The sequence below is a fragment of the Adiantum capillus-veneris genome, chromosome 5 (genome assembly GCF_014529385.1).
Source record: "Adiantum capillus-veneris isolate H3 chromosome 5, ASM1452938v2, whole genome shotgun sequence".
Lineage (NCBI taxonomy): Eukaryota > Viridiplantae > Streptophyta > Polypodiopsida > Polypodiales > Pteridaceae > Adiantum > Adiantum capillus-veneris.
Genome location: NC_140935.1, coordinates 122,039,342 through 122,111,430, shown reverse-complemented (window position 1 = coordinate 122,111,430; position 72,089 = coordinate 122,039,342). Strand labels below are relative to the sequence as shown.

Genomic DNA, 72,089 nt, shown 5'->3' with positions numbered 1-72,089 from the left:
AAGACCTATTTGATAAGCTACAAGGATCGACCTACTTGAGTAGGATTCCAAAAAAGTGGCTATCATCAAATAAGGATAGTTGATCAAGACATTGTAAAGACCGCATTTTGCACCACATTTGGTCTTTACAAATACATTGTCATGCCTTTTGGCTTGACCAATGCACCAGCCACATTCAACCGCTTGATGGAGAACCTGTTCAGGCCTGATCGAACCTTCACTGGAGTGTTCTTTGATGATATTATCATCTACTCTAATTCATTGGAGGAACACAAGCAACACCTCCAGGTAATATTTCAAGTTTTAGTAGACAATAAAATTTATGTTAATCAAAAGAAAAGTGAATTTTTGTTGCAAGAGATTCAGTATTTAGGTCATATTATCTCTCAAGATGGCATCCAAATGGATCCATCTAAGTTAGAGATAATAAAAGGATGGCCTAAACCAAGGAATCTTCATGAACTAAGAAGCTTTATAGGTATGTGTGCATACTATAGACGCTTCATAGAAAAGTTCTCACAAATTGCGGGTCTATTACATGACCTAACAAAGAAAAGCGTTAGGTATACATGGTCTGCTAAGGAGAACAATGCTTTCCAAAAGCTTATCGCTCAAAACCATTTGAGGTCTAATGTGATGCTTGTGGTGATTGCCTTGGAGCTGTTTTACTCCAAGAAGGGCATGCCATAGGCTATGAGAGTCGAAGGCTCGACCCTGTTGAGCAAGCTCTAGGCATATATGAAAAGGAACTCCTTGCAGTTCTACATGCCTTAGACTCATGGAAGCACTATTTATTGGGGACTCCTTTCATTCTTCGAACGGATCACCAAAGTCATAAGTACTTCATGACGCAGACCAAGCTCTTCGACAAACAAATGAGGTGGGCAAATTGCCTTTCGCAATTTCATTTTCATATTGCTCACATTGCTGGCAAGCATAATCAAGTAGCTGATGCACTCTCAAGACGATCGAGAGTGAATGCGGTTTCCATAGCAACTCACAATGATCTATCTTCAATGATAGATGAGTACGATATTGATCCCGATTTTAGAGATGTGATTTCAGCCCTTGCATTAGGGAAGAAAGAAGAACCATTTACCTTACAAGATGGTTATCTTCTCTATGGCAATAGACGATGCGTTACTAACTCACTACGTGAGAAAGTAATGTATGAATCTCATGCTGCACCTTATTCACACGACGGACAAGAATCCTACGGGCCACCAAAAGTACTATGCTAAACTAGCAAAACGGTACTATGGTCCCTTTCAGATTCTTAGTCCAATCAATGAGATGGCCTATCAACTCAAGTTGCCCAATCATTGGCTCATACACAACGCTTTCCATGTGAGCCTATTAAAGCCTTACAAAGGAGAGCCACCTCAAGAACCAACTATTGAAGACCGGCCGGAGATCGACGACCAAGAGGAGGTGCTGCAGCCCGAGTGCATTCTCTGACATGAAGACAAGGTGCTAAGAGGCGGTAAGACTATCGGACGATATCTTATTAAGTTTAAGATTTATCCTTTTGAAGATGCTAGATGGATGCAAGGCATACAATTAAAGGATAACCTAAACCTTGTAAATGCTTACAATGCTTCCCAATGAGTAAGCAAATGTACAAAATGTTAAAAATGAACAAAGTTTTTGTCTTATAAGACTTTATTTTTCTTTATTGTGCACAAAAAAGAAGTAGTATGCATGCTTAGATCAAGTTTGCGGAGACGACGTCTCCCAAACACCAAGTAGAGCTTGTCACTCTATTATGGAAGACTGATAGGACTAATGTACAGACATGCTTGTGGCAGCCTAAGGCTCTCAAGCGCCAAATGGACTAGTCATCCATTGTGGAATGATGTCGTAGGGTAACATAGGGATCCTCTACCCGCTAAGAAAAGGACTAATGAATATGCTTTATCTTCTCTACACCATAGTCGAGGACTACTATGATTTCAAGAAAGAGGTAATGTCATAATAATCAATAGCTAGCAGATCGGCCACAATAGGGATCCAAAGGGGGGGCCATCTGCAAAAGAGCCATGTGCAACAATGGGCTAAAAAGACCCTAAGGTTCAGCCCATGAAGACTTCCAAAATGCTAAGGTTCCAAAATTCAAAGGTTGTGTCCAAAGGGTTAAAGCTTAGGGGGAATTGGATGCTTTGTGTGCTCTCCAAAGTTACCACATATCCGTACATGGGAGGGGGTGAGCCCTTCTTCTAGGGGATGAGAGAGAAAGCCACACACACACACATACAGGCTCCCTTTACACAAAGGGAATGAGGGACACATGTCATCTCCCTAGACGAGATGCCCACAAGGTGTGCCCAGTTTCTATTGGATGACCCTTGAAGTGGACCAATGAGAATTAAGCTAGAGTAAATCTAGTTTAATTAATTTAAAAACATTTAATAAAAGAAACCAATGAGAATTAAGTCTCCTAGAAGACTATTGGGCAGTCTCACAAGGGGTCCAATGAGCATTCAGGAGCCCAATGGCTTGCCTGATTCCTATTGGCCAGGAGGCAAAGGGGTCCAATGAGAGTTTAGTTTATTATTTAAATACCTAAAGCTCTCACAAAAGGGGAAAGGGGGACACATGTCAGAAGGCTATCACGTATGCTGCTTAATAGTCATTGGCTTGACTTGGGGAGAGCCAATGAGGGCTCAGCAAGAGCAAATAGCAAGAGGGCTCGCCCAAGAGAGAGAGGGGGCTGATTTTTGCAAGGCATTATCACACACACACACTCACACAATCTCATGTGTGAAGAAAGAGAAGACTATCTCTTCCCAAGCTTTAATGGAGAGCTCATCACCTACTCCAAGCTTGTAAGATAGAAGCCTACATCAACACACTCTTGGCATGTGGATGCAAATCCAACCAAGAGCCAAGATTCAATGCATGCTCATCTCCTCTACCAAGATAATTACTAAGCTAAGCTATGCTAATATGAGTGATTATGTGAGGAGATGTACATCTTTCACGTAAGATACTCCTTCTTCCTCTCAATCTACTCTCATACCCTGCTAGCTCTCACCATCTTCGAAGGTGAGTGAGGTATTGGGTCTGAGAACGGGGATAATTCAAGTTGTGTTTGCTAAATGTTTTGCTTAGTGCATGAAGCTTTCATCTTCATTGCACTAGCTAGTCTTGAAGGAACACAAAGAATTGTATTGTACAATGTCTCTCTTGATGGGAGAAACCATAATACAAAGCCTTTTGGAGGGGGGACCGTCTCCATGCAAATTGGGTCGTCAACTATTGTCATTAGCTTAATTTCTCTCTCTTTTGAAAGTATTGTCGATGCTATCTAACTAGGTGTTATGCTTTTTGTTTCTCTCTCCACCCAAGCACTCTTGTAATTCTCATTAGGAATCTATTCTAATGAAATGCCCACTATGTTCATTCTCATTTCTGCTACACACAAGTTATTAGGCCATTAAATGTTACATTGGTATCAGAGCACAAGGTTTCTCTTTTCTTGCTCAAGAAGGGAGGTCTTCAAGCTAGCTACAAATGGTTGGTATTATTAAGTGCCTGTGAGTAAGTAGAATAGGGATTTTTCAGCCTTGCAGTGCACCTGCCTTTGTGCAGTTAACGGGGCATCACCGTCCAGAGCTATGGTCTTAATAGTGGAGTCCTACGGGGCTTGCCTACGGCTTAACCACTATTGAGCTATTAGAAGCTTGACAGGAGCCGGTGTTGTTTCGGTGTCGAAAGACCCTCTCTTATATTGTTTGCAATTAATGGTATTCGAGCCGCGGGTACAGTAGCTTGAGTGCTTTTTCTAAAGGGGTAATGAGGAGTAGCAACTAGGGCTTGAAGTGCAAAAGTACACCTAAAAAGTTTACACCTAGAAGTTGTTAGAATGGCTGACAATAGTAAAGAGAGTGAAATTAATGTTGATAACTTTGATTTTGCTCATGAGCAAGCTACTAATGATGCTTCAATGCTTGTTAACTATCTTGTTACTAGGCTTCAACAAGCCATGGGCAATCCATCTCTCCAAAGTGAAGTGCAAGGGTAGCTCCGTGCTCACGGGATTCTCCAAGCTCATCACCATGACGAGAGAACACCTAGGAAGCCTCCTTGTGAGACTACCAAAAGATGTCTCTCTCCGATTCGGGAAGAAGAAGAGAATCCATATGAAGGGCTCAAGAATTTACTTCTTGATGATGCATCTCCTTCCCAAAGGAGAACTCAAGAGCCTCCACCGAAGGAATGAGAAAGAAGCGAGTCTCCCGCCACCTCGGCGGAGATGGCTCCACGAAGACGGCGGGCTAAACGCTCTCCATCACCACCAAAGCGGAGAAGACCATCGTATTCTTCTCCTCACCACAATTCAAAGAGGGATGATAAAAAGCAAGAGAAGAAAAAGGCGAGAAAGAGGACACCCTCTTCTCCATCTTCTTCATCCTCTTCCTCTTATGAAAGTGATGGTGAAGACGACAAAGATCAAGACAAGAAAAAGGCGAGAAAGAGGTCACCCTCTTCTCCACCTTCTTCAAATTCTTCACCTTATGAAGAAAGTGATGGTGCAACCTTTGAACCATAAAAAAGAAGAGGCCATAGGAAATCCTATGCCGCATGGAAGAGGTCGTCCAAGCTGAAGAAATTCAAAGAGGGAGGGAAGAGCATCTCTTTCCTTACTTATGATGGCACCTTTGGTGCTACGGACAAAGTCTTGGCCTTTATCCAGCAATTCGATGCGGCGTTTGGAGATGAGGGCTCCACAGAGTCCTCTAAGCTACGCCATGTAGCTATGCACTTTCAAAAGTCCACCAGACAATGGTGGTCTAGCCTACGAGCCAACGGTGAAGCTCCACAAACATGGAAAGCTTTAAGAGCTTCCATTATGAAGCAGTTTTTGGCCACCGATGCAAAAGACAAAGTACTCAGCGAATGGCGAAGCTTAGAGCTCTGTGTGAGGGTTGAATAATGCCCTTGGTAAGCATATCTAGGACGGCCTCATTGATGATTGCAATTTCTTTTGGGGACCAATGTGGGAGAGCCATCTTGATAGGTTGGTGGTTGTCTGTGGGGATGGAGTGTTGCATTGGGAAGGTGACAACGGCTTGTATTGTTGAGACCTTGAATAAGGATGGGAATTGGGACAGGAGAGATCGGATTGATTGTGTGCGTGATTCTATATCTACAGAATGGAGCTGAGTGTTAATGCAAGGGGGGTTGAAAGAGAATGATTGCTGAAACGGAATGATGGTAGAGTTGGAGACAATGAGAGTTTGAGAGGAGAAGTCTAATTTGGCTTGGTGTTTAACCAGCCTATCGCATCCTATGGTTATAGGGAAAAGTTGGGCAGGGAGAACATAGAAACTGTGTGTGAAGTAGTCACATTCTTGAGAGAAAGAGAGACGAGCGACTGTTTGGCTATGGTAAACTTGTTGTTTGTCACCAAAAAGGATAGAGATGGGAAGGGATGGACTAGTGGAAAGTTCTAATTGTTAAACTATATGTGAACTTATAGATGATATAGAACTACCCGAGTCAAGGAGTACCTCAAAAGAGTGGCCCTTGGACCAGGGAAGGGCTAAAGAGACCATGCGTCCAAAAGGATTAGAAGCAATGACATGCAGGCGGGTGTCTTCTAGCAATCACCTGCTCAAATGTTTTCCTGCTCTGTGAGAAAGGCTGCTGAACCTGTCATATTCACTTGAACGTTCTGAATTTAGTGAGGACGTTGCATGCGACAATACTTGCGTATGTGACCATAACGATTGCATTGATAACACCGGGGTCGTCCTTGAGCATCGCAGTCTGGTAGCCTCCTCCTCTGAGCCATCTGGGCATTTTGAACATCAATGTGCATTGGAGTTGGTGTTTCTAGCAAAGGCCTCTTATTGTGGGGAGGATTTACTGTTGTTGTAGATGAATTCTCTGGTTGCATATTGGATTCAATCCTTTGAGCTATTTGAATTGCTTCATGAAAAGTAAGAGGCCCTTGATCCTAGATTAGCCGGGCATTGTCATCATGTAAGCATGGCCATAAGAAAAATAGCTTCATGTCTTTTGACATTGTTGGATCAGCTCTAAGAAATAATTGATTCAATTTGACAGAGAATTGACTTGTTGATGAAGTGCTGACTATGTCAGATTTTGATGTGCAAAGTTTTGAATGAGATTCTACTTAATCAAATTCCAAGATACCTTTATCTTGTCATGTTGTTCTATGCACCATGTGGCGGCTACCCCTTCTAGCAAGGTGCGGATCTCAAGTGCTTTGCACTTGTTATCCCAATTATGATAGCTGGCCACATTTTCAAAATGGTGAATCCATGAGAGTATGTCTTCAGTCGATCGGCAGTCCAGTAAAGCTTTTGGGTCGAACTTTGGGATCAACTTTGTAATGTGGGTAATGTTTCTGGGATAGGTAACCGACCAAATGCTGATTGGTTGTACTCATTTGAGCCATCATGGTTGATAGGGTTGCAAACATCTGTTTAAATGTGCTACAAAGGGTGAAGGTTGGGAGAATTCTGGATGCATAGATGCATTTTCAAAAGATGGGGAAATTGGATTGAGTGGAGAGATGGGACGACTCATTGTGTATAATAGCTAGGACTGAAACTAGGGCTAAGAATTGGTGATGTGCAGTAGAGACTTGAGAAGGTTGGACGATGGGAAAGCAATAACACGAGAACAGGAGAACAAGCGGCTGAACTTGGAGCAGCAAGGGCTGAGGAGCGCAACAACACCAACGCAAGAAGTCTGAGAACCCACAGTGCAAGAAAATCACCTACCCCGCATCTCCACCAATGTAGCGTACCTATGCTACAGAGAGAATTTAGTCCTTTGTTCATTCATTCACACCTCATAAATAGGTACATCTATCCAAGCCAAGAATTGGCCAACTCCTACTTACAAATAACCCAACAACGTGGGTCAGCAACCAACATCGTGGGCCACGTCGGCAGGGATATCACTATATATATATATATATATATATATATATATATATATATATATATATATATATATATATATATATATATATATATATATATATATATATATATATATATATATATATATATATATATATATATATAGAGAGAGAGAGAGAGAGAGAGAGAGAGAGAGAGAGAGAGAGAGAGAGAGAGAGAGGGTGTTTTCGTGCTTATGTGTATGTGTGTGCATATTTTTTGTTTGGACGCTCTACCAAAGGTAAGATACGGGTTGCTAAGATTACACCATACTCAATGGTGCGTGGTGTGATGTTAAAGTATCCTCGAAGTGGCTGCCCATAACTGCGATACAAAAGAATCTTTTGTGGTGGAAGAAACTACACTAGCAGATATAACTGGTCTGAAAAACCTCACTGGCTTCAATTACCATTGCCAGATGGATATTGTTCCTAAAATGCTTTCGAACCCAAAGAGTCACCCGCGTCACTCTGTCGTCCTGATATGTCCACCACTTCGTCTGAGTAACAGATGTTCTTAATTGTGAAAATAAATGACGTTCATAATGGAGTAGTGTGGTTCTCTTAGTCGTCTCACTTGACTGCTGAAGATGTGCAATAGATATAGCTAAAACTTGATCTCCATTATAAGTCATTGCATATAAATATGTATGACACACCTGATGACAAAGTTAGATGTTGGCTTTAAACTCTAGATAACTACTCAAGACAGATACTATGCACTGGTTTGATAAAAAAATGCCCATCTTTTATAGACCTACATTGATACCTGAACCCAATGGGTATGGGTTCGAAATTCCCAAACTAATTGACTTCTTTTATCTCACCTCGTAGGGATTTGCGTATGTCTACTCTCGAAATTTGTTCAAGTGGATTGTTTTTTGACCAGGTTGCGTCTGATTACTCCTTTGCGATTCTTTCTCTATTAGTGCCTATCGCATGCTTTCTTCTGCATAGTAGGAGAGTGCTAGTAGGCTAGTGCTGGAACGTTTTGATCTCAGCGCTGGCATCTCGTATCTGGATCTCGTGCTGTTTATAATCTTGAGAAAGGGGGTCTTGAATGCCGACCTCGATGGCGGTGATACCTAGCCGATTTCGGGGCCCTTCTGCTAAGGAGTGGCATCATCACCTATAAAAACCTCAGAAGGTGAGTACCTATGCTCACTTGGCATTGTGTTTTGTAACTACTTTTGCGCGTTAAATTCTGCTTTGCTGTGGTGACTTCATCATGCCAAAAAAAATTGAGAAACCTGTGATGGAATCATCTTCATCAAGTCTACAGGTTATCTAGATTTGTTGTTCTCTTGAAGTTTTTTTTTTTTAAATTGTGATCTGGACAGCTTTTGCTAACCTGTAAAAGGTGCTTCAAATATAAGAATGATAGTATATTAAACGCTGGTTAATTTGGCTATTTTTTCAATTAAATCTATGGCATGAGAAGTAGGTTTGATTGGTATACTTGATCAAATTGGGGTACTTTGTCCGTGGCTAATTGCTGCCAGAGCTCGAGACTAAAATGTGGTGGCTATGGTTGATTATTATGGCACAATCAGGCTGGATAAAATTTGATGAGGTTGTTGATGCAGTTCTTACCCGTATAAAGTGGAGTCCTTGTTAAGATTCTTGAAACTTGAAAGCTTTTTTGCAGACATGTTTTTTTCGGGTTTATTACTTACAGGATGTAACTTATGATGCCGAATGCATATTTCCTTAATGGGATGGGTCACCAACTATAGGAAGTCCTAAGCATGGCTATTTCAAATTTGACCTTTACCTACTCTCTTTGATATGTACATGGGAGTATGGGTGCATACCTGCATGATGTTGTATGGAAAAATATATACTGGTTTCTCCAGCTTACTATGTAGACTTTGATTGAAATACTGATGGTAAATTTTCTACTCATTTTTATGCGTAAAGGTCCTTTTTACTAAGCCTAGGAATGTCTCAGTGTGTGTTTTTGGCTGGGGATTAGACCTTCCTTGTTGGTCTTATTGAGATTGACTCAGATCTTACTTAATATGGGTTACTCACAAAAAAGAGTTGGCATGGTTCTGTTCTTTCTGGCGCGTACGGGCTTGGATATTATGAAGCGTGACATTATGACCTGGCCTACTGGTTGGCTTCATCTCCTAGTCTACTAGGTTAGTATAGTTTTGGCTATCTTGAAGCTTTAAAAACAATATAAGCTGGAAGGTTTGGCTAAAAAGAAGATGCTTAAATTTGATAAATTGTTTAAACGCTGGTTAATTAGACAGAAATTTTAAATAACTCTATAGTTCTTGGAATGATTCTAGCTGATTTACTTGAAGAAATTAAGGAACTTTTTTTTGATGTTGAGGGTTGCCAAATCTCAAAACTATTTCACCAGTTGCTTAATGTGGGACAGCCAGTATGGGAAAATTATTTGAAATTTTTATGAGCATGGGGCATTGATTAAAAGAAATTTTTTAATGGGGTCTTGATTAAAAGAAAAAAATAGAATTCTGTTTTGCCTGCTGATGTTAATGGCAAGATGGATCACCTCTCAAAGTGTGTAACATGTTAATATTGATGCATCTTACCTTTAAATGGGTTGGGTCTCCAACCTTAAAAAATCCTAAACATGGCTATTTCTAAAACTTACCTTCACTTACTTTATCAGTGCATAGGGGAGTGACTCCATACATGCATGAGGATGTGTGGAAGAGTATGGAAATTATATCTCCAACAGAATGTGTAGACTTTGATGAATTACTGGCGATATATTTTGTACTCGCTAGTATGTGCTGGTCCTTTTATGAAGCCTGTGTTGGTCTATGTCACCTGGTTTTGGCTGATTGCCTATCCCGTGTTTGTAGACCTTCCCGACTGGTCTAACTGAGATTGGACCATACTTGGTGAATAAAACATTGGTTGTGGGTCACTCCAGGAAAGAGTGGGTGCTGGTCTTTGGTTTTTCTAGCTGATATTGGCTGGGCTATTAAAAAGGATTCTTATTATGACTGTTTTTTATTTGAAAAAAACAAACAACAAATCACATATAGAAGAACTGTTTGTTTTTTCATTGTGACATGGATAACAACTGGGATGCCCAACATCACTTGTGTACAGTCATGTGCTAACGAATTGTTTTCTTGTGGCTATGGATGCAGGTGAGGGCTACCTTCTTTGAATGATTCTGTTCTATGTGGTAGATGACTGGTGGCTGTTCGCCTACCTTGAAGCAACATCACTCCAGAATCTGGGATTACCGTTTCCCATGTTTTACTTTGTTATGTTCACTACCTTGTACAAAATTTATTTTCAACTGCAAATAAATTATTGTACAAATCCATTGTATTTTTCTAGAATTATTGGTCTGTGAACTGTAGTTTTGTTTGCGTATGTGTAATATATATATATATATATATATATATATATATATATATATATATATATATATATATATATATATATATATATAATTAGAACCCTACACACACAATAAACGCATAAGAGAGATTGACGTAGATGTTTTTCTCTCTCAGACCATAGTTCTAGTTTTAAACGCCTATTACTATATAATTTATTATATGCTAATAGGTAGGGGTGCTATCACACAGTCTCAGTGGTCCCCTTTGACCTGACTGGTGAAGGGTTGCTAGCATGACCATTCCACTCTATATTCTCACTTTCTAGAAATTCTCCCTTTTTTTACTTGTCATTTCACTAGTTTATTGCGTCTGTCTATGAGGTAACTGGAAAGCTCACTGCAAGAATAAGTGTTTGTTTTGACCCCGAGAAAAGAGCTCTAATTTTGGAAAAATTACGACTTGCTAAAGAAATATTAAGCATTTTTCCTTATATCTCTCTTAGGATTCGGCCTTATTTGCACAGGGCTGTAAAATTCAAAAAGAAGTTACAATCTGTATAAGATTTTCATGTCTACTCAGCTCTTCTAATTAATGTTCTTGAAATCTATGCAGATTGTTTCCCTTTCCCAAGGGCTCACTCTTCCAATGGAACCCCTTTCCTTTGCTTCGTTACTTTTGTTGAAGTGTATACAAGATAGTGAGGCTTCAACCTTAATTTTTGATGCCTCGAAGGATTCTAGTTTGTCTCTTGTCCAGCTTATTTCTTTTGACCAATGGATGAAGATTCTTACTCTCCTTGTTAAGAATAAATCTGATGGTATCAACCTACTACTGGAATTTACCTCTAATTTGGCTAGTATTTCCAAAGCCCATATGCAGGACTTAGCTTTCTGCTCATCTAAGGGCTCTGAGCTATAGACTTAACCTAATGTAGCACCCTAATTTCAAGCAAACTCCACATGTGTCATGCATCGTCCAACTGCATCCACGGTCCACAAATTGCCAAAAAAATCCACCCATCCCATTATAGGTTTCTGCAGGCCAATAAACTTTTTGGCCAAGAAGGCCATAGGGAGGTGATAGAGAAAATGTGCAATTCCTCTTTGCACCTCTCACCATCCAATGGTCACCATCACATTAACTTTGAGTGTTGATAATTCAAGACATTTAAAAATTCACACCATATAATTTTAAAAGTTGATTGATTGTTGACATTTCATGTCATTCACACCATATAATTTTAGAAGTTCTTTGGTCAAATAGGACAATCTGGTCCTCACCCTTCACTTGCAAAAGCTTACCATAGTGCTTTTCCCAACCATCAACCTGTTTTCTCCAACTGCCTTTAATCACAACCTCATCTTGTAATTCAACACACAAAACAAGGGAGCCTGACCTTCTCTACCAACCATATAAAGTGGGGCTCTCTATACAAGAAACTTGCTCCAAATAGCACTGTGACTGATCTCAACACTCCTCCACATAGATCTTTGCCAGCATAATCCTTTGTTCTCTGAAATATTTTTTAAGCATGTCAAAAAAATGAAAGAAGCTTTGGAAAATAACATGTCAAAGGACTTAATTTTTTTTTCTTTAACTTTTAAGAGACACACGTCAAGCAATTAAAATTGAACGACCTTCATCCATATGAATACTAAGCTTTTAACATGCCAAAAACAAAACCACCATATCCTTGAGAAGTTCTCAAAGGATCAAAAGCATTTGAGTTATCATCACTTGTACATTTCAAATTCACATGCCCTTTACATTTAAGACGTCCGTAAACAAATGTTTCCTTCTATACATAATCAAAGCATTTGTTCTTTCATAGTCCAAAACGTAAAAAAGCAAGATTCTTTGTTGTTAATATACTCACCCACACTACACACTATGTGGGTTTTGGAAAAGAAAAAAGATTCTTTGTTGTTAATATATTAATCTTCTTTCGGCCCACTTCTTTGTATGTGAGAGATAGTGGACAAACTCTTTACAAAAACATAAGTTTTCAATTAGCGTTAATTAATCCCAAGAACTTTTTTGGTTGCATAATCAAAACTCTTCACATGTACCAATCCAAAAGTGTTGTTTTTTCGTTTTAAATTGCTCAGTTGAGCTTGAATTTTATTAATCACACAAAGTGTTGCTTTGTGTAAGCAAGAAGTATCGAAAATGACATTTATATCCACCTTCTCATATTCGTAGTGATGTAGCAGCATGGAAATCCCTACATTCTTGCATGTTCTTTGTGATTACATATATTTTTTCACTTTTGGCTAGCTTGTCACTATTGTGGTGTATACGGGATTAGGCCCAAACTGAGTGTGTCCCCCACATTAATAGGCATCTCCTTATATTAAATGTATTGAGTACATGCCAAGATAGGCTTATGCCAAGAAGATAACTAGACAACTAGTGTCCCACACTGGTCGGACACCCACACACCTAATGCCCGTCGTCTCCACCAATGTGGTGTATACGGGATTAGGCCCAAACTGAGTGTGCCCCCCATATTAATAGGCATCTCCTTATATTAAATGTATTGAGTACATGCCAAGATAGGCTTATGGCAAGAAGACAACTAGACAACTAGTGTCCTCCCACACTGGTCGGACACCCACACACCACACTATGTCTATAAGGCAATTTTTTTTTAGAATCAATAGAAACCTTTTGGACTACATAAAGGAATCCTTAGTGAAGGGTGGATTTTTGGGTGCAAATTTGGACCATTGAAAAAAGCTTATTAATTAATGCCACATGACAAGCTAATGAAAATTTTAAATTATTTTTTTCAGACCCTTGTGAGAGGATGTTGACACTTGTGTACCTTTGTCTTTAAAGAGGGACGTTGAATTTTGTGTCAAACACTATTTTTTATGTCTTTGGAGTATATTGTAATGTAAATAGTTCGTTGTTACACTTAGAAAAGAAAAAACATAATATTGTATTGTGAAACTACACGTTTAAAAATAATAGTCCCACTTTCTATTTTTCTCAAAGAAGCTTTTCATTAAGAAATTCTAGTCAATAGCCTTAGGTAGGCCATAGTGAATTTTCACCTTGTACTCTATGTAAGTGAGAGAACATATATATATATATATATATATATATATATATATATATATATATATATATATACACACATTAAAACAACCATCTACATTAGGAACACCATGCTCACCAAGAGCCATGGCCAATAAGAATTACAAGTGTTCAGAGGCTATTATACAAGGGAAGCACCCATTGTTCGAGAAAAATTAATTTTCCAAACATACAAAATTCATTTCTTTGATTTTGTGACGAGGAAAATTCTAAAATTCAGGTTATTTTTTTGCTTTTTACACTATTTTTCTCTATTTTGGGGCGTAATTTTTTCTTTTCCCCTTGCCCTCAATTGGAATTTTTGAAATTGAAAATGGCACGATATTAAGCTGAGACACGTTTTTCCCAAAAATTGGAACCACCTGCAAATAAACATGCTTTTATAGGGAGCCCCCAAACCACCGATACAAGAAAAACCTCCTGCTTAGGAAATAAGGCCGAACATAAACCAGTAAATTGAGGCTTGGGTTCACTAAATGGCGGCAAAAATGCAGGCCTGCAAGGGTGTTTCCGGGTGGAAGCACCACAAAAAGGTGATTTCCGCCGCCGTTTTGTTTACATGAGGCCGACGGAAGCAAACTCAAAGGGATTTCCGCCGCCCCCCCCTGCACATGAAGGCGACGAAAGAGATCTAGCTTGGGGAATGTTCACATGATAGCTCTGAGTTTGAGTTATCTATTCAATTAAACTCGAAACCCCCCAACCCCCCCCCCCCCCCCTTCTCACAAAAGTGAGTATTAACCATTCAATTATAAACAATAATCAAATTTAACCATACTTGAATACATGCTAGAACACCAAAAAGGTTGATTTAAAAATTGATTTGAGATTACAAACATCAAAACATAAAACCATGAGGTAAATTCCAACCCTTTTTACAAGAGCTCAAGTAGAAGCTTATGATGATGACTCATCATACACAAAATCACCAAAGACTTGCTGTACTTTTTTCTTTGCATATTCTTGATACAAAGATCTTGCGAGATTGTCGCGACGATTAACACCTGAACCAAGGTCATTTGCCACTCCACCTTGAATACCTCCTTCATCGCCTCTTTGAGCACGCTCAATTGCATCCTCTGCCCTTGTGGAACGAAGAGATTGAATTTCCACCATAGAGCTTGTTGCGGTTCTTTGGCTTTCTTGGAGTGAATTGCCAATCAGTACGGTAGCTTCTACCTCACGCACCCATTCCATATCAAAAGCATCACCGTGTCGTATACAAAGATCATGTAACACAAGGCACACTGCCACCAGATCAGGCACGTGATGTAGATCCATGTCACATCTCTTTAACAAGATGCAAAACCTTTCCTTCAGCATGCCAAATGCGCGCCACTGGCATTCTTATGCTAGATTGTATGAAACTCCAATGAAACTTCTTGTGCGCTAAGCCTTCCTTGCACCCTTTGTAGGGAACATCATAAATGGTCGAGCTTGATAAGCACAATCACCCACCAAAGAATAATTCCCAAGCTTACCTCTGGCACATTTTTGACCCAACTCACTGCGAGCAAAATTCAGGGAGTCATGGATGGACCCTGCCCGTCCAACATCATAGTTCCATACGGAACAATCTACTGCCACTGTTAGCTGCAACAAAATTGAATTAAAACCCTTTTCGGTTGAAATAATCCACGTGGTTCTCCTTTGGTGCAATGATTGGAATATGCGAACCATCAATAGCACCAACAACATAGGGTATTCCTTGGAGGGCTTCAAATTCGTTGGCCAGCTTCTCAATGCGAGATGAAGAAAGCCAACGAATGTAGATATCTCTGAGACCTGAATTCATGATGGCCTTGCAAAATCAAGGACTATGCCACATGCTGTGCTCTTAGCACATCCATTCAAGTCACCTAAGACCTCCAACTGTGTGCCAAAAGCTAATCTGACCATAGCAATCACCACACGTGTAGGAAGGTTGATGGTTTTGCGCATGTTGGTGACGCGCTTTGACATGAAAGGAGCCACCTTTCCACAAATGTAACGAAAGGTATTCTTGTTGACTCAAAGGCGTCTCTTGAACATGCTATCTGAGTAGGACTTTGAAAGAAAGTCATCAAGAAAATTTTGGGGTAGGGCATAAGCCCAAGCTTTCCTATGCTCGTGACCTTGTCTTCTATCGATGTTGAGGTTGACCGATCGGCCCATACATTGGATAAAATGCAACCATGTTTGCAAGAAGGCCACATCATTTTGGTTGGGTCCATCCTTTAGTAGTTCAGCAATTGCTAAAGAGCATAGCCAAGCACAATGAAGTGCCATCTCTCTAGACATCGGACTCCTATCCTGTAGGTTTACACAAGCAATGTAACATAGTCAACGAAAAGAAAGCATTGCATGTACACAATACACTTACTTCCAAAGAAAATAAAGTTATCCAAAGTCATCACAAGCATTAAAAACAGGAAGATAGAGACACGAAAGGATTAAATCTCTAAAGACCATAGGATTCACTAGCTAGTAGCTCGTCAGTTGTTGTCATTACTGGCATGCTTTAAGAACCCTACGCCCATGGTGTCACGAAAGCTATCCAGCAAGTCCAAGTGCTTGTTTTCAAGTGCCTCTTGCCGGTTGGAGTTATCTTTCAAGTGTCCACCATTTGTGCCAAAGACTCCTCGACCTTTGGAGTAGACCGCTTGCCATTGGTGGTGGTTGTGGCTTCAATTTTGATTCGGGAGGCTCTGGAGTCTTCTTCGCCTGGTACCTCACTTATCTTAGTATTTTTGTGTGTCGTAGAGGAGGCATGGCTAACACAGTTCGCAGAGGCCCTATCATGATAGTACTCATCTACCACATCATACCATTTACATGTGTATTTTCTATCATTGCCAGATGTAGCATTTTGTGCTTTATCTAGCCTATATTGGCCAAGTACAGAGCCCCACTTTTTGCGGCATGCCTCTCTATCTTTATAAAAGTCATGGTATGTGGAGGCCAATGGTGCAACCACTTTTGCCCATAGATTGATCCCTTGCTTTTGAGGATTGATGAACTCCTCGTGCATACCCCCCCTCACATGGATAAGCTAGTCAACTCAAATATCCATCCATGGACCCTTGGATTTTTGGATGATATCTTCATCATCTTCGAGCTCCACAATGCACTTCTTCTTGGATACCCTCACCTTCTTTGATGGAGCCATATATCTCTTGCACATCCTCTCCACCCAAGTGCAAGGCTTCCTTCCTAGATGGTTTTGTGCACCCTTTAGTAGATTGATGGGAGGAGGGATTTGGGCTTGGGCCACTCTCTACATGCATAGGCTTATGGCATAGAGGTGGAGCATAGGGTGGGGGCGGCGGGGGGGGGGGCTTGAATAATAAAGGAGAGGAGGGTGATGGAGAAGCTAGCATGGCCGTGAAGCCATGTGGAGGCATTGTGAAGGAGTATGATGAGGGTTGGGAGAATACATTTTGGGATGCATTTTCATCAACGTTGTCGGGGGATAAATGTGCAAATTGTGAGCCGGGAAGGCATCGGGCCCCTAGCTGTGAGAGGTGCGGGAAAAGAGGTGCAACAGGCACAATTAACGGCAACAATGCTCAAAACAAACAGTTCTCTTAATTCCAATTAATCAACCGTAATCATCATTAATCAATCATTAATGGAGGCTTAATGCTCCTTACAAGATGAATCCTGGCTTAAACCAGGTGCTAATCAAGAAATGTGATAATAACCTGCTTAATACTGCCTTCTGCTTCTTCCCATTATGGCTTAAGAACTTGCTCTTCCAATAGCCATCAGATTTGTCTTCTAGAATTGAATGGGTTTAGGCTGGGCTAATGGTATAAGATTAGGCTGAGAGATTAGGTTTGGCTAATGAATTGAGATTAGGCATCGGCTTAGTTCAGTGATCCAGCAAGCTTCAATTCCTTGCTTTAATCCGTGACAAGATTTTTATCAAGCTTCGATCTCCAACTTCCTCGCTTGAGATTAGGCTTGGCTAATAATTGAGTCTAGGCTTGATATCAGATCTTGGATTATGGCTTCTATTTAATAGGCTTAATTCGGCTTAAGAGCACTTAGAGAGTAGGTTATTGGAAGATTATGAGCTTAAGCTTCAGGATTCGAATAGGGTTTGGATGGTAAATGAGGTTAAGAGTGGATTAAAGATGGCTTAAGAGGTTTCAATTAGGTTAATGAAACCTCAAGAGGCTTCTTCTCCTTCTCCCAACTAGAGATAGAGAGAGCGCTCCCTCAGATGAGGAGGAGAGCTGAAGAGCTTAATTATCCGGAGCTTAAGAATCTTGAGAGCTTGAAGGCATGAGGAGACCGCTTATGAGATTATGTCAAGGAGATTATGAGGAGGATTCCCTTAAGAATATCGAGCTTTTGCTAATAAGAGCTTAGGTTCCCTCTCCCGGAGAGAGATAGAGAGAGCTTACTTGTGAGCTTAAGCTGATGATGATAAGAGCTTCGGAGCTTTTCCTCCAAAAGCTTTCCCAAGAATGATCATCCCCCATCACACGAATGCTCCCTTCCTTTATATGGATGCATGGCAAAAAAACCCCCCTATTCTCGACTAACCCATTAGCGATATCGCTAATGGGCACAGCCGCTTGGTGACGTGGAAGCGGAATTTCAGGCAACACCATATCCGGCGCAAGCTAGTATCGAAGCTGCACGCGAGCTCATCCCCAACAGTTTCCGTTTTTGTGGCGGTTCCATTTGAGCAGCGTAGCAAGCGCTGCAAGCTTCCCTTTCCTCCTCGTTGCCTGCGGCTTCTGCTATGCGCCATGCTTTTGTTTTTTTCCCCTCTTCACATTTTCCTTAGGTTTTAAACCCTTTTTACTAAGTGAGTAGCCAACCCTTGGCCTTTCGGTGGTGGGCGACCATATTATCTAAGGTCATGGGCTTATTATGGCCCTTGAAAGGGCAAACATTTTGCATACATATCGGCCAAGGCAATTCCAAGCACTCAGTAATTTTGGCACCTCCCCGTTTGGCAACATATCAAGTAAAGCATTGCCATTAACAACATCTTTCTGTAGCCGCCCTCGACCGACATTGTCATCGAGAGTCTTGTGCCCATTTTAGTATCGTAGAGCTTGCCACAAGCATGCTAGATGCAAGTTTAAGTGATTGCCTTTCGAAAGTTATCCTTCTTTGCATTTGTTGAAAATAGCCAGCTTACTAGCCCTGCTTCTGTTACGTTTAACCCACAATCTTTGCATTCCAAAAGATGTCATTTCGGACATGATACTCCTCAAGCACTTACTACACCTGCATCGGCCCACATTTGGCATACACATTAGCACCGCACTGCCTTAAGCCAGATAAACGTGATTGAATAGGGCGACCAGGGCGGTTCGAACCCGGCCCCCAGTGATACTTTAACGGCCAATAACTTGGCAGCCGCAAACCCGATCTCCGATCTGAAAAGGCCGTTATGCTCCACAAAGTGAGGACTTCAGCATGATGCATTCATTCCAGTTTTGTCCCCTCAGCCTACAGTTGCCCAATCCGGTACATAGTTGCTACTAACTCAACTTAAAATTGTCATAACTTATTTCCCGTAGCTCCGATTGGCAAGCCGTAAAGACAGGCATGTAGAGCCTTTCAAGTACTTCGATTCTGATTAATCAAATCCCAGCTATGACCACTTCAAGAATACTCACTGTTTGGCATTACCAAGACATCTTTTGGTCCTTTGAGCCCCATCTGGTACACTTTCAGCTTATAAATAGCGGAGCAACATAATATCCACATAAGCACACACAATCTCAATCAATCAACTTCAAGAATTTCTGCTCCAAATATGCTATGCCAGGATCTAGCAGAAAGAAACCACCATGTAGACCCAAAAACACCCATCCATAATGTACCTGCTTTTGAAGATCTTTCGAATCACCTGGGTCAAATACCATTAAGATCACATAGCATTGATGGCCTGCGCAATATACTAGAGCTTCACCTGAAGCATAGTGCAGCAGCCACATCTCATCAACTTTTGGTAACTTAAGGTCGTTACCAACAAGAATCCAAGAATTATGACTCCCTTTAACTGGTAGCCAGGACATCACTGACATACGAATTAGGAATAATATCCAAATCCAGCCACATTTGTGTTGGGGTATAGGTGTCTGTGCCTTGCCCGACCGCCAAGAGTCTGGGCTCCCACTGACTTGTATACCTTATACATAGCATAAGTGTATAGGGGGCTGCTCACTCTTTTGACTCTCCCGACCCATATCTGTGTGTCGTGTGTCTCCTTCTCTCTCTCTCTCTCTCCGTCTGTGGTGCTCCCCGATCCCCTTCAATTGGTAATGTAGGTATTGCGTACATACTTGCAGTACGTGTGCGGTACGTCTGGTGGTATATGGACTTACATGGGAGCAGGACAGCCGGATGCACACGATCACAGCCAGCCAATGGACATCGGTTGAGAGCGGTTTTCTCTCACCTTTTGTAGTCTTTAGACTAGGTTCTCTTGCTTAAAGGCACAGTCGCCTTTAAGTGGGAGGTTGTTGAGGTATAGGCGTCTGTGCCTTGCCCGGTCACCCAGAGTCTGGGCGCCCACTGACTTGTATACCTTATACATAGCATAAGTGTATAGGGGGCTGCTCACTCTTTTGCACCTTGCAGAATTTGTATATGCTCTTGTTATGCATGAGACTACTACGAGAGCACTTTGGCGCAGATTACATGATATGTACGATAGATCTGAGTCATCACGGACTTGTGTGAGACATGTACATTCACGAGCACGCCGACAGGTGACATGTTGGTATTGTGGTCATTCTGGACACGTTAGACGGCGTTGTTTTCGTCGTATGCAACACGTAGGAGACATGGCAGTCTCAGAGATGTATGTAGTGATGCCATGGACTCAGTTGCTTTGACAGTTGAGGCACATGTAGTGTCGGAGTATACTAGTGACGGGGATGTCACTTTTACCTCGAGCTATGCACGAGATGCTATACATGTGGATAGTGCACTCCCTTTGCAGTGGTTGCTAGACGCAGATGCTATGTTTCATGTCACGCCGCATCGTGCATGGTTTTGTAGCTATTCTAGCGGGATGCTTGGCAGTGTACGTTTGATCGATGGATCGGTGCATGCGATAGCAGGTGCAGGAGATGTGAGACTGTCATTACTGAGTGGTGCATCTTACTTGTTACGACATGTGCGCTATGTACAAGATTTGACAGTGAGTTTGATCTCGATTGGTCAGCTTAGAGATTGTGGATGTCAGATTTCGCTACGAGAGCGAGATTTTGTGATGCATTTGGGTTCTCTAGTGATTGCGAGAGGTGCCAAGAGTGGTACAGGTTACCCATTGCATGTGGATCACGCAAGAGACGGTGTTGTCTCTGTGATCACGCAGCCAGGTAGACATCGAGAGAGAAGGCGAGTCTCTTTTGCTTGTGGGTTGCATGATGCTTTGCATGGAGTGCAGAGTAGTGAGCTCGTTGTGCACACAACTGGGGCACGACTTAAGCAGTCACACAGAGAGGTGACAGAGTCAGACATGCATGCTTTGCTAGTGATTGAGCAAAGCAGAGAGTCAGTTGTGCGAGATACTTCTATGCAGGATAGACAAGTAGAGAGATCTTGCTCTAGTGAGTCATGACAGGAGGACGTTGTGCAAGAGTCTATGCATACGGAGTTAGAGCATGATAGCTCTAGTGAGTCACAGCAGATTGAGTGGTCATGTTTGCAGTGGATGATTGCAGAGGAGACTGAGATGTCAGCGATTATGCAATCATTCCTTTCTATGCTCGACAGTGAGCATAGGGATATAGTTGTGCAGGATATGTGTTCCAACAGACACCTAGAGCATGTGGTTTGCTCAGAGGTTGCACGACAGGTTGATGCGTCTTTTGTGGCCAATCGTGCAACCACTTTTGCCCATAGATTGATCCCTTGCTTTTGAGGATTGTTGAACTCCTCGTGCATACCCCCCCTCACATGGATAAGCTAGTCAACCCAAATGTCCATCCATTGACCCTTGGATTTTTGGATGATATCTTCATCATCTTCGAGCTCCACAATTACCTTCTTCTTGGATACCCTCACCTTCTTTGATGGAGCCATAAATCTCTTGCACATCCTCTCCACCCAAGTGCAAGGCTTCCTTCCTGGATGGTTTTGTGCACCCTTTAGTAGATTGATGGGAGGAGGGATTTGGGCTTGGGCCACTCTCTACATGCATAAGCTTATGGCATAGAGGTGGAGCATAGGGTGGGGGCGGGGGGGCTTGAATAATAAAGGAGAGGAGGGCGATGGAGAAGCTAGCATGGCCGTGAAGCCATGTGGAGGCATTGTGAAGGAGTAGTAAGAGGGTTGGGAGAATACATTTTGGGATGCATTTTCATCAACGTTGTCGGGGGATAAATGTGCAAATGGTGAGCCGGGAAGGCATCGGGCCCCTAGCTGTGAGAAGTGCGGGAAAAGAGGTGCAACAGGCTGCTTGAGTCATGGATGTGGACTCAAAAGAGAGCATTATTGATGGTAGATAGGGTGAAAGTAGAGTTTTAAGGAAGGAGCAATTAACGGCAACAATGCTCAAAACAAACAGTTCTCTTAATTCCAATTAATCAACCGTAATCATCATTAATCAATCATTAATGGAGGCTTAATGCTCCTTACAAGATGAATCCTGGCTTAAACCAGGTGCTAATCAAGAAATGTGATAATAACCTGCTATTCCTTTCTATGCTCGACAGTGAGCATGGGGATATAGTTGTGCAGGATATGTCTTCCAGCAGACACCTAGAGCAGCTGGTTTGCTCTGAGGTTGTACGACAGGTTGATGCGTCTTTTGTGGACAGTCAGGAGATGCATGTGGCTGACACGCCTTGTCAGTCAGAGATGCCTATTGCCAGGGATATATATGTTGATGCATGCTCCGTAGAGCTAGCAGGGCCCGCTAGCATTGCATCGGCATTCGGTGGTCTCATGTATGAGATGTTGATCTTGAGATCGGATATCGTAGCTGCAGTAAGAGCAGTTGTAGTTGGGGTTGTCAGTCGTTTGTTGACTGATGATGGCATAGTGCACGAGGGAGATATGCAGGTATTGCGTACATACTTGCAATATGTGTGCGGTACGTCTGGTGGTGTGTGGACTTACACGGGAGCAGGACAGCCGGATGCACACGATCACAGCTAGCCAGTGGGCATCGGTTGAGAGCGGTTTTCTCTCGCCTTTTGTAGTCTTTAGACTAGGTTCTCTTGCTTAAAGGCACAATCGCCTTTAAGTGGGAGGTTGTTGGGGTATAAGCGTCTGTGACTTGCCTGGCCGCCCAGAGTCTGAGCGCCCACTGACTTGTATACCTTATACATAGCATAAGTGTATAGGGGGCTGCTCACTCTTTTGCGTCTCCCCACCCATATCTGTGTGTCGTGTGTCTCCTTCTCTCTCTCTCTCTCTCTCTCTCTCTCTCTCTCTCTCTCTCTCTCTCCGTCTGTGGTGCTCCCCGATCCCCTTCAATTTGGCACATTGGCGAAAGAAATGAAAAATCCTTAGCACTTTATGCATTATCAGGGATGATTTAGCTTCATCACCCCTTCTAGCTTCACAGCCATTACAAAAAATCTTAGGACTTTCTGGACGTGTATCATTAGAGAGATTTTTACTTGGCTCTTGAGGTTGATAATGAATAATAGGTTTGTCCTGAAAATCTTCATCCATAACATCCTTGGGAATATCATCCTTGGAGGTCTCTACATTCTTCAAAGCTATAGGAGTTGGCTCCTCTTGCAGCCCGTATATAAGCATAGATGTAGAATCCATGTCAATATCCTGCTCACGATCAGCATGATGTAGGCAATCTACAATATTGCCCTCTGCTTCCTCATCTGCGTCCATGCTACTTAGCAAGCCATTATTACTTTGAAAAGATTCATCAAGCACCCTCTCTGATGGGGTACATGCATCACAAGGCTGAGCTATACCGCTAAAAACTTCTCCTTCAGATTGGGTCAAAAAATCTTCAATTATAGAATCTGCTCCTCTGATAAGAGATTCAGCAAACATATTGCTAGAAAAGATCTTCCCATATACAAAAAGTAGTAAGGGACTTTTGGATCTTCCTTCTTTAACCTCAAACGGTACTTTCCCCATAGAAGTATGTACAATATCATTGAGAACATGGATCTACTTCTATGACATAGCCTTTTAGTAGATCAAGAATCGTTAGATTAATTATTTCACTTTGGTCATCCGTTTGTGGATGATAGGCTGAAAGAGAAATTTACTCTACTTCCAACCAACATTGACCTGCTTTCGAGCTGGTGAAATCACACTGGCTTCTTGCACATCCAATGTCTTATTTGCACTGAAGACTGTTGCATAAGAGCAGACCGGCAACATCACCTCAATAGCGCATCCATTGAATGCACCACATCCGCACACTCTGGCTACAGAGAGCCACCCACCTTGAAAGACTCCAAGAAAAGACATCTCGATAACGTGTTCTAGAGAAGCGGCAAGCTCTTGTGTGCTAACCCCATCACCACATTCAATACACCCCGTCACTAGACATCAGGAAATAGACGTAACCTAATGTAGCACCCTAATTTCAAGAAAACTCCACATGTGTCATGCATCGTCCAATTGCATCCACGGTCCACAAATTGCCAAAAAAATCCACCCATCCCATTATAGGTTTCTGCAGGCCAATAAACTTTTTGGCCAAGAAGGCCATAGGGGGGTGATAGAGAAAATGTGCAATTCCTCTTTGCACCTCTCACCATCCAATGGTCACCATCACATTAACTTTGAGTGTTGATAATTCAAGACATTTAAAAATTCACACCATATAATTTTAAAAGTTGATTGATTGTTGACATTTCATGTCATTCACACCATATAATTTTAAAAGTTGATTGTTCACATCATGGCTTTCTTAAAAAACTATAAACAATAATGCAATGTTATGCTATTTAAACCCCCCCCCCCCCCCCCCCCCACACACACACACACACACACACACACACACACATATGAAAAAGAACCTTACAAATGTACTAGCAATCATGTGCACCCCCCTCTCTCTCTCTCTCTCTGTCTCTCTCTCTCTCTCCTTTAACTAGAGGGAAATTGCTAGAAAGGTGAACAACAAAGGAGCACAGCATCTTACCCAATTATGGCACGACATCAACCTAAACTGGAGAGAGACAGACTTGGTGGCTACTCAATTCCACCTTAATGGCATGGAGAGGTTGCTGATTAACAAAGTTTTAGATAGCATGGGAAATTTAGAAATGCCCATTAACCCTCCTAACGTTTAGTGGAAATCCTGGAGATGGCCACAAAGAAGCCACTTTCTTAAACCACTCACCAAGGGCATTTACTTAGGCCTGATGCATAGGGCCGACTGGTTTGCCCCCATTAAGAAAAAGTGGGGCAAATAGTGGCCAACGCTTGGTGGTTAGCGTTGGATAGGGGGAAATGGGAACACTCCCGGAACCCAAACAATCTGCCTCTCTATAGCCCAGGACAATCACTGCACCCAATCCACTAGAGTTCACTTTCAAAAGTCAACACCTTTGCACACAAATCATTGTCTGCATGCATACCAACACCAGCCAAGATTTGCACAATTGATTGAAAGCACACCACACCAGTTTTTCCCGCACACACAGTGGCCCGAGGAGGCACAAACATCTCACACATCGGCACTGGGCGATTAAAACCAGAGAAAAGAGAAGAAGGTGGGAAAAGAGGAAAGAAACGACACCAAAATTTGCTATGGTTTGCTTCAATTATGGCTGACACATCACATACAAAAACCCTTGAAACCTGCTACTATAGCCGACTCGACATGACACCATCGAGCACGAAAAAAATTAGGCTATCTCTAGCTTTGCCACCGTGTGGCTCACCTTATTGAGAGCGTGGCAAAAGAAAAACCCATTTTGGTGGTGCCGTCATTGACTCTGGCCTCCTTCTGCAAAGCTCCTCCGAGCTCACTTCTATCTCCGCCTTCTTTGGCTCCAAAATAGCCCTCCTCTTGAGCTCCTCGTTGAGCCATCCTCCTTCCAAAACATCCAAAAGACTGCCCTATAGGGCGTGTTAGCTACCCTTATTTTTGGCCCATGACTTTCTTCTTTTAGCTCTCCTTTTGCATACACAATTGCTATCTTCTAATTGTCTTGCACTCCAAGTCATGTGGGAGTCACATGTTAGCACCCTTATGAGACAAGGGAGTCGTCACAACAGTGTGGCAACTTGTCTCTCTTCCTTCCCTCAATAAAAAAAAGGCGAGCCTTGAGCGGCATGGAAACAACTCCAAAAATGCCACGTCATCACTTGGAGGTAGTAGGACAACAAGGCACTGTCCATGCTACCAAGAAGAGTACACAGTTCCACCGTCTGCCTCATGAATGCCCCAAAGGCCAAGTCCATAGCCAAGGCCTCAAGGGACTCTCTCTCTACTCGATCCCCAATGAGGCGCCCCTTTTTGGACTTATACCACAACCTGCAGGACTGCAACACCGCATGTGGATTTTTGTTTATCGCCATGTGGCACTGCCTAGGGTGGCCACCCCCAAGGTCCCCAAAACTATAAAAAGTTTCTTTCAAAAAACTCCAAAACACCCCATTTTTTGACCAACTTTCCCTACCTACCATTTGGTACTGGATGAACCTGTTGCCGAGTCACAAAGCCCGGCTAAAACTCCACCATGTTGAACTCAACCTGTACAAAACCCACCACCTTCGAGCATTGCCGTGCCCTTGTACCGAGATGATAATAATCACAGAAACTCATATGGTACCACCCTGTTGGCATCTCCCGCCATTTTCAATTTCCAATATCTCTCTAATCTGCCCGTTTGACAAGCTGTAAACTCCTATGGCTTCACTTGCCACATAGAATGCATACAAACCCTAGCAAGGCTCCAAAAACCTCAAATGGCACATCGATCGAGGCAAATTGCTCCTCGATGAAACTTTGATTAGCAATAACTTGACATCCATGACTTAAAATGACAATTTGAAAAGACCAAAGGGCTCCACATGATGAACTCTACTTATCCATACACTAAAACCAGCTTCGAACACTTGGCATCACCTGCCTTGTCAGATCTAGAATGCACTCCAGCTTCAAACTGACATATCTTCCACACCTAGCTGCGTTTGATGAGCTGTCTAGGCTAGCTCCCTCAACACTTCAAGCTCTTTATCTTCATGCAAAAAATAGCCTTGTGTGAAGGATTTCACATGCCATCCCATCTAGCCCTTTCTGAAGCCCTTTCGACCTAAGAAACCACATAAAGCATACATCCCTGTTGTCACTTGCCTGCCTAGGTCTTTCAGATCTACTTTAGCACTTTCCCATGCATCTGTTAGCATACACACCACTGCTTGTGCCCTCTGCTAGGGTTGACACACTTTGCCTGCAGCATCATTGCCCAACCCCCTTGTTGAACATTTAATGTTCAACCAAAAAATGGTTTTATTGTTCTACCAACTGCAAAAAAAAAAAACACCAAACCAAAAATTACTATCATGTATACTCCTGCTTGCTGCTACCAAAACTCAAGTGGGTTGCCCCATCCCCTGCAGCTTCCACCTGGATCAAAAGGTCAGTCCCTTGCTGCACCGCATAAATAACCACCAACAGTTCTTTGGTCAAATAGGACAACCTGGTCCTCATCCTTCACTTGCAAAAGCTTACCATAGTGCTTTTCCCAACCATCAACCTGCTTTCTCCAACTGCCTTCAATCACAACTTCATCTTGTAATTCAACACACAAAACAATTGAGCCTAACCTTCCCTACCAACCATATAAAGTGGGGCTCTCTATACAAGAAACTTGCTCCAAATAGCACTGTGACTGATCTCAACACTCCTCCACATCGGTCTTTGCCAACATAATCCTTTGTTCTGTAAAATATTTTTTAAGCATGCCAAAAAAATGAAAGAAGCTTTGGGAAATAACATGTCAAAGGACTTTTGTTTTTTCTTTAACTTTTAAGGGACACATGTGAAGGAATTAAAATTGAACGACCTTCATCCGTCTGAATACTAAGCTTTTAGCATGCCAAAAACAAAACCACCATATCCTTGAGAAGTTCTCAAAGGATCAAAAGCATTTGAGTTATCATCACTTGTACGTTTCAAAATTCACATGCCCTTTACATTTAAGACCTCCGTAAACAAATGTTTCCTTCTAGACATACTCACTTAGTGGCTCCAACTTTCACTTTTCAATATATAGTATCTTCCCAAGAGGCTTCAGCATCTTGAGTTAGCTTCAAAAGCACCCCTAATCCCTAGGATTTGACCTCAGCATGCAGACACTAAAAAGACAAGCTTAACCACTAAGCTATTCGTCTTGGCTGCCCTTAGGGATCCCTTAAGCACTAAAAAAAACAAATTACCCTTGCCCCCCCCCCCCCCCCCCCCCTTCCCCCAGCCTACCCCTACCCCCCCTTTCTCCTTTCGCTTTTTTTCCCCACCCTTCCCTTTTCCTTTCTTCCCCCCTCTCCCCCCCCCCCCCCCCAAAAAAAATAATAATTAATTAATGGTTTGTAAAAAAGTCTTTTTGGCTACCTACTCAAAGCATTTGTTCTTTCATAGTCCAAAACGTAAAAAAGCAAGATTCTTTGTTGTTAATATACTCACCCACACTACACACTATGTGGGTTTTGGAAAAGAAAAAAGATTCTTTGTTGTTAATATATTAATCTTCTTTGGGCCCACATGAGACCATTGGATAAAGCTCATTGATTGGTGCCACATGGCAAGCTAATGATGGAAAACCTTTTCTCTTCCTTTTTCTTGCATCCTCTTATGTATGTGAGAGAAAGTGGACACTCTTTACAAAAACATAAGTTTTCAATTAGCGTTAATTAATCCCAAGGACTTTTTTGTTGCATAATCAAAACTCTTCACATGTACCAATCCAAAAGTGTTGTTTTTTCGTTTTAAATTGCTCAGTTGAGCTTGAATTTCATTAATCACACAAAGTGTTGCTTTGTGTAAGCAAGAAGTATCGAAAATGACATTTATACCCACCTTCTCATATTCGTAGTGATGTAGCAGCATGGAAATCCCTACATTCTTGCATGTTCTTTGTGATTACATATATTTTTTCACTTTTGGCTAGCTTGTCACTATTGTGGTGTATACGGGATTAGGCCCAAACTGAGTGTGTCCCCCACATTAATAGGCATCTCCTTATATTAAATGTATTGAGTACATGCCAAGATAGGCTTATGACAAGAAGACAACTAGACAACTAGTGTCCTCCCACACTGGTCGGACATCCACACACCTAATGCCCGCCGTCTCCACCAATGTGGTGTATACGAGATTAGGCCCAAACCGAGTGTGTCCCCCAGATTAATAGGCATCTCCTTATATTAAATGTATTGAGTACATGCCAAGATAGGCTTATGGCAAGAAGACAACTAGACAACTAGTGTCCTCCCACATTGGTCGGACACCCACACACCACACTATGTCTATAAGGCAATTTTTTTATAGAATCAATAGAAACCTTTTGGACTACATAAAGGAATCCTTAGTGAAGGGTGGATTTTTGGGTGCAAATTTGGACCATTGAAAAAATCTTATCAATTAATGCCACATGACAAGCTAATGATAATTTTAAATTATTTTTTTAAGACCCTTGTGAGAGGATGTTGACATTTTTGTACCTCTGTCTTTAAAGAGGGACGTTGAATTTTGTGTCAAACACTATTTTTAATGTCTTTGGAGTATATTGTAATGTAAATAGTTCGTTGTTACACTTAAAAAAGAAAAAACATAATATTGTATCGTGAAACTACGCGTTTAAAAATAATAGTCCCACTTTCTATTTTTCTCAAAGAAGCTTTTCATTAAGAAATTCTAGTCAATAGCCTTAGGTAGGCCATAGTGAATTTTCACCTTGTACTCTATCTAAGTGAGAGAACATATATATATATATATATATACATTAAAACAACCAACTACATTAGGAACACCATGCTCAGCAAGAGCCATGGCCAATAAGAATTACAAGTGTTCAGAGGCTATTATACAAGGGAAGCACCCATTGTTCGAGAAAAATTAATTTTCCAAACATACAAAATTCATTTCTTTGATTTTGTGACGAGGAAAATTCTAAAATTTAGGTTATTTTTTTGGTTTTTACACTATTTTTCTCTTTTTTGGGGCGCAATTTTTCCTTTTCCCCTTGCCCTCAATTGGAATTTTTGAAATTGAAACTGGCACGATATTAAGTTGAGACACATTTTCCCCAAAAACTGGAACCACCTGCAAATAAACATGCTTTTATAGGGAGCCCCCAAACCACCGATACAAGAAAAACCTCCTGCTTAGGAAACAAGGCCGAACATAAACCAGTAAATTGAGGCTGGGTTCACTAAATGGCGGAAAAAATGCAGGCCTGCAAGGGTGTTTCCGGGTGGAAACACCACAAAAAGGTGATTTCCGCCGCCATTTTGTTCACATGAGCCCGGCGAAAGCAAACTCAAAGGGATTTCCGCCGCCCCCCCCCTGCACATGAAGACGACGAAAGAGATCTAGCTTGGGGAATGTTCACATGATAGCTCTGAGTTTGAGTTATCTATTCAATTAAACTCGAAACACCCCCCCCCCCCCCCCCCCCCCCCCTTGTCTCAAAAGTGAGTATTAACCATTCAATTATAAACAATAATCAAATTTAACCATACTTGAATACATGCCAGAACACCAAAAAGGTTGATTTAAAAATTGATTTGAGATTACAAACATCAAAACATAAAACCATGAGGTAAATTCCAACCCTTTTTACAAGAGCTCAAGTAGAAGCTTATGCCGATGACTCATCAGACACAAAATCACCAAAGACTTGCTGTACTTTGTTCTTTGCATATTCTTGATACAAAGATCTTGCGAGATTGTCGCGGCGATTAACACCTGAACCAAGGTCATTTGCCACTCCACCTTGAATACCTCCTTTATCGCCTCTTTGAGCACGCTCAATTGCATCCTCTGCCCTTGTGGAACGAAGAGATTGAATTTCCACCATAGAGCTTGTTGCGGTTCTTTGGCTTTCTTTGAGTGAATTGCCAATCAGTAGGGTAGCTTCTGCCTCATGCACCCATTCCATATCAAAAGAATCACCGTGTCGTATACAAATATTGTGTAACACAAGGCACGCTGCCACCAGATCAGGCACGTGATGTAGATCCATGTCAAATCTCTTTAACAAGATGCAAAACCATTCCTTCAACATGCCAAATGCGCGCTCCACTGGCATTCTTATGCTAGATTGTATGAAATTCCAATGAAACGTCTTGCGCGCTAAGCCTTCCTTGCACCTTTTGAAGGGAACCTCATAAATGGTCGAGCTTGATAAGCACAATCACCCACCAAACAATAATTCCCAAGCTCACCTCTGGCACATTTTTGACCCAACTCACTGCGAGAAAAATTCAGGGAGTCATGGATGGACCCTGCCCATCCAACATCATAGTTCCATAGGGTGAAAGCATGTTAACCTGTCACGCTTTTTGTGCTAGTTAGCAGTTTCAAGTTAGCACATCTTTCAAAAGTTGGGCGTCCGGTAAATTTTTTTACAAATAATATCAAAATTTATCGGAGCTTGTAGATTTGGATTCCTCGTTTCAAGTGCTTTCTATTGATATATTATATGTCATAGATTTTGGAGATGTAGCTCAAGTTATTCTACTAGTTAGCATATGTCAAAATTGTGCTAGTTAGCATTGTCCGGGACATGAAAAAGCATGACAGGTTAACATGCTTTCACCCCATACGGAACAATCTGCTGCCACTGTTAGCTGCAACAAAATTGAATGAAACCCTTTTCGGTTGAAGTAATCCACATGGTTCTCCTTTGGTGCAATGATTGGAATATGTGAACCAACAATAACACCAACAACATAGGGTATTCCTTGGAGGGCTTCAAATTCATTGGCCATCTTCTCAAAGGGAGATGAAGAAAGCCAACGAATGTAGATATCTCTGAGACCTGAATTCATGATGGCCTTGCAAAATCAAGGACTATGCCACATGCTGTGCTCTTAGCACATCCATTCAAGTCACCTAAGACCTCCAACTGTGTGCCAAAAGGTAATCTGAGCATAGCAATCACCACAGGTTGGTACAGCTAAAGTTGGTCGAAGCTAACAAGTGATCTATGCCAGGCCAAGACAGCAATCGAGTGCAGTGCAAAAGGCTAGGGTAGGCACCAAGGCCCTTGGCAGCCAAAGGATAACGGGAACGTATGCCTGATGCGGTTTTTTAGGCCAAAAGTGCAGCGGAATGATCTAGTTGGGATGGCAGGTCAAGAGGTCCGAAATGCCAAGTCAAAACTCTAGAATGTAGAGTTTAGCGTGCTCTAGAAGCCGGTCCAGACGGCTCGTCAAACGGAGCCCCGGTGCTCAAGATATTGGAGTTTAAAGAAAGAGTGTGTAGCAGATCCCTGACGGGCAGGGCAGCTAGGGACAGGTGGCCCGGGCTGATGTCAGTGTATATGTGTATAGTGCTCAAGTTATGGAGCATACCTGTCTTCTCGGATTGCGAATCGGAGCTCTAGATAGCAAGATATGGCCAGTTGAAGATTTTCAAGGGGCCGGGTCTGAGCCCATTGTACCGTATTGGGAAATGTGCCATTTGGCGTCTTTTTAGCCTCTCCAAGATTCTCGATGAAAGGGTGTACCATATGGAGTTAGCACGAATCGACTGCACGTCAATCGGATGCTTAGTCGGCAAGATACGGCAAAACGAATTCGAGAGCATTTAACAACGAGAGGTTTGCAGATGCTGTTTGGCTTTTTTTTGCTGCCTTGAATGACGGCATTGAAGATCCCAAAATGGGGCAAGAGGCAGAGAATTTGAAGGTGGACATGGTGTGTTTAGGCCAGGCTCCAAAGCCGGTTCATAGACCAACTGGGCAATGCATAGCAAAGCACCCAATGCAAACCAAAAAAAGGGGCTTTTTTATTGAAGTTGAAATGGGGTTTTTTCAAGTTTTCAAAAGGATTTGAGAGCTATGAGCCGTGAGGCTGCCATGTGGCGGGCAGTGCTCCCACATGCGGTTGCGCAGCGGGTATTGGCGGGCTATATAAGTTGGGGCGTGGCCCTTTTAGAGACATGCAAGAGGGAGGGAGAGAGAGCTCCCTTTGTGAGTTATGGCGTCGGTGGCCCTGGGCGTTGCTGTGGCGGCGGTATCACGAAGCAGGCGGTGGGTGACCGGATACGGTGGTTTTGGAGACGAGCGGGGCGGCACAGTGGCGCGCCCGCGCGGTCCTTGGCGGCGTTGATGATAGGGGGCGGTGCCCGCGGCCTTGGAAGGCCTCATTTTGGAAGGCTGAGGGGGAAGGGCATTAGCGACATTGCTAATGCCCCCTCGGCTCGAGTTAGAGAGCGACCCCACGGGAGAAGAGAGAGAGAATATAGCCAGCTGAGGCGGTGCCAATTAGGAGGAGGGTCAAGTGGAGCTGAAGCAGAGAGAGAGAGAGAGAGAGAGAGAGAGAGAGAGAGAGAGAGAGAGAGAGAGAGAGAGAGAGAGAGAGAGAGAGAGAGAGAGAGAGAGAGAGAGGAGGGATTCAATGGGCGGCCAAATGGACCAAGCCAAGGACTATTTGAGCCAAAGAGGGCGAAGGAGAAATTGAAGGGAGAGAGAGAAGGAGGCCAAGCCAAATGCAAGGCCCCAAGGAAGAAGACAAAGAGAAGTCGGATAGAGGAAAGGGAGAGTCAAAGTAAAAAATGGAGCAGTGTAAGGTTGAGGCCAATAGGGGTAAAAATGAAGAGATAAAAATAAAAAGCCTAGGGGGCAATAGCGACGTCGCTAATGCCCCCCTCAGTGCAAAGAGTGAAGAAGAGAGAAATAGAGCAAAGCGGTGCCCTCTTCTCAAAAGATACCAATTCAAGATGCCAGGTGGACCTATTAAATTGTAAATTCCCAAATAAAAGCCACCCCCTATAAAAGTCAAAAATTAATCAAATTGGGGGCTTTTTTCTTGGCCTTTTGAGGTGCCGCTTTAAGCCTGCAAAGTGGAGTTCTCTAGCAAGCTAGCCCCTTTGTATCTTTTGCTTGAAAATGGCCATGGTGATGGCATTGCAAGCCGGTGTATGTGTTCTTTGAAGTTCAATCAAGCCACAATTGCCTCCCAAGCTCTTGTCTCCCCTTCCCCCTTTCTCTTTCTCCTGCTTTCATGTCCCTCCTAGGTGCCGGCTGTGTGGAAGTGTGTGCCCCCCTGAACCGATGGTGCTTTGAGTGAGAGAGTGAGATTGAGTGGTTGTGTGCGTGTGTAAGGGTGGAGCCAGGCAGTGGTAGGAGGTACCTTGTGTGGTGGGTTTGTAGAGTGTGTGAGCAGTGGCAATGGAGCAGGGGGTGGTCTGCTAGTGTTAAGTGTTTCTTTAAAGGTGTTTTCTGAGAGGATAGGGGTGCTATGAATACCCTGAGCTGTAGAGAGGCCCGTTTGTTTGTGCTGGGTGTGTTCCCCCATTCCCCCTCTCCAACGTGTAGGAAGGTTGATGGTTTTGCGCATGTTGGTGACGCGCTTTGACATGAAAGGATCCACCTTTCCACAAATGTAACGAAAGGTATTCTTGTTGACTCAAAGGCGTCTCTTGAACATGATATTTGAGTAGGACTTTGAAAGAAAGTCATCAAGAAAATTTTGGGGTAGGGCATAAGCCCAAGCTTTCCTATGCTCGTGACCTCGTCTTCTACCAATGTTGAGGTTGACTGATCGGCCCATACATTGGATAAAATGCAACCATGTTTGCAAGAAGGCCACATCATTTTGGTTGGGTCCATCCTTTAGTAGTTCAGCAATTGCTAAAGAGCATAGCCAAGCACAATGAAGTGCCATCTCTCTAGACATCGGACTCCTATCCTGTAGGTTTACACGAGCAATGTAGCATAGTCAACGAAAAGAAAGCATTGCATGTACACAATACACTTACTTCCAAAGAAAATAAAGTTATCCAAAGTCATCACAAGCATTAAAAACAGGAAGATAGAGACACGAAAGGATTAAATCTCTAAAGACCATAGGCTTCACTAGCTAGTATCTCGTCAGTTGTTGTCATTACTTGCATGCTTTAAGAACCCTACGCCCATGGTGTCACGAAAGCTATCCAGCAAGTCCAAGTGCTTGTTTTCAAGTGCCTCTTGCCGGTTGGAGTTATCTTTCAAGTGTCCACCATTTGTGCCAAAGACTCCTCGACCTTTGGAGTAGACCGCTTGCCATTGGTGGTGGTTGTGGCTTCAATTTTGATTCGGGAGGCTTTGAAGTCTTCTTCGCTTGGTACCTCACTTATCTTAGTATTTTTGTGTGTCGTAGAGGAGGCATGTCTAACACAGTTCGCAAAGGCCCTATCATGATAGTACTCATCTACCACATCATACCATTTACATGTGTATTTTCTATCATTGCCAGATGTACCATTATGTTCTTTATCTAGCCTATATTGGCCAAGTACAGAGCCCCACTTTTTGCGGCATGCCTCTCTATCTTTATCAAAGTCATGGTATGTGGAGGCCAATCGTGCAACCACTTTTTCCCATAGATTGATCCCTTGCTTTTGAGGATTGTTGAACTCCTCGTGCATACCCCCCCTCACATGGATAAGCTGGTCAACCCAGATGTCCTTCCATTGACCCTTGGATTTTTGGATGATGTCTTCATCATCTTCGAGCTCCACAATGCCCTTCTTCTTGGATACCCTCACCTTCTTTGATGAAGCCGTAAATCTCTTGCACATCCTCTCCACCCAAGTGCAAGGCTTCCTTCCTGGATGGTTTTGTGCACCCTTTAGTAGATTGATGGGAGGAGGGATTTGGGCTTGGGACACTCTCTACATGCATAGGCTTATGGCATAGAGGTGGATCATAGGGTGGGGGGGGGGGCTTGAATAATGAAGGAGAGGAGGGCAATGGAGAAGCTAGCATGGCCGTGAAGCCATGTGGAGGCATTGTGAAGGAGTAGTAAGAGGGTTGGGAGAATACATTTTGGGATACATTTTCATCAACGCTGTCGGGGGATAAATGTGCAAATGGTGAGCCGGGAAGGCACCGGGCCCCTAGCTGTGAGAGGTGCGGGAAAAGAGGTGCAGTAGGCACAATCAACGGCAAAAATTCTCAAAACAAACAGTTCTCTTAATTCCAATTAATCAACCGTAATCATCATTAATCAATCATTAATGGAGGCTTAATGCTTCTTACAAGATGAATCCTGGCTTAAACCAGGTGCTAATCAAGAAATGTGATAATAACCTGCTTAATACTGCCTTCTGCTTCTTCCCATTATGGCTTAGGAACTTCCTCTTCCAATAGCCATCAGATTTGTCTTCTAGAATTGAATGGGTTTAGGCTCGGCTAATGGTATAAGATTAGGTTGCGAGATTAGGTTTGGCTAATGAATTGAGATTAGGCATCAGCTTAGTTCAGTGATCTAGCAGGCTTCAATTCCTTGCTTTAATCCGTGACAAGATTTTGCTCAAGCTTCGGTCTCCAAGTTCCTCGCTTGAGATTAGGCTTGGCTAATGAATTGAGATTAGGATTGATATCAGATCTTGGCTTATGGCTTCGAGTTAATAGGCTTAATTCGGCTTAAGAGAGCTTAGAGAGTAGGTTATTGGAAGATTATGAGCTTAAGCTTGAGGATTCGAATAGGGTTTGGATGGTAAATGAGGTTAAGAGCGGATTAAAGATGGCTTAAGAGGTTTCAATTAGGTTAATGAAACCTCAAGAGGCTTCTTCTCCTTCTCCCAACTAGAGATAGAGAGAGCGCTCCCTCAGATGAGGAGGAGAGCTGAAGAGCTTAATTATCCGGAGCTTAAGAAGCTTGAGAGATTGAAGGCGTGAGGAGACCGCTTATGAGATTATGTCCAGGAGATTATGAGGAGGATTCCCTTAAGAATATCGAGCTTATGCTAATAAGAGCTTAGGTTCCCTCTCCCGGAGAGAGATAGAGAGAGCTTACTTTTGAGCTTAAGCTGATGATGATAACAGCTTCGGAGCTTTTCCTCCAAAAGCTTTCCCAAGAATGATCATCCCCCATCACACGAATGCTCCCTTCCTTTATATGGATGCATGCCAAAAAAGCCCCCCTATTCTCAGCTAACCCATTAGCGATATTGCTAATGGGCACAACCGCTTGGTGATGTGGCAGTGGAATTTCAGGCAACACCAAATCCGGTGCGAGCTGGTATCGAAACTGCGCGCGAGCTCATCCGCAGGAGTTTGCACTTCTGTGGCGGTTCCATTTGAGCAGCGTAGCATGCAATGCAAGCTTCCCTTTCCTCCTCGCTGCATGCGGCTTCTGCTGTGCGCCATGCTTTTGTTTTTTTCCCCTCTTCACATTTTCCTTAGGTTTTAAAAACCCTTTTTACTAAGTGAGCACCCAACCCTTGGCCTTTGGGTGGGCGACCATATTATCTAAGGTCATGGGCTTATTATGGCCCTTGAAAGGGCAAACATTTGGCATACATATCGGCCAAGGCAATTCCAAGCACTCAGTAATTTTGGCACCTCCCCGTTTGGCAACATATCGAGTAAATCATTGCCATTAACAACATCTTTCTGCACAGCCGCCCTCGACCGACATTGTCATCGAGAGTCTTGTGCCCATTTTAGTATCGCGGAACTTGCCACAAGCATGCTAAATGCAAGTTTAAGTGATTGCCTTTGGAAAGTTATCCTTCTTTGCATTTGTTGAAAATAGCCAGCTTACTGGCCCTGCTTCTGTTAGGTTTAACCCACAATCTTTGCATTCCAAAAGATGTCATTTCGGACATGATACTCCTCAAGCACTTACTACACTTGCATCGGCCCACATTTGGCATACACATCAGCACCGCACTACCTTAATCCAGATAAATGTGATTGAATAGGGCGACCAGGGCGGTTCGAACCTGGCCCCCAGTGATACTTTAACGACCACTAACTTGGCAACCGCAAACCCGATCTCCGATGTGAAAAGACCGTTATGCTCCACAAAGTGAGCACTTTAACATGTTGCATTCATTCCAGTTTTTTCCCCTCAGCTACAGTTTCCCAATCCGGTACAGATTTGCTACTAACTCAACTTAAAACTGTCATAACTTATTTCCCGTAGCTTCGATTGACGAGCCGTAAAGACACGCACGTACAGCCTTTCAAGTTCTTCGATTCTGATTAATCAAATCCCAACTATGACCACTTCAAGCATACTCACTATTTGGCATTACCAAGACATCTTTTGGTCCTTTGAGCCCCATATGATACACTTTCAGCTTATAAATAGCGAAGCAGCATAATATCCACATAAGCACACACAATCTAAATCAATCAACTTCAAGAATTTCTGGTCCAAATATGCTGTGCCAGGATCTAGCAGAAAGAAACCACCACGTAGACCCAAAAACACCCATCCATACTGTACCTGCTTTTGAAGATCTTTCGAATCGCCTAGGTCAAATACTATTAAGATCACATAACATTGATGGCCTCCACAATATACTAGAGCTTCACCTGAAGCATAGTGCAGTAGCCGCATCTCATCAACTTTTGGTAACTTAAGGTCGTTACCAACAAGAATCAAAGAATTCTGACTCCCTTTAACTGGTAGCCAGGGCATCACTGACATAAGAATTAGGAATAATATCCAAATCCAGCCACATTTGGCACATTGCCAAAAGAAATGAAAAATCCTGAGCACTTTATGCATTATTAGGGATGATTTAGCATCATCACCCCTTCTAGTTCACGGCCATTACAAAAAATCTTAGGACTTTCTGGACCTGTATCATCAGAGAGATTTTTACCTGGCTCTTGAGGTTGATAATGAATAATAGCTTTGTCCTGAAAATCTTCATCCATAACATCCTTGGGAATATCATCCTTGGAAGTCTTTGCATTCCTCAAAGCTATAGGAGTTGGCTCCTCTTGCAGCCCGTATATAAGCATAGATGTAGAATCCATGTCAATATCCTATTCGCGATCAGCATGATGTAGGCAATCTCCAATATTGCCCTCTACTTCCTCATCTGCATGGATGCTACTTAGCAAGCCATTATTACTTTGAAAAGGTTCATCAAGCACCCTCTCTGATGGGGTACATGCATCACAAGGTTGAGCTATATCGCTATAACCTTCTCCTTCAGATTGGGTCAAAAAATCTTCAATTATAGGATTTGCACCTGTGATAAGAGATTCCGCAAACATATTGCCAGAAATAACCATAGGCTCACTGGCATTGTCAGGTACATCCTGTGTTAGGTTCACAGTCTCGTCCACTTCATCATCTATTGCATGCATAATAGATTTGCTTCTGCAATCATCTGTAATAACTCTGCTGCCCTGCTCAGCTATGGTGCCGATAGAACCATTAGAAGCCTGTAGTGGCTCATCTTCTTGATAAACTTGTTGAGAGCATCCCATGCCAAGGTCAGTATCTTGAAAAAAATTTGTTGTACAGTCTAGCTCTTCACTAGAACCATTATTCGAAGTAACTTCCATGCAAGCAATCTTCGAAAAAATTCATACATTTGTGTTTCAACAGTAAATTCATTTGTGTTTGAACAGTTAATTCATTATGTACCTTTGCTTGGTTGCTCAAAATATGGTCCTTTGTCGTTGAATCTGCTTCTTCCAAAGCTGTATTTTCCTTGGCTTGACTTCTTGCATAAATATGGTCCCAAAATTGATCATAATTAAGGAACTGCATACGATCCCCTTCTTCTTTATAGAAAACAATCTGGATTCGTTCACTAATCTCCTTCACTGTTAACTCGATAATTCTTGAGCTTTCAAGAACAAAACCATCTGCAAAATAGTCCCACTGCGTGGGATATGTTTCGGCCAGTTCTCGTACCTTATCTTTAAACTCGGAGATTACAACTTCTTCAAAGGTTGAAATCATTCGATCTTCTGGAATTCCTTGGCTCTTCATCTCCACTTGATAGCATGCAAGGAGTCCATCTGGATCATGACCTTGAAAAATCCCATACTGTTCATGTACAACATCAAGTGCCATCTCCACTGCAGCATCAATCTGCTCTTTCATCTTCATAACTTTTACTTCATGCAAACACCTCTGAACTAAGCCCAACATTTTTGGCAGAACTGCTGTTGCTAGATTTTTATCGAATTGATTGAAGTTGTAATCTGCTATAAACTGCTTCAATTTTGCTGGAATCTCCATCCTGACCTCCCACCCCGGCTCGTTTCACATCGGGTTCACCAAGAATGTCGGGGGATAAATGTGCAAATGGTGAGCCGGGAAGGCACCGGGCCCTTGGCTGTGAGAGGTGCGGGAAAAGAGGTGCAACATGCACAATTAACGGCAACATTGCTCAAAACAAACAGTTCTCTTAATTCCAGTTAATCAATCGTAATCATCATTAATCAATCATTAATGGAGGCTTAATGCTCCTTACAAGATGAATCCTTACTTAAACCCGGTGCTAATCAAGAAATGTGATAATAACCTTCTTAATACTGCCTTCTGCTTCTTCCTGTTATGGCTTAGGAACTTCCTCTTCCAATAGCCATCAGATTTGTCTTCTAGAATTGAATGGGTTTTGGCTTGGCTAATGGTATAAGATTAGGCTGAGAGATTAGGTTTGGCTAATGAATTGATATTAAGCATTGGCTTAGTTCAGTGATCCTGCAGGCTTCAATTCCTTACTTGCTTTAATCCGTGACAAGATTTTTCTCAAGCTTCGACCACCAACTTCCTCTTGCATGCCTTGCCAAAAACTAGCTCGAGAGATTAGGCTTGGCTAATGACTTGAGATTAGGCTCGGCTAATGAATTGAGATTAGGCTTGATGTAAGGTCTCTGACCCCGATCAAATGAGCACCATTGTACCATGAAATGAACATAATGGAAAAAGTTACTATTTTTAGCAGTTTTTCAAATTCTGTCAGTGCCATGATGTTTAGAATGTTTTAAAGCTTCGAAATGTGAATAAAAATAATTTTTGTAAAAAAATTCCAAAAATAGTAAGTTTTTGGTCACCCGACCCGTCCAGTTTTGATCGTCTCGAAAAATTGCACACGTACCCCGAATTTGAGAAAAATGCATTTTCGGACCCCGAGGGCTGCTAAATATGGCAGGTACTCGAGCCAGTACGTCTTAGTTAGAGCTTTGTATAGCAAATTTCGACATCAAAATCCGATCCGTATGACCCGTTTTAGCCTGGAACCAATTTTCCTAAAAATTGTCCGAGGAGGTACCGGGGGCCCGAGGCTGTGTGGGAATAGGTTCCAGCCCACTCCAGACCAGCTTTAGCAGCTAGGGGGCGCCCTCTTGCTTTGTGGGAGTCTTGGGAAAGCTGCCAAGCCAGCAAATCAGTCTCAGAACCAAATAACCAAGCCAACCTGACACTTGGTGGGCAGGGAACTGGACTTGCCATGCTTAACTAGAGAAGCTCCCAGATGCAATTAGCAACACAGATCGATTTTCAGCCTGTAGGAGCCTATTTAAAGACCTGCACACACACACACACACACACACACACTTATGCACACACACACACACACACACACACAGTGCATACACACACACCTACACACACTGGGAAGGTGCTGCCGGTTCACACACTTTTTGAAGGAGAAGCAAGGAGGGGTGCTGCCGAATTCTCGCCTCAAGAAGCTCGATTAGATCAGAGAATCGAGAAGATTATCAGCGCTTAATCACGGTAACCACGGTTTAATTAATGCCATTTGTAAATTCTTTTCATTACCATCTAAATTCCTCGTCCATTATGCTTATCCCTAGTCGAAATTCTCTATGACTACTCTTTAAATTCTCCTTATTCATAATCTATTATGTAATCATCATTCCATAGCTGAATTATCAAGCCATTTTTCACTCTCAATTAATGATTAGTGCATGATTATTAGAATTTTCTCTCTCTAGGTAGCATAGTATTAATCGACAAGCCGGTAATTGTGTAGATTTAAGAGAATCACTTTTTCTATCACCAATTAATATTGTAACTAAATTAAATTCATTTTCTTTATGCATTAAGGTGTAATTAAGGAAAAATTAATCTATCATTAAGTCTCTACGAGTTGACTTTCCTCACACATATGCATAAAATAAATCTGCATCATCTAGTTGCTAGGAAGGAGATTAATCATACTTAATTCATCTCTCTGGTAATTCCATTAGTGAAATCCTACTATTCTTAATCACGTAAGCCGAGGAATTATCTTTAGAGCAGGTTCCCATAGGATTATGTGCCATCCTTAATGATTGCTTTATGAAAGAAATCTAGACCTCTCATATAGAGAAATTAATTGATGTCACTAATCTATCCGTTGGACTGTTATGATGCTTGCGAACCTTAGCTCTTTCTCCAAGCTAATAATTTAAAGTAGTGAGAAATGGCCCTGGTTAAGAGGACGCGCTTTGGTGGTGCCCACGATCGCGAGGCAGGAACGAGTAATGTCAACGGAAAGGGGAAAGCTCCGATGGAGGAACAAATACCGGCCATCTCACGGGCCATCGATGAAGAAGTGGAAGAGGTAGATCATATTTTTATTCAAGTTGTTTAAATTAACATTGCATACGATAGTTAGGAATGAACATATTCCCGAACATGTTGGAGAAATCTGACGTAAACCTCGGCATTAAATTCATTGTACATTAAGTGTTAGAAGTAGGAAAGAAATGATTGATGGGTATGCTGTTTGGAGTAGGAAAGAATGTTTGCTAGGGAAAATTTATCTCGGCATGTTCATTTTATTTCCAATGTTGAATCAGTCCTGACCCCCGTACTGATCACAGGGGGTAGAGTTCCTCGTTAGGGCTCTTGAATCCACGACTTGCTTTCTATGCGGTGGATACCCACGACTTGCTTTCTATGCGGTGGGAACCCACGTCTTGCTTTCTATGCGGTGGGAGTGTCCATGACGTGCTTTCTATGCAGTGGACATACCTAGTTGTATGGACAGCTAGGCGACAACGGGAGGAGTGAACTCTCGCTGGAGGGGGGATGTTGTACCTCCAGAACATTGGAAATTTTATGAATAAGTTTGATTAGAATTTTTACTAGAATTCTGTCTTGGTGTTGTTTGCAATACTGGTTGAAGGGCTGTCTTAACGAACCATGTGATTCGGAATTAAACAAGGAATATCTATGTTGAACAACCTTTGTGGTAGTAATTAGGTCACACGAGGAAGTGTGAGTGTGGGGGTGGAAGGTGGGGGCTTGGCATAGGTTGCCAATGCCTACGAGATGGGTGGTCCCGATTAGTCGGGAACTCTCTGTCCTCATAGTGCTTACTCGATATTAGTAACGCTCATTGCCCCTAGAGCGGGGAATTCTCGAGAGTACGTGCCTCTGAAACATGGGGAAAAAGGCACTCGAGGCTTCTCTCCTCTTGGAAGGTGGGTCTTAGGATCGCTAGATAGTTCAAGTACGCTTCCCCTGCGAGGTGGAGCTAGATCTCCCTGCTAGTAGGCTTGAATTCGACTCACTTTGTGATGAGGGATCGTTCGCTAGTCGAACCTTGAACCATTTTGTTTGCTTCCGCAATAGATCTAGTGGCCACCGGGTTCACCATTAGATCCTCCATTGGAAACGGCGGGTTGGGGACCTCACACCTGGTATTAGAGCCTAGGTTAGTATGGGAAATGAAGTCGTATTGTTTGAACATTTAAAAGGAACTGAAAGTATGTAGGTAGTTGATCCAAATTCCTTGCATTGGTGTTGCAGGAAGACCCCGTGCTAGAGTATCGGAAGTTCCAAGTGTTTGAGCTTATTTATGAGCAAGCTCGAAGATCCCCAGTTTACCAGTTCAGGCGAGATGTCATGGAGATACTATTGAAGGCTTATACGCCACACTCCACTCGCATTGATAGAGGATGGGAACTTGATTGGACATTTCCAGGAGGGGTTTACTACATCAACGCTCGAAAGCTAGGATGCCTGGCTACCGACTTGAAGAAGATACGTTGGGGAGAAGAGTTGAGAGTAATAGAGATATTCTATTTGGTGCCTACACGATTGGACCAGACTGTTTCAGACAATTCCAATCAAACCATCAACGACTATCTCTTGGAGAAGGTCACCAATGTGATCCCAGCGAACCGAGTCAAAACCTTTGGATTACTGAAAGTGGAGCTCCGGCCCGATATCTTAGTTTATTATCCACTCAAGAATGAGTATAGAAACTACTACATGAATGAAGTAGTACATCATGTCAATACCATCTCCTAGGCGTATTTTATACACAATCTATAAAGCCATGTAATAAGGTGATCATCAGTTATCTTAAACCTTGAGGGGTTTCAATTGTAATAAATTTTCATCAATAAAGTGCTTTTTTTCTCTGAATCTCTGTCTCTTGACAAAGTAGAATCTTGAAATTTATTCAAAGTCTCGTGTCTATTTTGAAATCCAAGTAATGTATCAAGAATTTGTATAATCCATGTAGGTACTGCCTGTTGCTCTGTACTCGGAAGTGCAAGAGAAGAAGCTTCTCCTTAAGCAAGCCCAACCTCCAATCTTTAAGGGCGAGGGGGCAAATGTGGAGAGAGATGCGGAAGTATGGATGGAAGCCATGGACGATTACTTTGAAGCTGCGGGGACCCAACCCATAAATCAGACCATGCTTGCGATGTTCCGCTTGACTGCAGAGATATGGATATTAAGGGATCTTCCTAGTCCTAGGAAGACATCAAAGCTGCAATAATGGGGCGTTATTTACCGCCTGCCTATAGAACCTTGAAGATGAATGAATTCTTTTCACTTCGACAGCTGAATTCATCTGTCGAAGAATACTATGCAAAGTTTGTGACTCTTCGGAGATATGCTCCTAAGATGACCTTGGAACAACAGGTGGCAAGGTTTTGCCAAGGACTAATCGATCCCCTGAATACTCGGTTGGAAGCTCTCATGCCAACGACGCTTCAGGATGCCTTGTTGAGAGCCAAACCTCTAGCTCTCGAAGTACAAAAGGCGAATCAGAACAGAAGGAATCATTGGGCAAAGAGGGCAAGGACCACTGCTTGGGATAACAGACCAGCCAACCAAGCATATAACCAGCGCCCTATTGTGGTTACCACCACAACCATGGAATTCCGTGATGTTCGATGCTATGGTTGCGGCGAGCATGGACATTACAGATCCAATTGTCCCAGGAACATTCGGGCAACCAACGCCAATGCCATACCCTTGAATACCCGTGGGCGTGGCCAAGCTAATGGAAGAGGAGGACGAGGAAGGATGAACAGAGGGCAAGGGCGTGGAGCTACCGCGAGAGTGAATGCCGCAGTGGTACAACCAACTGTGGGTGATGAAGCATTGGAGAGAGAAACTCTACATGCTGCAATTGACAATCCCAATGGTTGCGAACAATATGCAGTCATTCATACGCCAGGATCTCTCAAAGGTGAACAAGTTAACTTCCTTATAGATTGTGGTAGTACTCTTTCATTTCTTTCACCCAGATGCATGAGGAAGCTAAAGCTAGATAAGTATCCAACAAGAAAGCTAGTTGTTGAGTTAGCAAACGGCAAGGAGGTAATATCTCAACACTTTGCAGGCAAAATTGACTTTGATCTAGGGGGACACCCAACTTCTGCCCAATTTCGAACCTTACCCTTAGGATTCTTTGATGGGATACTAGGGATGGACTGGCTAAAGCAAAATAGGGCCCACATACATTGTGCACAGGAAAATTTTACCTTTACAGATAACTTGGGTAATGAAGCCTTAATCCATGGGAAAAATGGGAGACCTAGGGCTACTCTAGTTAAGGCCAACAAACTTTTGAAGGGACTAAGGAAGGGTCAGCAAATTTATGCGGTTAAACTCAACAAGGTGGACCAATCAGATACCTCACTTCGACCAAACTGGTTGAGGGAGTATGATGATGTATTCCCTGAAGACCTTATGAATCTTCCACCACATAGAGAGGTAGATCATGAGATTGAGACTATCCTTGGGTGTGAACCTATCTCAAAAAGACCTTATAAAATGTCACTTCCAGAGGCCATTGAACTCAAGGAACAACTTAGGCAACTCATTGAGCAAGGATTCATTCGATCCAGTACTTCTCCTTGGGGTGCTCCAGTTCTTTTTCAGAAGAAGAAGGATGGGACCTTAAGGTTATGCATAGACTATTGTGGACTGAACCAGGTAACTGTCAAGAACAAGTATCCAATTCCAAGGATTGAAGAACTTTTGGACAGACTCCACGGCGCCAAAATATTTACAAAGATAGATCTAAGATTAGGATATTACCAAATCAGGATCAAGGAATCAGATATTCCAAAGACAGCTTTCAATACTAGGTATGGGCACTACGAGTTCACAGTAATGTCTTTTGGTTTAACAAATGCTCCTGCAAGCTTCAATCGACTTATGCAGGATATTTTCAGACCTTACCTGGATGATTTTGTCTTGGTTTTCTTTGATGACATTCTGATCTACTCTAAGAACGAAGCAGATCACAAAGATCATGTCCGCAAGGTACTTGATCTCCTTCGAGAACATCAGCTTTACGCTAAAGAGAGCAAGTGCACTTTTTGCTCACCAAAAGTCAACTATCTTGGATTTGTCATATCGGCTGGAGGGATTTCAGTGGACCTTGACAAGGTCAAGGACATCATTGATTGGCCTCAACCATTCACCGTCAGCGAAGTAAGAGGATTTCTTGGAATAACAGGATGGTACAGGATTTTTGTCAAGGACTATGCACGTATTGCTGCACCTTTGACGGAACTCTTGAAGAAAGGAATGAGGATTGAATGGAAGACCAAGCACGAGTCTAGCTTTGCTAAGATAAAAGAGTTCTTGGTCTCGGCTCCTATTTTAAAGCTTCCAGATTCCAGCAAGGAATTTGTAGTAGCGACTGACGCTAGCAAATTTGCTCTAGGCGGAGTTCTTACTCAAGAAGGAAGATCAGTGGCGTATACTTCGTGAAAGCTGAGAGATCATGAGAAGAATTATCCTACTCATGATTTGGAACTTTAGCAGTTATACATGCGTTGAGGTTATGGAGACATTATCTTCTTGGGCGCAAGTTTCAACTGGTTACAGACCACAAGAGCTTAAAATGGATTTCTACTCAACCTATTCTCAATATGCAACAACGACGATGTTAGCCGAAAATCCTTTCTCGGAACTATCTCTATTCCAAATAACCCTATCTGGGATAGAATCAAAGAAGCATCTTTGGTAGATCCAACGTACCAACGTATAGTATCTCTAGTCCAGCAGAATAAGATGCTTGAAGCTAAAGATTACTCTCTTATGGGAGGATGTCTTTACTACAGACATAGACTCTGTGTACCCAGAGACCCAGCTCTACAGAAAACTATTCTGTATGAAGCACATTATAGCCCTACATCCGGACATCCAGGCTATGCTAAGACTCTTCATGCTGTCAGGAGGAGTTATTTTTGGTCTGGAATGAAAGGGGACATACTTCGCTATGTGAGGCAATGTCTTTTTTGTCAGCGGATAAAGGCCGAAAGAATCAAGTTACCAGGGCAACTTCAACCTCTTGACATACCCCAGATGAAATGGGAATGCATCAGTATGGATTTTGTTACAAGATTACCTTCTACAGGAGGTTACGACTCTGTTTTCGTGGTTGTTGATATGCTTACGAAGGTGGCTCATCTAATACCCATAAAGACAACTTTTACTGCTTCAGATATTAGTCGGGTATTCATCAAGGAGATTTTTAGGTTACATGGTCTACCCAAGCGTATCGTCAGTGATAGAGATGCCAAGTTTACATCAAAATTTTGGACTTCTCTTTTCCAATCTATTGGGTCACAATTAGCCTTCAGTACAGCGTATCATCCGTAGACAGATGGGAAAACTGAGAGAGTTAATCAAGTCATTGAGGACATTCTCAGAGCCTATTGTTCACAAGAGCCAAAGAAGTGGTTACAATATCTACCTTTGGTGGAGTATGCTTATAATTCTTCCGAACACAGAAGCATTGGAATGTCACCTTTAAAAGCCCTTTATGGACAGGAATGCTTAGCACCACTGAACTTCTCAGATCCAACCATCAGGGTAGAAGCTTCTAGAAAGATGTTAGAAGATGTGGAAGCACAGACTAGAGCTATTCGCCAGGAAATTTAGGCCGCTCAGGATAGACAGAAGCACTATGCAGATAAGAACCGTTCAGAAAGAACTTTCAAAGAAGGAGATAAGGTTTTGCTGTGAGTCCGACCAAAGAAAAGCAACTTATCTCTAGGCAGATATAAGAAGCTAAGCCCAAGGTATTGTGGACCATTCGAGATTGTTAAGGTTGTGAGTGACCAAGCCTACAAGCTAAAGTTACCTGCAAACTTGAAGGTTCATGATGTATTCCACGTCAGCTTACTCAAACCCTATATTCCTAACCCTGAAATTTCTTTGGACTCAGATCAGATAGTCATGCCAGCACAAGGAGTTCTCGAGCTCCAACCTGACTACGTACTGGAAACAAGGGAAAGGAAGTTACGCAACAGAACTATCACGGAGCATCTGGTAAAGTGGAAGGATTACCCTGAAGAAGATGCAACTTGGGAGGACGAACCAACGCTCATAAAGGATTACCCAAGCACATTCTTGAGATGAGGACATCTCAAATTTTTCACGTTGGGGAGGTTGTAAGGTCTCTGACCCCGATCAAATGAGCACCATTGTACCATGAAATGAACATAATGGAAAAAGTTACTATTTTTAGCAGTTTTTCAAATTCTGTCAATGCCATGATGTTTAGAATGTTTTAAAGCTTCGAAATGTGAATAAAAATAATTTTTGTAAAAAAATTCCAAAAATAGTAAGTTTTTGGTCACCCGACCCGTCCGGTTTTGATCGTCTCGAAAAACTGCACCGAGGGCTGCTAAATATGGCAGGTACTCGAGCTAGTATGTCTTAGTTAGAGCTTTGTATATCAACTTTCGACATCAAAATCCGATCCGTATGACCCGTTTTAGCCTAGAACCAATTTTCCTAAAAATTGTCCGGGGAGGTACCGGGGGCCCGAGGCTGTGTGGGAATAGGTTCCAGCCCACTCCAGACCAGCTTTAGCAGCTAGGGGGCGCCCTCTTGCTTTGTGGGAGTCTTGGGAAAGCTGCCAAGCCAGCAAATCAGTCTCGGAACCAGTTAACCAAGCCAACCTAACACTTGGTGGGCAGGGAACTAGACTTGCCATGCTTAACTGGAGAAGCTCCCAGATGCAATTAGCAACACAGATCGATTTTCAGCCTGTAGGAGCCTATTTAAAGACCTGCACACACACACACACACACACACTTATGCACACACACACACACACACACACACACACACACACACACACACACACACACACACACACACACACACACACACACACACACACACACACACACACACAGTGCATACACACACACCTACACACACTGGGAAGGTGCTGCCGGTTCACACACTTTTTGAAGGAGAAGCAAGGAGGGAGGTGCTGCCGAATTCTCGCCTCAAGAAGCTCGATTAGATCAGAGAATCGAGAAGATTATCAGCGCTTAATCACGGTAACCACGGTTTAATTAATGCCATCTGTAAATTCTTTTCATTACCATCTAAATTCCTCGTCCATTATGCTTATCCCTGGTCGAAATTCTCTATGACTACTCTTTAAATTCTCCTTATTCATAATCTATTATGTAATCATCATTCCATAGCTGAATTATCAAGCCATTCTTCACTCTCAATTAATGATTAGTGCATGATTATTAGAATTTTCTCTCTCTAGGTAGCATAGTATTAATCGACAAGCCGGTAATTGTGTAGATTTAAGAGAATCACTTTTTCTATCACCAATTAATATTGTAACTAAATTAAATTCATTTTCTTTATGCATTAAGGTGTAATTAAGGAAAAATTAATCTATCATTAAGTCTCTACGAGTTGACTTTCCTCACACATATGCATAAGATAAATCTGCATCATCTAGTTGCTAGGAAGGAGATTAATCATACTTAATTCATCTCTCTGGTAATTCCATTAGTGAAATCCTACTATTCTTAATCACGTAAGCCGAGGAATTATCTTTAGAGCAGGTTCCCATAGGATTATGTGCCATCCTTAATGATTGCTTTATGAAAGAAATCTAGACCTCTCATATAGAGAAATTAATTGATGTCACTAATCTATCCATTGGACTGTTATGATGCTTGCGAACCTTAGCTCTTTCTCCAAGCTAATCATTTAAAGTAGTGAGAAATGGCCCCGGTTAAGAGGACGCACTTCGGTGGTGCCCACGATCGTGAGGCAGGAACGAGTAATGTCAACGGAAAGGGGAAATCTCTGATGGAGGAACAAATACCGGCCATCTCATGGGCCATCGATGAAGAAGTGGAAGAGGTAGATCATATTTTTATTCAAGTTGTTTAAATTAACATTGCATACGATAGTTAGAAATGAATATATTCGCGAACATGTTGGAGAAATCCGACGGAAACCTCGGCATTAAATTCATTGTACATTAAGTGTTAGAAGTAGGAAAGAAATGATTGATGGGTATACTGTTTGGAGTAGGAAAGAATGTCTTCTAGGGAAAATTTAGCTCGGCATGTTCATTTTATTTCCAATGTTGAATCAGTTCTGACCCCCCTACTGATCACAGGGGGTAGAGTTCCTCGTTAGGGCTCTTGAATCCACGACTTGCTTTCTATGCGGTGGATACCCACGACTTGCTTTCTATGCGGTGGGAACCCACGTCTTGCTTTCTATGCGGTGGGAGTGTCCATGACGTGCTTTCTATGCAGTGGACATACCTAGTTGTATGGGCAGCTAGGCGACAACGGGAGGAGTGAACTCTTGCTGGAGGGGGGATGTTGTACCTCCAGAACATTGGAAATTTTATGAATAAGTTTGATTAGAATTTTTACTAGAATTCTGTCTTGGTGTTGTTTGCAATACTGGTTGAAGGGCTGTCTTAACGAACCATGTGATTCGGAATTAAACAAGGAATATCTATGTTGAATAACCTTTGTGGTAGTAATTAGGTCACACGAGGAAGTGTGAGTGTGGGGGTGGAAAGTGGGGGCTTGGCATAGGTTGCCAATGCCTACGAGATGGGTGGTCCCGATTAGTCGGGAACTCTCTGTCCCCATAGTGCTTACTCGATATTAGTAACGCTCATTGCCCCTAGAGCGGGGAATTCTCGAGAGTACGTGCCTCTGAAACATGGGGAAAAAGGCACTCTAGGCTTCTCTCCTCTTGGAAGGTGGGTCTTAGGATCGCTAGATAGTTCAAGTACGCTTCCCCTGCGAGGTGGAGCTAGATCTCCCTGGTAGTAGGCTCGAACTCGACTCACTTTGTGATGAGAGATCGTCCGCTAGTCGAACCCTGAACCATTTTGTTTGCTTCCGCAATAGATCTAGTGGCCTTCGGGTTCACCATCAGATCCGCCATTGGAAACGGCGGGGTGGGGACCTCACACTTGATATCAGATCTTGGCTTATGGCTTTGAGTTAATAGGCTTAAGAGCGCTTAGAGAGTAGGTTATTGGAAGATTATGAGCTTAAGCTTGAGGATTCGAATAGGGTTGGATGGTAAACGAGGTTAAGAGTGGATTAAAGATGGCTTAAGAGGTTTCAATTAGGTTAATGAAAGCTTAAGATGCTTCTTCTTCTTCTCCCGGATAGAGATAGAGAGAGCGCTCCCTCAGATGAGGAGGAGAGCTTAAGATCTTAATTATCCGAAGCTTAAGAAGCTTGAGAGCTTGAAGGCATGAGGAGATTGCTTATGAGATTATGTCCAGGAGATTATGAGGAGGATTCCCTTAAGAATATTGAGCTTATTTGATAATAAGATCTTAGGTTCCCTCTCCCGGAGAGAGATAGAGAGAGCTTACTTGTGAGGTTAACCTGATGATGATAGGAGCTTCGGAGCTTGTCCTCCCAAAGCTTTCCCAAGAATGATCATCCCCCATCACACGAATCCTCCCTTCCTTTATATGGATGCATGCTGAAAAACCCCCCTATTCTCGGCTAACCCATTAGCGATATCGCTAATGGGCACAGCTGCTTGGTGACGTGGGAGCGGAATTTCAAGCAACACCAAATCCGGCGCGAGCTGATATCGAAACTGCACGCGAGGTCATCCCCAGCAGTTTGTGCTTCTGTGGCGGTTCCATTTGAGTAGCGTAGCACGTGCTGCAAGCTTTCCTTTCCTCCTCGCTACCTGCGGCTTTTGCTGTGCACTATGCTTTTGTTTTTTTCCCCTCTCCACACTTTCCTTAGGTTTAAAAAAAAACCGTTTTTAGTAGGTGAGCGGCCAACCCTTGGCCTTTGGGCGGGCAACCATATTATCTAAGGTCATGGGCTTATTATGGCCCTTGAAAGGGCAACATTTGGCATACATATCGGCCAAGGCAATTCAAAGCACTCAGCAATTTTGGCACCTCCCCGTTCGGCATACATATCGAGTAAAGCATTGCCATTAACAAAATCTTTCTATAGCCGCCCTCGACCGACATTGTCATCGAGAGTCTTGTGCCCATTTTAGTATCGCGGACCTTGCCACAAGCATGCTAGATGCAAGTTTAAGTGATTGCTTTGGAAAGTTATCCTTCTTTGCATTTGTTGAAAATAGCCAGCTTCCTGGCCTTGCTTCTCTTAGGTGTAACCCGCAATCATTGCATTCCAAAAGACGTCATTTCAGACATGATACTCCTCAAGCACTTACTACACCTACATCGGCCCACATTTGGCATACACATCAGCACCGCACTGCATTAAGCCAGATAAATGTGATTGAAGAGGGCGACTAGGGCGGTTCGAACCTGGCCCCCAGTGATACTTTAACGGCCAATAACTTGGCAACTGTAAACCGGATCTCCGATCTAAAAAGATGGTTATGCTCCACAAAGTGAGCACTTCAGCCTGATGCATTCATTCCAGTTTTGTCCCCTCAGCTCCAGTTGCCCAATCCGGTAAACAGAGGGTACGAGAAGGAGCCCAAGCAGAAGCAAAAGAACGCATTGCAAAAAGAAGACTTCTATGACAACAACAACAAAGTGGATCACCATTGCGAATAAATGCTATTTGACTAAAGCATTATGGTGAAGACACAGTGGAACCATAATTGCAGTCAAAGTGGGTAGCAATCAAGTTGGATCGACGGCATTGCTTGATTTTGGAGCTCAAGCAAATCTGATCTCTTACAAATTATACAAACAACTCAAGCCAACTTTTTCGAGTAGACCTTAATGTCATCTCCCCTCTTTGTAACACTGTCTCCTTTGTTAGAGATGTCAAGTGCTGCTTCCACCACCTTCTCTGTGATGACAATCATTGTATCAGGCTTGCCTTGTAGATCTGTAACTCGGGCTATACCGTCCTCTTTGATTGTGGTGACAAAATCCCACACTCTTTTAATATCAATCCCTATTGGCAAGGCTTCAAAGTAATTGTGGAGATCCAGTTTCTCCAAGTAATCTCCCATCTTGCTCCTGACAAATTCATTGAGATCTGGAGGTATCATGGGTAGATCCACTGCATTTCCCTCCGGATCTTTAAAGACTCCTTGGTAGATTCTCAGATCATTGGTCTCTAGTAGGTCATCTTGAATCCAAGTGCTTGTGGGCTTCAGGGTTCCCTCTGGGATCACAAAAGGCTCCACTTCTTCTAAGTAGTCCTTTATAGTCATCCTCTTCTTCTTTGCAGGTGATTTTGTGGCTGCCATGGATCCTGTTGCACTCAGTAGTCCAAAGTTAGCGTTTTTTTACATATTAGCTGACTGATAAATTGAGTTCTGACTACCCAAATGACTTGAAAATTGAAATAAGAACTCAAAAGGAACTATGGAAACCCTGCATGTGCCCATAGTCGATTTCTGGCTGAAAAATAATTATGTAGACATCCTACGCGTAGGATGTCTACCTTCTCTGTTTTTGTTGAAACTTGGCAGGCTTTTGGCCCCTGAGCTGTGCAACATGGCTATGTAATTGGAATTGGGTTTGGGCATCAAAAAGTGCAATTTTGGGCAGATTTAGGCTTTTGGCTCACAAATTGGGTAGGATATCCTAAACAGGTGGCAAATGATATTCAATTGGGTTGAAATTTGATATACAGGCTTCTTATACCATGTAAATGGCTCCCTTGAAGTCATTTTCTGCACAGAAGGTTAATATGACACTTGAGACATCCTACTATATTCTCAGAATGACTTGAAGTTGGTTCTGTGGGTAGCCCTTAGCATGTAGAACATGAACCTGCTCTTAGATTTTGATTTGGATAAGAATTGGTGTTGTTAAGAGCATGTGTGGTGTTTTCAGGCTCAAAAAGTGCATCTTGGAGGTTTTGGGGGCCAAATGTGATGGGAATGGCTTGAAATTTGATACATGAGCTTGTGAAGGTGTTATAATGACATTTGGAACTCAAAAATACCAGCTGGAGATCAAATAGGTCATTTAGACATCCTACGCGTAGGATGTCTATTTTAGTAATATTCATATCTAGCCCCACAGTTAGTTTGGAAATGTGCTAATGAGTACATTTGTGCAAGTTTCATGTGATTTGGACTAGTTTTGGTAGGTCTATGACCCATTTTTTCCTCTATGCTCTAACTTTCCGTTTTTTGATGCATATGAGGTCAACTCTTGTCCAAATGTGATGAAACTTAATGGCTAGCATGTATAAGCTGTGTAGAAGCTGTGTATGAGGTGAGATGTTGAGTTTGGTTCCCAAATATGGCCTTGAGACATCCTACGCGTAAGATGTCTCCTGATGAAATTTATATGAGAAATGCTACTGGTACATGCCCTGAGCCCCCCTGAGTCCCCTTTAAGCCCTATTTCAATAAAAAAGTCAAAAAGATAGATAGAATCTCCCTTTTTGGCTTTCAGAGCCTCTGAGTCGTTTTCATACGCTTGGAGTGCTTTTCGGCGATGAAATTTCTTGATGTTAGTCTCCATAGCTTCATAGTTCCTTGGGGATCCTTGCCATATGGTTTTTGTTGGCTTTGGATTCACCAGAGCTCCGTTTGACAATTTGTCGCTCTGGAAGCGCCCATGGTTGTGTTTGCATGCCGTCGATGATTTGTGGTGGTCTACCACCATAGGACTTGGTTGTTGATGGTCTAGGAAAGCCGCTCGTGAAGTTTGGTGGCAAACGGATATCCGGTTTGGCCGTGAGAGCTAGTTGACGCTTTGTGTGTCTGATTCCGTTTCTGAAGCTTAGTTCCACTTCGGGTCGCCTTATGGCCATGTGGGCTATATAGCCTTGTAGAGCACGTCGATATGCTCCTACCCATGAGTTTTGGTAGCATTTGGGCGACTTTTCACCGATTTACCATTTGGTGGCCACTTGGAGGGTTCTAGAAGTTAGGGTTTAAACCACCGAGGAAGCCTTATTGCTTTTGGGTTAGCCGTTAGGTGGCCACCTCTACATGTAGGTCTCTACTGCTCGTTTCCCGTGTGAACCCTACACTAGTTTCCGCGACAAAACATCAAACATACGCGAAAAGCTCAAGGTGGTGAGCCTACCTCTCATGTCTGGAGCCTGTCGGGTGGTCGTGTGCGTTGTAGAAGCAGTTGGAAGTCCGGTTCGCTCTAGGTGGCAAGAGCTCTCTCTCTCAAGAAGGTAATAGTAAAAATGAGCTTTAAGTGAAGTGAAAAAATCTTATAATGGGGGTCTCCGAACCACTTTTTATGAAATTTGACATGTGCTCCCAACATCTTGCGAGATGCGGTTTAGGCTCGAAAAATTCTTGATTTGGACTCCATTTGCCCACTTTCCGAGAAATTTGACGTTTCGGTCAAAATCTGGCCAAAACACGCCTTCTGCTCCATTCACATAATTGCACCCCCATTGTACCATAGGTTGTCCTATAGTCACTGATTATCCCTATATTTTTTGTTTTTCATTACGACCGTATTTCACCTACTTTTTGTATTTTTGAAGTTTTTCTACTGATAATTAGTAAAATTAAAAAGAAAATAGCAAATTAAACCCAAAAAATCCCCAAAAATCATAATAATTAAAAAACATCACCGCAAAACACTATGTACACTCACATGCAATTTTTATGGCCGAAGTTCTTGGCTTTGCCAATATTTTGCCCGAAAAATGGCTATTTTTACATATATACACACCTAGGGGCCTGATTTGGCGTTTGGCCCCATATACTTGTAGATTCATGCTGTATAAGGGCATATGTACTTAGATTAGTCCAGAAAATTTTGCAATCAAACAAAAATCCTCTAAGATAGTCGAAAAACATGCCCTTTTTTTATCTTTTTACCATTGGGTCCACATTGAGAATGCCTCCCTTCCTCCTAGTCCGAGTCCTTTTGGACGACAAGGTATCACCTCGGTGTATGTGCAATGCATGGGTGAAAAATTGTGCTAATGCTTGGCCGTGTAATGTGGCCCTATTTGATGCATACTCAGTCAATGCATGAAAAAATCAATGTTGTGCAAGAGGAGGGAATAAGCAAGATGCTTATTGGCATTCGATATCGAGGTTTCCTGTTTGTTGTTGATTTAGTTGGCTGGTTTTCTTTGCAAGTAAAAGTTGCAACCTCCACAGCTCTCTGTTGGATCGTCTTTCTTGAGAAAGTCGCTTGGTTTGCCGCTACTGTCGATATGGTAATGGTTGTCTCCTTGGAGTGAATTGTCATGGCGGGATTGGCCGTAATCGTTTTCTCTTTTTCTTTCCATTTGTAGCTTTGTTTTGGAGATTTTTGTAGGTTTATTGCCACGTCCTTGGTCGTCCTTGTTGTGCTGCTGATCGGCACCCACATAGGTCTGTTTGCCGGTTTCATATGTAGTGTGTGTCTGCATGCCGGTGTTGCTTGTACTGAAGGGAGTTCCTGTCACATTTAAGTTGTTACTGAGCATTCTCTTTGGGATCCATATCTTTTTTATTCCCGTGGTTGTTGGTTGAACTATGTTCTTCTGCTGACTTCTTCTGTTGTATTGTGGTTTGTGTGCCATGTCCTCTCTATCCTTTCGCACCCATACTTGTTTTTCTCGTGTTGAAAACCTTGATCTTTTCACTGCAATCTATGTTGTTTTATGTTTGTAGTGAACATGGTTGGCAGTTCCCTGGTTGTTCTCCATGGGTATTGTGTTGTTCTTTAGTGGCACCAATCCTTTTGGTCCTTTATCCAGTGATATTGGTTCTGTCGGCTGGTTCTTCTAGGTTTGTTGAGCAAAGGCTACCACCTGTTGTTCTTGTGCATGATGAATTTTGTATGTATCCGAATGCCAATCTATCTGCACATTATACTCTTTTTGCCAAGGTTGTCCCAATAACATTCGGTGTAGTGTGCTCGCATCCTCAACCACGTAAAACTTGTGGGGGTAAATATAATGATGTATTTGTACATGCAATATAGTCTAGCCCAATTTTTTTAGCGAATGTGATGTAATACTTTCCAGCACTTGTGGAGTAGGATGTACGATATTGCAAACCCGAAGGTGGCTATCATGAGCCAACTATACAATCAATACTTCCACATGTGTACCAAGCGACTACAAAAATACAAGATGCCACCTGGAGCTATTGCCACCACTTTCACCTAGGCAATGTAGAAGAGCAAACCAAAAGAGATAAATTATGCCGCTTACATCCACGACAATCTTGTGAATATGGGGACCAAAAATCCCACCTATATTGTACCTGGTGAGCTGATAACAAAAGTTGTCTATGGAGCATTGCATGCCAACAGAAACTGGCCTCTACCTCCCCCACAAAATGATTGGCTCAAGCTGAAAGAAGACAAGGAAGAAGAACCTCCTAAGGCGCCCAGGGTAGCCACAAGGTTGAAGCGCCGGTTAGAGACCGTGCTAGAAGAGCTGCCAGAGCCAAAGAAGGGAAAGAAAGAAACTCTACAAGTGCCAATCCAGGAAACAAAGTCACAGAAAGCGGCGCGGCTAGAAAGACTGATGGAAAGTTTCAGAGCCGAGAGAGCACTAAAAGGAGATCTGAGCGAGTTGTGGAAGCCATCCCTTGAGGCTATGCCTGGATCATCTCAAAGGATTCACAGGGATCGGTTTGAAGATTATATCAAGAACTTCAAGATTTTAGATGCTACGGTGGAGAATATCGTTAATATACCGTTTATAGAAGAAGAGGTGGACGAAGTGAGACGGTAGCTGCTAGAAGAGCAAGAAGGCCAAGAAAGAGAGAGAAAAACAAAGGCGGATCTGGATTTCAAGAAGAAGCAACCAACTCCACCGTCAAGACGGGAATCCATCCCATCACCATCACCACGTCCTCTTAGTCCTCTGCAAACCCAACAAAAAGAGGAGCTGAACAGACCTGATGAACAAAAAGATTCCAAGCAAGAGAAGAATAAAGAGGAAGAGCAGAAGGCAGAAGCTAAGCCAAAAGATGAGAAGCCAGATCCAGAAGAAAGAAAATATAGAATATTTCTTGATCTACTAGCTGCTGGGTATTCTCCAGAAGAGGTAGCTACGACAGCTTTTGAGTTGAGCACAAAACCCAAGGAATATATGCAGAGCCTTTGGTTAGTGGAGTTAAAGGAGACGGCCACAGATATAGTAGATCTATAGCCACCAGCCAATGATTGGGATGTAGTGATGCAAAAACTAACCGGGCTCAGAGAAAGATCAATGGAAACTAAGAGTGAAATTGACAATCTCAAAACAAATGAAGTTCATATCAAATCCAAAGTGGACTTACTGCGAAAACAAGGCCAAGAAAACATAGAGAAACAAACCAAGCTGCAAGCCGATCTGGACGCGGCACTACAAAGACGCCAAGAGATGGAATGACAGGATTAGGCAGCAGAACAAAAGCTTCAAAGGGCAGAGGAGGAATACAAGAAAATCAGCAAGTCACTAACAGATGCGGAGAAAGAGCAGCTTGCTGATGAGTCCAAAGAGGTTGAAACCTTGAGCAATGCTAAGGAAAAGTCTGAGATAGAACATGAGGCAAGCCAAGATCAAGTGATAGAGCTAAAACTTCATATGAAAGTGAAAGATCATACCATCCAAAGGCTAAGGGCATCTCCGGACAGAGTCAGAGCTGCTACCTTGACTAGCACAAATTCAGAGAATGATCTATATGAAGAACAGATGAAGGAGATCCAAAAGGAGTCGACACTAGAGAAGAGACAAAGACTAATGTTGGCCGAGGGATCTCTAGTAATGCAAAGCCGTCTAGAAGATGAGAACAAGGCCAAAAAAAATGAGCTAGAAGCCTTGAAAAAGAAGATGGACGAGGAACTAAAAATATTGCAAACAGAAAATAAAGACACCAAGAGGAAGCTAGAAAAAGCTGAAAAAACCAATGCAGATCTAAATGACCTCTTAGTGAACATGGGAGATCAAGAAGAATAGGAAAAGAAGGCATATCAGAAGCAGCTAGATGAGTTGAAAGGCCAACAACGGACTGAAGAGCAACACTTGAGCATAGGGCCAGCAGTAATGGAAGGCATTGACATAGAAAATGTGTCAGATCCAGTGGACACCACTATGCAAGAGGACATCCTTGTGGGACCATCACAAGAACCCCAAGATCTGACACAAGAAGAAGAAGAAAATCTAAAGAAGGCAATGGAAGTGGCAATAAATGACATGGCCAAAGAAGCAATGGAGTGGGAGCAGAGAGTATTTAAATCTATGACCATTCAAAAGTTATATGCCAATATCATTTGGCATCAATGGCTACAACCTTCTCTCCCATATCCTCTTCTAAAGTATGAAGCTGCTACATTAAACAAACGGATTAAAGAGGAGCCAATAGTGCCACTATACAAAGCAGATATCTCCAAACCAGAAGGAGTTAAGCTGATTGTGGACTCTCAACCAAAGTGGAGAAAGGCATGCCTAACCAAATACCCGCAGTATTTAGTTCATCTGGTAGAGGCGCCCAAAAGAGTCAGAGACAACCTTAGCTTCTACCCTCTACCAAGGATACGGACTTGGAAAGCACAAGAGCTTGCAAAAAAGCCAACCCACATGGCTTAACTACCCAAAGCTACCAGGCTTGAAGGCAGGCGAGAGAAAGAGTGAGCAATACATGGTGAAAACCCTAAAAGACGCCATTAAATTGTTCACTGGATCGCCTGACCTCTCTTGCATCATGCTCAGAAAAATATATAAAACACTTTTGGCAGTTTTTGAAACCTTTAAACCTGGATAGACAACAGACAGCACCTTCTTCTTCCAAGACACATATAGATGTGCATATGATCTGTCTGCTTAGCCTTCCCATGAGGTGATACATGCCATTTATCAGAGAACCTCCAAGCCTTTTAAGAAGCCTTCTACACCGGTTTCTTCACCATCAATAAAGAAATATTCGGCCCGATATTACTGGTTTAGCATGCACGATATGAGTCTCTTCTGAATATGCGCGAATGCTGGAGAGGGGGAAAGGGGAACACACCCAGCACACAACACAATGCCTCACTATAGCCCAGGGTATACACAGCGCCCCAATCCACTAGAGTTCACCTTCAAAACTCAAAACTACCCGCAAACAAACCATCTCTTTCACACAACCACACGCACATACGCCTTGCAATGCATTAGACAGACTCACTCACTCCTCTCCGCTCAATTCACAGCCTTCCACACTCACACAACCTTTTCTCTATTTCTCTTTGCACGACCAACCTAGGGGGGGCACACACGCCGACACACACCCGGAAACACACGCACACAAGCAGAGAAGAGAATGGGGAAAGGGGAATGACGCCTTGAAACAGTAGGGAATCATCTACTAGCATAGGCAATAGCATGTACATCCAGCAGCGTGCCGGCATGAACCTCGGCAACCCAAAACAAGAGCTCCAAAAGCCTGAGCCAAAAAACCCTCCTTGGTTCAAAGACACTGGTCCAAAGACCCTTACAAATGAACATAAGCACCCTTTTATAGGGGTGTGCATAGGAGTCCAAAAAAAGAAAAAATGTGGTGTGATACCATGTCGTGCACTCCCTTTGGAGTTCTTTTAGAAATTTTATGCATTGCCAACACTTGGCCTAGTGTATTTTTGGAAACCTTGCATGCTACACCATGGCCACTTGCACCTTTCACCTTGGACGGCCGGATCTCGTCCTTTGGTGCCTTTGCATTTGGCCTTGTCCACCTCTTTGCTCCCGGACTTCCTCTCTCTCTCTCTCTCTCTCTCTCTCTCTCTCTCTGTTGTGGGTCTCATCCCTTACCTGAGAGGGGAGGGCAATAGCGACCTCGCTATTGCTCTCCTCCTCCTCCTTTAAAATATTGGGGCTTTGATAGCCGCGGGAACACCCCCCATTTTGGGTCTGCCACATAATCACTGGGCTCACCGCTGCGGGTGCCACCGACATCCCAGCCTCGCCCAATCATTGCCAAAACAGGCCCATTACCGCCTGCACAACGCTTGCGGGCCACCTTCCACACGGACGCCATCGCCCAGAGCTCCAAGCTCTCCACGTTTTGTGATACCCATGAGGGTGGCTTGCCCCAGCCTATATTCTATGCCATTGGCCATGCTCATTTCTCATGTGGGATTTCCGAGCTGCCACGTAGTATCTTCTCATCAGCTCCACCCAATGGACTTGGAAAACTTGCTTGAACACAATAAAAAACTTGATTTTTAATCATCTCTCTTCACACCCTGGCCATTCTCTGCTCAAAAATCCACTGCTCCGATCGTCAAATCCCACCAAAATTCTGCATTCCAGGCTTTCATCCCTCACCCCGGCTTAGCATTTTGACCACACTGCGTCCTCGAACAATGAACTCCAAAACGGAAAAAAATCATTTGTAGCTTCACCTCCATTGTCCACTGCCAACTTCGACTGGCCATTTCTCCGTACCCGGACCTCTGTTTGGCATGCAGTCACTTCCTGTTAGCTCCATATGGTGTACACTTTGCTCTAGAACTTTGTCGAGGCTCAGAAGATGTCATAATAATCAATATCTAATTCTCCTAAATGAATTTCTCATATTAAACTGATCATTTAATGTGGGGAAGTGCCAAGGGAGAAAAAGCTAGAATATTGGTTAAGTTAGCAGACCGGCCACAGTAGGGATCCAAAGGAGGGAAAATAGGGATCCAAAGGGGGGGCCATCTGCAAAAGAGCCATGTGAAACAATGGGCCAAAAAGACCCTAAGGTTCAGCCCATTAAGACTTCCAAAATGCTAAGGTTCCAAAATTCAAAGGTTGTGTCCAAAGGTCAACCCTAGGGAAAATTGGATGCTTAGTGTGTGCCCTAAAAGTCTTGGCATATCCCTACATGGGAGGGGGCGAGCCCCAAAGCTAGGGGATGAGAGAGAAAGCCACACACACACACACAGGCTCCCTTTACACAAAGGGAATGAGGGACACATGTCAGCTCCCTAGGCCAGATGCCCACAAGGTGTGCCCAATTCCTATTGGAAGACCCTTGAAGTGGACCAATGAGAATTAAGCTAGAGTAAATCTAGTTTAATTAATTTAAAAACATTTAATAAAAGAAACCAATAAGAATTAAGTGTCCTAGAAGACTATTGGGCAGTCTCCCAAGGGGTCCAATGAGCATTCAGGAGCCCCATGGCTTGCCTGATTCCTATTGGCCAGGAGGCAAAGGGGTCCAATGAGAGTTTAGTTTAATTATTTAATTACCTAAAGCTCTCACAAAAGGGGAAAGGGGGACACATGTCAGAAGGCTATCACTTATGCTGCTTAATCCCTATTGGCTTGACCTGGGGAGGTCCAATGAGGCAAAAGCCAGACTTATTTAGTAGCTAGGGCTCGCCCAAGAGAGGGGGGGGGCTGATTTTTGCTTGGCATTGACACACACACTCTCACACTTGACCATGGTGAAGGGAAAATACTCTATCTCTTCCCAAGCTTTAATGGAGAGCTCATCACCTACTCCAAGCTTGTGAGATAGAAGCCTACATCAACACTCTCTTGGCATGTGGATGCAAATCCAACCAAGAGCCAAGCTTCAATGCATGCTCATCTTCTCTACCAAGCTAATTACTAAGCTAAGCTATGCTAATATGAGTGATTATGTGAGGAGATGTACTTCTTTCTCGTAAGATACTTCTTTTTCCTCTCAATCTACTCTCATACCCTGCTAGCTCTCACCATCTTCGAAGGTGTGTGAGGTCTTGGGTCTGAGAACGGGGATAATTCAAGTTGTGTTTGATTAAGTGTTTTGCTTGGTGTATGAAGCTTCCATCTTCATTGCACTAGCTAGTCTTGAAGGAACACAAAGAATTGTATTGTACAATGTCTCTCTTGATGGGAGAAACCATAATACAAAGCCTTTTGGAGGGGGGACCGGCTCCATGCAAATCCGGTCCTCAACTGTTGTCAATAGCTTAATTGCTCTCTCTTTTGAAAGTATTGTCAATGCTATCTAACTAGGTGTTATGCTTTTTGTTGCTCTCTCCACCCAAGCACTCTTGTAAATCTCATTAGGAATCAACTCTAATGAAATGCCCACTATGTTCATACTAAATTCCGCTACACAAAAGATTTTAGGCCATTAAATGTTACATTGGTATCAGAGCTCAAGGTTTCTCTTTTCTTGCTCAAGAAGGGAGGTCCTCAAGCTAGCTAGAAATGGTTGGTATTATTAACTGCCTGTGAGTAAGTAGAATAGGGATTTTTCAGCCTTGCAGTGCGCCTGCCTTTGTGCAGTTAACGGGGCATCACCATCGAGAGCTATGGTCTTAATAGTGGAGTCCTACGGGGCTTGCCTACGGCTTAACCACTATTGAGCTATTAGAAGCTTGACAGGAGCCGGTGCTGTTTTGGTGTCGAAAGACCCTCTCTTCTATTCCTTGCAATTAATGGTATTCGAGCCGCGGGTACAGTAGCTTGAGTGCTTTTTCTAAAGGGGTAAAGAGGAGTAGCAACTAGGGCTTGAAGTGCCAAAGTACACCTAAAAGTTGTTAGAATGGCTGACAATATTAAAGAGAGTGAAATTAATGTTGATAACTTTGATTTTGCTCATGAGCAAGCTACTAATGATGCTTCAATGCTTGTTAATTATCTTGTTTCTAGGCTTCAACAAGCCATGGGCAATCCATATCTCCAAAGTGAAGTGCAACGGCAGCTCCGTGCTCACGGGATTCTCCAAGCTCATCACCATGACGAGAGAACACCTAGGAAGCCTCCTTGTGAGACTACCAAAAGAGGTCTCTCTCCGATTCGGGAAGAAGAAGAGAATCCATATGAAGGGCTCAAGAACTTACTTCTTGATGATGCATCTCCTTCCCAAAGGAGAACTCAAGAGCCTCCACCAAAGGAACGAGAAAGAAGCGAGTCTCCCGCCACCTCGGCGGAGATGGCTCCACGAAGACGGCGGGCTAAACGCTCTCCATCACCACCAAAGCGGAGAAGACCATCACACTCTTCTCCACGCCATAATTCAAAGAGGGATGATAAAAAGCAAGAGAAGAAAAAGGCGAGAAAGAGGACACCCTCTTCTCCATCTTCTTCATCCTCTTCCTCTTATGAAAGCTATGGTGAAGACGACAAAGATCAAGACAAGAAAAAGGCGAGAAAGAGGTCACCCTCTTCTCCACCTTCTTCAAATTCTTCATCTTCTGAAGAAAGTGATGGTGCAACTTTTGAATCATCAAAAAGAAGAGGCCATAGAAAATCCTATGCCGCATGGAAGAGGTCGTCCAAGCTGAAGAAATTCAAAGAGGGAGGGAAGAGCATCTCTTTCCTTACCTATGATGGCACCTTCGGTGCTACAGACAAAGTTTTGGCCTTTATCCAGCAATTCGATGCGGCGTTTGGAGATGAGGGCTTCACGGAGTCCTCTAAGCTACGCCATGTAGCTATGCACTTTCAAAAGTCCGCCAGACAATGGTGGTCTAGCCTACGAGCCAACGGTGAAGCTCCACGAACATGGAAGGCTTTAAGAGCTTCCATTATGAAGCAGTTTTTGGCCACCGATGCCAAAGACAAAGTACTCACCGAATGGCGAAGCTTAAAGCTCTCTCCCAATGAATCCATCCACAAATATGTAGACAAGTTTTGGGATCTACAACTCAAAGCCACTGTCTTCAAAAAGTTGGATTTTGGAGAGCAAAAGCAACAATTTTGTGCGGGCTTAACCGAAGAAATGGCGGAGTATGTCAACTCCCAAAGGCCACGTACCATATCGGCGGTAATACACCATACTATGGTGGCCTCGCGAATCAATTTCCAAACGGGGGGTAAAAGAAATAATAAGCCCCCGGAAAACAAGGGTTCCAATGAGCCTAAGGGGAAGGACAATGTCCAAAAGTCTCCTAAGGGCAATTCCAACAAAGCTAAAGAGAAGGGAGTTTACAAAGGAAAGAATAAACTCTCTCCTGAAGAGCTTGAGCGTTATCGTAAAGATAACCGGTGTTTCAAGTGCGGCGAACAAGGGCATGCGTACCGCGCTTGTCCCCAAAAGAACAACCGCCAAGATCCTCCTAGAGCTTCTTTGGTTGAAATCCAAGAGGAGGAGATTCACCAAACTCACCACAAAGGATCTCCTCTATGCCATGCTTGGGGAAAGGTAAGAGAACATGATGCTTTTATTCTCTTTGACCCTGGTTCTACTCACAATTTTATATCTATGGAGTTAGCCACCAAGCTAGGCATACAATCCTACGAGATGGGAGATATCCTACCCGCAGACAGTGCCTTCGAGGGGCAAGAAGCTTCAGTCACTCCCTTAATCGGGAAATTGAGGCTTCATGTCCAAGGCTATGTGGACAAAGAGGACTTCTTTATCTCTCCTCTCAAGCATGAGGATGTAATCCTAGGGGCACCATGGTTTGACCGTCTGGCTGCCCATGTTAAATTTCCTGAAAGGAGAATCTCCTTTAAGTTCAGGGAAAAGGACATGTATATAGATGCTAGGGAGATGGGTAACACCATCCCCATTGTACATACACCAGCTTTCAACAAGTCAATAAAGAGCTCTATTGTACATGATTTTTGTTAAAGATTCTCAAAATGAACCTAATGCTTTAGCAAAAGAAAATAAAAGCAACCAAAAGGAATTAGAGTTATCCAATTTTCTCAAGGGGTTTCAAGATGTCTTTATTGACGACATCCCTTGTGAGCTACCTCCTAAACGAGGTAATGACGACCATGCAATTGAACTTCTTCCAGGAAGTTCACCGCCTAACAAACCTCCTTATAGAGTTTCTCAAGCTCAACAAGAGGAGATTATGCGGCAAGTGCATGAGTTAATTGAGAAGGGCATGGTTAGGCCTAGCTCATCTCCATTTTGCTCACCTGTGCTATTAGTGCAAAAGAAAGACGGCACATATCGTATGTGTGTCGACTATAGAGCACTAAATAGGATCACTATCAAGAATAGGTTTCCCGTTCCACGGGTAGAAGACCTATTTGATAAGCTACAAGGATCGACCTACTTCAGTAGGATTGACCTAAAAAGTGGCTATCATCAAATAAGGATAGTTGATCAAGACATTGTAAAGACCGCATTTCGTACTACATTTGGTCTTTACGAATACATTGTCATGCCTTTTGGCTTGACTAATGCACCAGCCACATTTAACCGCTTGATGGAGAAGCTGTTCAGACCTCATCGAACCTTCACTGGAGTGTTCTTTGATGATATTATCATCTACTCTAATTCATTAGAGGAACACAAGCAACACCTCCAGGTAATATTTCAAGTTTTAAGAGAGAATAAACTTTATGTTAATCGAAAGAAAAGTGAATTTTTCTTGCAAGAGATTCAATATTTAGGTCACATTATCTCTCAAGATGGAATCCAAATGGATCCATCCAAGTTAGAGGTAATAAAAGGATGGCCTAAACCAAGGAATCTTCATGAACTAAGAAGCTTTATAGGTATGTGTGCATACTATAGACGCTTCATAGAAAAGTTCTCACAAATTGCGGGACCATTACATGACCTAACAAAGAAAAATGTTAGGTATACGTGGTCTGATAAGGAGAACAATGCTTTCGAAAAGCTTAAAGAAAAGCTTATCTCTCAACCTGTGCTTACACTACCGGATCTCTCAAAACCATTTGAGGTCCAATGTGATGCTTGTGGTGATTGCCTTGGGGCTGTTCTGCTCCAAGAAGGGCACGCCATAGGCTATGAGAGTCGAAGGCTCAACCCTGTTGAGCAAGCTCTAGGCATATACGAAAAAGAACTCCTTGCAGTTCTACATGCCTTAGACTCATGGAAGCACTATTTATTGGGGACTCCTTTCATTCTGCGAATGGATCACCAAAGTCTTAAGTACTTCATGACGCAGACCAAGCTCTCCGACAAACAAATGAGGTGGGCAAATTTCCTTTCGCAATTTCATTTTCATATTGCTCACATTGCTGGCAAGCATAATCAAGTAGCCGATGCACTCTCAAGACGACCGAGAGTGAATGCGGTTTCCATAGCAACTCACAATGATCTATCTTTAATGATAGATGAGTATGCTATTGATCCCGATTTTAGAGATGTGATTTCAGCCCTTGCATTAGGGAAGAAAGAAGAACCATTTACTTTACAAGATGGTTATCTTCTCTATGGCAATAGACTATGCGTTACTAACTCACTACGTGAGAAAGTAATGTATGAATCTCATGCTCCCCCATATGCAGGGCATAGAGGGATTCAGTCTACCCTAAAGGGAATTGAAACATATTTCTATTGGCCTACCATGAAAGTGAACATACATGAGTATGTTTCCAAATGTGTGGTATGTCAAAAGACAAAATTTGATAGAGGGAAGCAACTTGGATTGCTTCAACCCTTGCCAATCCCTAATTCACCGTGGGAGAGCATATCCATGGATTTTATCTTTGGATTGCCTAAGTCTATCCATGGGAATACGGGAATATGGACGATAGTAGACAGGTTCAGTAAAGAAGCTCATTTTATACCTGTCAAAAAGACTATCAAAGCCCATCAAATGGCAACCCTCTTCATTTCACAAATTTTCAAGTACCATGGCTTGCCAATGTCCATAGTGTCGGATAGAGATCCTAGAATGACCAGTAATTTCTGGAAGGGTCTCTTTGAGAATTTAGGAACAAGGCTAAACTTATCTTCGGCCTATCATCCACAAACTGATGGCCAAAGTGAAATAGCTAACCTAACTATTCTCGATCTACTAAAAGCCTATGTAACGGAAGTAGATCAAAGATCCCAATGGGAGAAGTACTTACGCTTAGTAGAGTATGCTTACAATAACACTGTACATACTTCTACAGGAAAAGCACCTTTCGAGGTAATTGAGGGAAGATCAAAAAGTCCCTTGCTACTTAAGGTACATGGGAAGATCTTCGCTGCAGATGAGTATAGCCGAGACCTACAAGAATCTTTCCAAAAGATTAAGGATGCTATCTCTATCTCACAGCAAAGGCAAAAGGCTGCTGCTGACAAGCACAGAAGAGCCCAAGCCTTTAAAGAAAACGATTGGGTCTTGTTAAAGTTTCCCAAGGCTCGATTAAGGCACACTACGGGCAAGAATCCTACGGGCCACCAAAAGTACTATGCTAAACTAGCAAAAAGGTACTATGGTCCCTTCCAGATTCTTAGGCCAATCAATGAGATGGCCTATCAACTTAAGTTGCCCAATCATTGGCTCATACACAATGCTTTTCATGTGAGCCTCTTAAAGCCTTACAAAGGAGAGCCACCTCAAGAACCAACTATTGAAGACCCACCGGAGATCGAGGACCACGAGGAGGTGCTGCAGCCCGAGTCCATTCTCCGACATGAAGACAAGGTATTAAGAGGCGGTAAGACTATCAGACGATATCTTATTAAGTTTAAGAATTATCCTTTTGAAGATGCTAGATGGATGCAAGGCATACAATTAAAGGATAACCTAAACCTTGTCAATGCTTACAATGCTTCCCAAGAGTAAGCAAATGTACAAAATGTTAAAAATGAACAAAATTTTTTGTCTTATAAGACTCCCTTTTTCTTTATTTGTGCACAAAAATGAAGTAGTATGCATGCTTAGATCAAGTTTGCGGAGACGACGTCTCCCAAACACCAAGTAGAGCTTGTCACTCTACTATGGAAGACTGATAGGACTAATGTGCAGACATGCTTGCGGTAGCCTCAGGCTCTCAAGCGCCAAATGGACTAGTCATCCATTATGGAATGATGTCGTAGGGTAACATAGGGATCCTCTACCCGCTAAGAAAAGGACTCATGCATATGCTTTATCTTCTCTACACCATAGTCGAGGACGACTATGATTTCAAGAGAGAGGTAATGTCATAATAATCAATATCTAATTCTCCTAAATGATTTTCTCATATTAAACTGATCATTTAATGTGGGGAAGTGCCAAGGGAGAAAAAGCTAGAATATTGGTTAAGTTAGCAGACCGGCCACAGTAGGGATCCAAAGGAGGGAAAATAGGGATCCAAAGGGGGGGCCATCTGCAAAAGAGCCATGTGAAACAATGGGCCAAAAAGACCCTAAGGTTCAGCCCATTAAGACTTCCAAAATGCTAAGGTTCCAAAATTCAAAGGTTGTGTCCAAAGGTCAACCCTAGGGAAAATTGGATGCTTAGTGTGTGCCCTAAAAGTCTTGGCATATCCCTACATGGGAGGGGGCGAGCCCCAAAGCTAGGGGATGAGAGAGAAAGCCACACACACACACACAGGCTCCCTTTACACAAAGGGAATGAGGGACACATGTCAGCTCCCTAGGCCAGATGCCCACAAGGTGTGCCCAATTCCTATTGGAAGACCCTTGAAGTGGACCAATGAGAATTAAGCTAGAGTAAATCTAGTTTAATTAATTTAAAAACATTTAATAAAAGAAACCAATAAGAATTAAGTGTCCTAGAAGACTATTGGGCAGTCTCCCAAGGGGTCCAATGAGCATTCAGGAGCCCCATGGCTTGCCTGATTCCTATTGGCCAGGAGGCAAAGGGATCCAATGAGAGTTTAGTTTAATTATTTAATTACCTAAAGCTCTCACAAAAGGGGAAAGGGGGACACATGTCAGAAGGCTATCACTTATGCTGCTTAATCCCTATTGGCTTGACCTGGGGAGGTCCAATGAGGCAAAAGCCAGACTTATTTAGCAGCTAGGGCTCGCCAAGAGAGGGGGGGGGCTGATTTTTGCTTGGCATTGACACACACACTCTCACACTTGACCATGGTGAAGGGAAAATACTCTATCTCTTCCCAAGCTTTAATGGAGAGCTCATCACCTACTCCAAGCTTGTGAGATAGAAGCCTACATCAACACTCTCTTGGCATGTGGATGCAAATCCAACCAAGAGCCAAGCTTCAATGCATGCTCATCTTCTCTACCAAGCTAATTACTAAGCTAAGCTATGCTAATATGAGTGATTATGTGAGGAGATGTACTTCTTTCTCGTAAGATACTTCTTTTTCCTCTCAATCTACTCTCATACCCTGCTAGCTCTCACCATCTTCGAAGGTGTGTGAGGTCTTGGGTCTGAGAACGGGGATAATTCAAGTTGTGTTTGATTAAGTGTTTTGCTTGGTGTATGAAGCTTCCATCTTCATTGCACTAGCTAGTCTTGAAGGAACACAAAGAATTGTATTGTACAATGTCTCTCTTGATGGGAGAAACCATAATACAAAGCCTTTTGGAGGGGGGACCGGCTCCATGCAAATCCGGTCCTCAACTGTTGTCAATAGCTTAATTGCTCTCTCTTTTGAAAGTATTGTCGATGCTATCTAACTAGGTGTTATGCTTTTTGTTGCTCTCTCCACCCAAGCACTCTTGTAAATCTCATTAGGAATCAACTCTAATGAAATGCCCACTATGTTCATACTAAATTCCGCTACACAAAAGATTTTAGGCCATTAAATGTTACAGAAGATGCCAAATGGCACGTACTCCAATACGGTCAAGTGGGCTCCGACCCGGCCCTTGGAAAAACTTCAGCTGACCATATCTTGCAAATCGTGGCTCCGATCCACAATCCGAAAAGACGGGTAGGCTCCATGAATTGAGCTCTACACATCTATATCCCAAGTTCCACTTGGACCATCTGTCACCAGCTGCCCTATCCGGCAAGAATCTACAAACCACCAAAACTTTAACCTACAATAACTTGGGCTCCGTAGCTCGGTTTGATGAGCCGTCTGGACCTGCTCCTTCATCACTTCAAGCTCTTCATTTTTGGACCTCAAAACTGCACTTTGCATCTCTTTCACCTGCTACCCCAATTAGCCCATGATGGAGATTTCCTTGGCCTATAAGCCGCATCATGCATACACTTCCGCTGCTACCTGCTATCCCATGAACTTCCTAGCTGCTCCAGTCCTCTACCATGCTTCTGCTTGCCTGTACACACCTATCCATGCCACCTTCTAGAGTCAACACACTTTGGCTGCACTATCATTGCCCACCCCCCTGTTGAGCATTTATGCTCAACCACATACAAGCTTTATTTCACTATTAACCGCAAAAACCTGTCACACACTATAAGAAAACTCAAACCATATATACAATGTTTTATTGCACACTATCACCTAAACCTTCAAGTGGGTTGCGCCACCCCCTGCATAACATAGACTCCACTTGGATCGAACACCTGGCTCTGTTCACTTTCATCCATTTGCAACAACCTCCAATAGTGCCCTACCCAAGCACGTAGCTATCCATGCACACAAAAGGCCCATAGCACTTTAGCACCTCTCCGAAAATCATCTTGCTTCATCAACCTATATGGCTCTGCAAACAGATCATTTGTATGAACCAACACTTCTGACCCTCCCTCCCAGCCATGTAAAGTAGAGCTCCTCTCAAAGGAACCCCGTAGCTGACGGATAACATACTGCACAGTGGCACTTACAAACATACCTTTCAACCATGGATTGCATACCTCTTTTGAAAGCTTGGACACACCCTGGGAATCTCCTCCATATGCCATAGAACGCATCTCTTGCACTGGATTCATGCTCTCTTGCACCTCATCTTCAAACTCACCTACACTGTCATCAAGCCCTTCATTATCGATTGGCCCTTCAAGGTCGCTCAACACTTCCTTCTGTCCAGTTTCAGTCTCCTACTCTTCAATCACCTCTTCTACCTCTGCATCATGCTCCTCTATGGAAGAGAGAAACTCGTCCTCTACCGCATCCATCTCCAGTTCTTCCATAGACATGGCCGCTTTATCTCTCTTGGCAAAATGGTGCATCTGCTGCACCACCATGGCACATTCCACCGCTACTTTCATCAGCACAGCCATTAACATGGCACCACATACCACCTTCACCTGCATTCCATCATCTGTAGGTCTAGACCGCATCTTTTGGCTTTCATCAACTATCTCAGCTTGCTCTGTTCCCTGCTCTTCTTGCACATGTGCTATCACCATATCATCAAACATACAAGAGGGCAGCTTTACCTTTACGAGTTTGGGTTCATCAGATTCCGTCTCCTCGTCATGGGATGTGGACTTATCCGCTCTATCCTCCTCGCTTGTCTCCTAGAAAATTGAGCTTGTATCATCATCGGCATCGGCATCATATACCGACTCCGTATCAGCATCTGCATCCACTTGTTGCTCCACAAGATCTTGACCATCACCACAGCTTTGCTCACTTTCTTCATCATCTTTTGAATCCTCGGTATCTGCGTCTCGATTGCATTCTGCTACCATTTCATGCAAACTTTCAACAAGACCATGCTTTACCTCTTCAACCCGTACTGGAATCTCCACATCTGCTACCGCTTTTGCATATTGGTTCCCCTCGACATGGAGCTTCTCCTCGTTGACAAGCTCTTCCACCCTCCGCACAGGCACATCACAAACCGGAAACCTCCAAGGAACATAACCAAAAGTAGGTCTTACCTCCACAGGCCCTGCCTTTTGCATAACTGGAACCACCTTTGGTTGGACCCAAAAGCAATTCGCTACCTCCACA

At 42.9% G+C, this 72,089-nt stretch overlaps 2 pseudogenes; both read right to left on the bottom strand.

The window, feature by feature from the left end:
• Window positions 1-15,848: 15,848 nt before the first annotated feature.
• LOC147458014 (uncharacterized) lies at window positions 15,849-23,787 on the bottom strand (annotated as a pseudogene).
• Window positions 23,788-34,373: 10,586 nt separating this feature from the next.
• Window positions 34,374-37,917, bottom strand: LOC147458013 (uncharacterized; annotated as a pseudogene).
• Between the last annotated feature and the right edge of the window lie 34,172 nt (window positions 37,918-72,089).